A 69,025-nucleotide genomic window follows, 5' to 3' on the forward strand; every position below is an offset into this window, starting at 1 on the left:
ACGTAGTATCTCACATTCGACATCAAATATTCTCAAAATACCTTCTAGCTGCATATTAAACACCTTGACAACGATATCCTTCCCATTGTTAAGAATTCCCTTATAAACAGAGCAAGAACTCCCGGTGCCAAGTAAATTGCTTTCATTGAATCTTTCTGTTGCTTGCAGCAGTTCATAATAAGAGATTCTTTCTGGCACAATGGATTTCAGCTCATCAACTTCTCTGCTAGTCGTCTTATCTTTCCTTTTGTTTCTTACAATTATAAAGGCCAAAGAAACAACTGAGATGAAAGCCACAACCCCGAAAACAATAAATGAAGCTCGTTCCACCTTCTTTCTCTTTGATCTGTGATTAGAAATTGAAGAGCAAATTTGGACATGGAACTTGGGGATTCCACACAATGCCTCATTACCCTTAAAACAATCCGTAGTGAAGTTTCTAAAAGAACCTTCATTAGGAATTTCTCCACTTAAACTATTGAAAGAGACATTAAAGTAGTCGAGGTGTTGAAGTGTTTCTAAAGACTTTGGAATTGAACCAGAGAGGTTGTTGTACGACAAGTCGAGATTTGCCAAACTGATCATGCTTCCCATAGACACAGGAATAGAACCTTCTAGTCTATTATTTGCCAAATACAGATTGATCAAATTCTGCAACTTCCCAATAGTGCTAGGAATAGACTTTGACAACTGATTCATTGCTACATTTATATAGATCGCTGCTCCTAAGTTACTCATCTCTACAGGTAGTGAACCATTTAATGAATTTGAGGACAAGTCTAGAGTGATCACATCTTTTAGGCCCCATAAGCTTGATGGTATGCTTGAATTCAAAAAGTTGGAGTCTAGAAGAAGATGTCTTAAAGAAGAGACAGTTCCCAGACATTTAGGAATTGGGCCTGAAAATTTATTCTGGCTCATAACTAAAGTATTGAGGCGGAATAGATCACATATAGCATGTGGAATAGAGCCTCCCAACCTGTTATTAAGCAGCTGTAATCCTTGAAGTTCATGCAAATGGCTTATAGTTAGTGGAATATTACCAGATAACTCATTCCTAGATAAACCCAGTTCCATCATATTGCTTAGATTGCCTATTTCAACAGGAATGCTGCCACTGAATTTGCAGTTGTAGGCATAGAATCTTTCGAGTGAGGAAGATAAGTTCCCGACAGAAGCTGGAATGACACCATTTAGAGGATTATCAGAAATATCCAAATAAGTTTGAGACTTGCAATTTGTCAATGAAGTAATGAAGGAAGAAGATGGTGCCTGGGTAAGATTGTTGTTGTTCAGTTCAAGAATTTGGAGAAGTCTTAGGTTGCCGAGATGAGTAGGTATATAACCACTGAATTTGTTTTCAAAAAGTGAGAGAATTGTGAGTTGAGAACAGTTAGAGATGGAGTTGGGTATTGCTCCACTGATGGAATTTACGCCAAGATAAATTTCTTCAAGAAAGGGAGAGGCATGGCATAAATGGGTTGGAAGAACCCCTGACAGAGCATTGCCGAGAAGTGAAAGAATCCGAAGAGTTGAAATGTTAAAGAGCTCATGTGGAATCGAACCGCTCAAGCTGTTCAATGATAAGTCTAATGTCTCCAAATGGTAAAGTTGGCCAAATTCAGTGGGAATAAGCCCTGCAAAACATGAGATTTCAAAAACACATATTGTGGCTAAACAGACAATTTACATGAAAATTACTCTGTTGTACCTGTAAAATGGTTTTCATCGAGCTCTAACTCTATTAGCATGGTAATATTCACGACATCCCTTGTAAGGTTCCCCGTGAATTTGTTGCGGTGTAGATATATGTTTTGCAGAGAAGACATATTCATGAAAATATTGAAATCAATTGAGCCCGCAATCTTATTATCTTGAACAGAAAAAGTAACCATACTCTGAAGATGACCAATCTCATGTGGTAGTATTCCTGGCAAAAAAAATGTCATGAAACTAATAAAATCTGATTTGCACAAATTTATGTGATAAGAACTTGAACCATACCATTCAAATTGTTACCACCAAGAGCTAAATTCTGAAGAGATGTTAAGTAGCCGATTTCAGAAGGTATCTCCCCACTAAAAGAGTTGTAAGAGAGGCCCAACACCTCAAGCCGTAAACATTGGGATAGATTTGTGGGAATCGCGCCACTCAGCTGATTGTAAGAAAGATAAATCCCAGCAAGAAATGGAAGATTACGGCACATGTCTGTTGGAAGACTTCCACTCAATTCATTGGTTCTCAATGCTATAGCTACAAGGGTCGAGATGTTGAATATGGCTGATGGTATAGCACCCGACAAATGATTGAATTGAACTGATAGAGTTTGTAGACTTTGAAGTCTCCCAAACTCTTTTGGAATTTCTCCACTTACACTACAAAAAAAAAGAGTTTTTGCAATGAAATTTTTTGTTACAAAAGGGTATATTTTCATCACATATGACTTTATGTGAGGAAAAAAAATTCGTCACAACGTCGTCACGATAGGGTCCTCACATATAATATTATGTGACGAAAATGTAATTTCCTCACATTAGAGTCTCATGCTTATATGAGGAAAAAATTCCTCACAAATAGTCTTATTTTTTCATCACAAAAACTCTAATTGTGAGAAAAAAATTCCTCACAAATAGTCTTAATTTTCCTCACAAAAACCTTCTGATCGCTGATTTTAAAACGTATATGGGCAACAATAAAAAAAATAAGAGGCTTCTCAAAAAACTAAAATAAACAATAAAATTTAAGAGCTAAAAAAAACGTAGAATACAAATGTAATCACCTACACCGAAATGCATGTTAATAAAGATCACATGAGTTCAAAACAATGAAACTCTAATCATAATCGATGCAGTTTAAACATATTTAGCACATTTTCATACACTATAAACATAACCCAGACAATAGGAGCTTCCCAATTCTGTGTCTCGCACGTGTTGCTTTCTAGGTGAAGGTGGAGAGAATGCAGTCTGTGTCTGCTCCAACAGCAGGCACAAAAGATTTACTGGCACCACCGAATAGAGAACCTTGTGAATTATTCGCAGATGGATTACTGGTTGATGAACTGAGTCCAGAAGTCATATTTCCAGAACTTGATAGCCCGAATGATACAAAATTGGTAGTAGTTCTTCCGGAACTTAGATTAGCAAAAACATCCAGCAAGCTGCACATGTAGTAAACGGAATTTAGATTGTATTCTCATAGAAATCAATGTCATCAACATTGAGTAAAAGAACAGAACTTGCAAACAGTTGGAAATCATTTTCTAGTCTGTATGCATAGAACTAACCTGCTAGAGTTTTCTTGTATACCGGGTCCGGTGCTTGATTTGGGCATAAAGGAAGGGAACTTATCTACAATATGAAACACTTTGAATGAACTAGAAGGATTCCAAATACTGAGCTGAATAAAATATAATTATATACACACATAAAAGTTCAATCTCCTTACCTACAGAGCACTCATTCTAAATGCTGCTCTGTTTTGAGGTTGAGACAAACCATTTTCGACATAATCTGAAGTTCGATCTCTCACCAAAAAAGCTTCAAAGGACACTGCAGAGTCACTGTTATTTACAGGGTAGTATGTGTGCGAAGGGGAAGAAGTTTCTACCAGATAGTCCTTGATCTTGAGGAGTAGAAACATGAGTATCCAATAAACCAGTACTACTCTCAAATTTGTGATCGTCTTGGACATTCAGCACTGAAACACAAAATAGATGCATACTAGTGTAAACAATTGCAACTAAAACTTTCAAAGATATAATGATCCAAGTATACCTTGGAGTTGGGCTCAAATTTTTCACAATTTTCCAGAACTGTAAGAGATGTTGAGGGCACGGGTAGTAGGCCTGACTTCAAGGCTAGAGCCCACAACTTCCTCTGCTCTACTGTTCCCTACCATCATTTTAAGCCACTCGACAAGATTAACCTGCCACAGACACAATTATTGATATTGTTACTCGAAGGGGGTGGCCAGCTTCCCGGTCACTCTGTCTGGAGTGGCATACATCCCGATTTACTAAGAATTTACTAGCTATGCTTATCGTATATAAGTAATTAAATTAGCACCTCATTGGCTGGACGTGTGTAATCTACTGGATCTCTTCCGGTGACAGCTTCAAGAAGTAGAACACCAAAACTGTATATGTCGCTTTTTTCATTCAGCAAGTCAGTATTTGCATATTCAGGAGCCACGTAACTGAAATTAACAAAAGCACATGATTATTATGAGGGAAAACTACAATAAAAAAGATATCAGAAATTCAAAAGGCAAATATACCCAAAAGTTCTCATCACCCTTGTTGTTATATGGCTTTCCCCAGATTCCAGCAGCTCAGCCAAACCAAAACCGTACCAATTCTCTGAAATTTACCAAACCCAAAACAAGAATAATAAGCGCAATAAATTCTAAGATGGATATAAGAGCAAATAAACTTATATTGTGCAAGTTATCTTTGATTGTGGAGTGCGAACCATGATATAAATGATTTTGCAAGCTGGAAAACTCATGCTCATTAGGAGAACTCTAATGTTGTAATTTGACAACAATAAGAACTGAAAGGCGCAATTTTCAGTAGGAAAGAAAGACTACTAGTGCCATCCCATAGAACTAGACCTTGTTCATTATTGGTTAATGAAGAACCTTGCAAATGACCATTCCTACTTTCTTCACCGCCTGGTTACTAACTAAATAATAAAGAAAATAGACACTCTACCAATTCACAACTCAAAATCACCAACAAGAGTTAATTTAAAATCCGAGCAAATAAATCCTGTTTTATGACTTCAATTTTTCAAACAACACGAAATAAATAATTTGACATCCACATTAACACATAGAAAGCAGATCAACGCTCGGAGAAACTTACAACAAAAGCCACCAAAAAAAACTTAACAAACAGCAATTTCCACACTCAAAGCGCCTCAAATTACCATAAAGAAGAAGAGCCTCAGATTCGGAAATCGAGAGTGATATATCACTGGATGATATAAAAATAAAAATAAAATTAGGAGAAATGTAGGAGGAAAAATGATATTAGAGGCAACGATATACAAATAATAGATCGAGCAACTATCACTGCATGATCGAGAGAGAGATTACCTAAAAAAGCTGGTTGATACTCTTCCATGAAGAATCTGAACCAGACAAATCAATCGACAATATGTTTTTAAATTGAGAGAGGATTGAAAAGAGATTCAGAAGAGATTGAAAGATAATTGCTTTCATTTTTTGAAGTCACGCTGCGAAGAATGAGGGAATTTTGGGAAGAGGTTTAGTTTTAACTTTTGCTTATGAGGACTTTACTTTGAGATAATTATAAAAATGACCCCATTTTTTATTTTTTTGTGATGATATTAAGTTTCCTCACATAAAATATACTAATGTAACAAAATTTGATTTTGTCACATAAGTTTGTAACAAATACTAATATTTCTTGTAGTGTTAGAGAATTGTAAGTTAAGTCAAGAAATTGTAGGTTTGTGAGGTTCGAGAGCGACTTTGGGATGGAACCTATGAAGCTGTTGTTGCGTAAATTCAAGTACTCTAATTTTGGTAACTGACCCAACATCGGAGGGATGTCTCCGGTGAAGTTGTTGAGTCGGAGAGATATGAACTTCAAACGGCGAAGGAGAGAGAGTTGGTGTGGCAAATCTCCATAGAAAAGGTTGTTGGAGAGGTCGAGGGAGACGAGGAAGGAGAGGCGTCCGAACTGTGGTGGAATGGTGGCGGAGAGAGCCATGTTGGAGAGATTCAAGGCAGCTACTCTGTGGTGGCGGAAGCTGCAAGTGACGCCAATCCAGGTGCAGACGGAGGTGGAGTTGGTCCAATTAGTTGCAAGTAAAAGAGATGTATGTTTGAGTGAAAGAAGGGCAGTTTGATCAGTTGCAAGGCTTAGAGGTTGTTTGGCTTCAGAAGAAAGCATTTGGAAGGTTATGGTGATTAGGAATGCATAAGCAAATATGCAATGAAGCTTTTTCTCCATGGCTGCAAATTATGATTGTATTATGATAATTAAGTAGCTAATAAGTGCATCCAATAATCATCACATATATATACACAAATTAATGGAAGACTTGGTTGACTTGAGAGTCTTGATGGGTGTGGCTTTTGAGACAAGTCGTCCATACAAATTAATGGAAGACATGATAACGCAGTCACTTAAAGAGACTACAAATTAATGGACGTATTCATGATTAACAATTTTGGTGCGCCACATGATAACGCAGCAACATTTTTCATTCACTTTTACTTGTACTAACAGAAAGAATGTACGTTGTACGTGTAATTAATGTTATTTTATTTAATAATCTATTATTTTAGAAAATCTATTAATTTATTACTTTCATTAGATAATTTATTTATAAGCCTTAGCAATAGCTATAGATATATATCACATAGATTTAGTGTAATATCTAATGAATAATATATTCTCATAAATATATAATACTATAAAATAACCTTAAAATAGTGTAAGATCTAGGGCACGATCTGATGCATTTATTTTATCAATCTTATGGCTGATATTGTATTTGGAGGGTGATTTTTTTTTTTGCAGGGTTCGAATCCTGGAGGGAGTAGAATATTTTAAATTGTGTTATTCATCAGTATATACTGCATTGTTCATCAGTATATACAGCCCTGTTCATCAGTATATATGTCTTATACATTACGATTTTTTTTTTAATTTTTTTATCATCAATATATACATCTTGTTCATTAGATATATATGTTTTGTTCATTAGTATTATATATTTTATTCATTGTACTCATGTTACACGAAAAATAGGGAGTCTCACTGGAGCGCGCTCCTATATATATTTTGTTCATTAGTATTATATATTTTGTTCATTAGGCAAGTTTGAATCGAATAATTGGAACTGCTTGTTGCCAATTTAAATTTTCATTACATATTGTGTTTTAAATGGATAATTATAAATTATTTTTTCTATTTCTAATTTATGCTTCTGTTACATGTAATCGGCAAGATATAACATGTTGAGTTTTAATACACTATTTAGCCATAGAATACAAGTATAAAATTTATTTTTATTTTTTGAAAAATATAAATATTTTTGATTTTGACACTTAATAATTTAAGTGCTCATAGTTGTGAATTTTTTTATAATCGTAATTAACAAACGTTATGCGCATGCATAATAGATATAGATAACGGTACTTTTCGCTTTGGCTATGTATTCTAAACATCTTTAGTGCTTTGTTTCGTTTGTAGTTCAAAGACCAAGTGCAGTCATTTTCTCCACTTAAACTATTGAAAGAGACATTAAAGTAGTCGAGGTGTTGAAGTTCTTCTAAAGACTTTGGAATTGAACCAGAGAGGTTGTTGTATAACAAATCGAGATTTGCCAAAATTATCATGCTTCCCATTGACACAGGAATAGAACCTTCTAGTCTATTATTTGCCAAAGACAGATTAATCAAATTATGCAACTTCCCAATAATGCTAAGAATAGACTTTGACAACTGATTCATCGATAGGTTTATATGTATTGCTGCTCCTAAGTTACTTATCTCTTGAGGTAAAAACCCATTTAATGAATTTGATGACAAGTCTAGATATTTCAAATCTTTTAGGCCCCATAAGCTTGAAGGTATGCTTGAATTCAACATGTTGGAGTCTAGATAAAGATTTCTTAAAGAAAATTCATTTCCCAAACATTTAGGAATTGAGCCTGAAAATTGATTCTGGCTCATAACTAAAGTATTTTCGCCACCAACCTAGCTCACGTGAATAGTACCAGCGTAAGAAAAAATATTTTCGCCACCAATCTGGCTCTGATACCAGTTGTTGGGAAATTAGACGCAACTAATTCCGCCCTGGATCTAGTGTGACACAATATTTTAAATATCGACTGATATGAAACGAAGAAAAAATAACACCGATATTTTTAACGTGGTTTGGCCAAATTGTCTACGTCCACGGACCCACAGCGATATATTAGAGAATCTCAAAAGGATGAGTACAACAAAAATATCACACTGTATTTTGTATCTGCCTACACAAAGGCTATCTCTCAACTCACTTTTACTAACAGGATACTCCAACGGACTACCGATGGAAGAATTACAGACGACAACTTAATATAAAAATATAAACATTAAATATTATAGTCTGTCTATTATTTATTTTTTTAATTTGGGTTTAGTAAATGTGAGAATATAATAAAGTTTTCTTATATTTTTGTTCTTTCAATTGCAGTTTAATTTCGGAAAAAAATTGGAACGCCCAGATTTAGATGTGATCAGCATGCAAGTTTTTTGGACGAATTTCACACTTGCATTTAGATTTCTATTTTTACAGACATTGATATTAGGCAATAATTGTTTATTAATATGACGAATATGATTCAATTAAAGCATTAGTGGATTATGATTTTAAGAAATTAACTCTATCCCTTATTAGGAACTCTGGTCATTGCACATGGATTGCAATGGTGAGAATTTTCAAATTTACGAGTCATGACATTGAAATTGCATTCATAAATTTACTGATCCAGCTGAAACCTTTCTAAAAGGTCTTTCTCCTAAATCCTTATGCCAATTTCTTGAGTTTTAATTGAGTCAAGTAAAGAAAAAGAGACACACATTCATAGCATCATTTCAACATATATATTTGTATATACAAATGAACAGAGTTTATATATTTTACATGAAGTATGACTTTTTTTAAATGATAAATGAAGAATCTTGAAGCTTTAACTTTTTGAACTTGCTGTGTCGAGGCTTGATTGTTGTGTATGTGTGTGAGTCGGTGGAGGGGCGGCTTCCGCTGCTGCTCGCCGGAAACAGAGGGATGAGATCAGAGGGAGATGGACTGGGCTGGGGTTGCAGAGGGCTGGACTGGAGGTCAGGGGGCGGCGGTCGGTGGTGTTGAGGCTAGGGCTCCGACGACGGCTTTGTTGCTGTCAATCGGAGCGAGAGAGGGACGCGGCGGCACCTCGCCGTCGCCAAGGAGGAAGGCGGAGGCGGTGTGGAGGCTGTTTCCTCCGAGTTCGGCGCAGCTGTGAAAGAAAGGAGAGAGAAGGGAAATAGGGTTGAAGTTGGGCCTATGATGGGCCGATTTTTAATTAAATTGGCTGGCTTCTTGATTTAATTGAGTTGGGCTCATGTTTATTTAATTATGTTGGGCCTCTGATTTTATTAAAAGATGGGCTGCATATGTTTATGTTTGGGCTATCACCATTTAATTAAAATGGGCTGCCTTCTTATATTAATTAGACTTTATAATTAGTTTAATTAATTAATTTAAAGAATAGTAATACAACTGCTGAATGTTAGCCAAGAATTTCTCCATATCCTAACACAACTGCTGAATTGGAAACATTACACCAAATTGGTTGCAGGCTCGATGTTTCGGATGATTGAAGCTGCAGCAGCGTGTCATTTATCAAGAGACCAAAGATGGTACAGGTAATAAAACTGTTACTACAGCAAAATATCTTGTTTTTTGGGGGGGGGTTTTCAATGTGCATGAACGCAGTCTGCAGAAATCCGACTATTTCAAAGGATGATATTAGTAGCCAAAACTATTCAAGGTTTAACTCTTTCAACTCCATTATTTGTGTTGCTGCATGTTTAAAGCATCCATTTTATGCTTCATACTTGAAACACTCCAAATTTTCCCAAAAACACACATTCATTGCATCATCCCATCGATATATATGCATATGTGTATTTCAATAAAGTAACATGATGTTTTATACATAAGAACAATGTGTGAATATATATGTTTACATACAAGCATGAGTGTTTTTGAAAGAAAAGAAAAGGGTAGAAGAATGATTAGAAACATGTTGAAAAAAATGGAGTCTTGAGTCATTGTTGGCTTTGTTGAGTGATTGCGGTGTTGAGTCGGGTCTGGAGTAGTTGGGCGGAGAACGGCGGCGGCCACGGGTTGCTGTCGCCGGGAGGTTTGAGAGAGAGCAGAGGGAGGCAGAGTCGAGTCAGAGAGAGGGGTTTTGTGTGTGTGAGTCGTGTGCGTGTTTGAGAAGAAGGGAAGGAGGAAAATGAATTTAGGGCTAGAGTGTTGGGTTTGAGTCTTTGGGCCAAGTCAGTATTGTTTGGTTGGGCCTGTGCAGATTTTCTTTTAAATGGACTGCACTAGTTAATAATTGGATTTATATTTACTTTGGAAAGTCCAAAATCTGCTAATCTTTCCAAACATGTCCAGGTAGCTAATCTTTTTAATTCTTCAAGGAAAGTCCAAAATCTGCTACTTTGACAAAATTGCAAGGTAGATCAGACGCATCGTGGGTATGAGTTTGGATACTTACAATTCATACCCACGAAACTTATTTACCCGCGAAAAATACCTGTGAAATACTTGCGAAAATACCCGTCAAATAATCGTAAAATACCAACAAGCACAAATAAGGTAAATAATTTGAGTGGTACCAAATGATCATAAATATTCAAAACTCCGAAATGGTATATTACAATTTATCAAGACTTAAATTAAATTTGTGTTAGTCGAGTATTTTTTTTTGACTTGGGGGAGTTGGGGAGGGGAAGCAATGGGGTTTGAACCCGAGACCTCACTGTTCACATACAGGAGGTCGCACCGCTTGGTGTCCCTTTGGGGACGTGTTAGTCTAGTAATAAAAATTCATTTATTGACTTTAGATAGTAATTAATGTCAATGAATTGAAAACAAGTCATAATAAGAGCTGTCAAAATGGGCCCATTTTGACCCATTTTAACAGCTCTAACACAACCTCGTTTATGAACTGCTCAACTTGATTTTCATCAACCTTCTTTAGTTTTTTTATTGCCACAATTGTGCCATCGGATAACATACCTTTGTACACTACGCCTTGGCCTCCTCGTCCACAAATGCGGCTTTCATTAAAAATGGGGGATTTTGATATATCGGAAAATAAGAAAATCATGACTGAATTATGAAAAATTGTCTATAACATTTTTTAATAAATGTACAATGAAACATATGTGTGGGGTCATGGTGATCGTGCTCGTTTGGTTTCTCCGCGATGGTATCCCTTCTCCATTGGTGTCGAGTTTGTTTGATGATCAGCTGAACTGTCATTGTGGAGCTGGTGATGGGCGTTTTGGCCCTCTTTACTTATTTTATTTCGTCACTTGTTGGTCGCACAAGTTTACGTTTCTTTTTTGTTTCTTTGCGGTGCAGGGGGTCCGGGATTGCTTAGGGGCAATGGTTAGGCCGGAGTTCCTGAAATTCTCCCCCCCCACGTTGCCGATTTGGTTGCTTTGCTTATGTTTTTTGTGGTTTGTAGACGAGTACTCTTTTTCCTTGTTATGACTTTTCTCATGGGGTTTTCCATAACAAGGTTTTAATGAGGCTCGACCCTTAGTATGCTTTGTTGTGCATTCAGGGGTTCTTTCTAGGTCTTTTTTCTTTTTTTTTTCCTCTCTATAAAATCGTATTTTAACAATGAAACATATGTGTTCTAAGTAACGTGCATTGGTTTTGATTATGCAACCAACTGTTGCAATATATGTTATCTTATTTTGTTAGTATATGGGATGTTTTTGGGTTGTATTTGGATTGTTTATTGAGGTTGAATTTTGAACATGAGGGATGGATTTTATTTGTTTAAAATTTGATAGAAAATTACAATTTTGAATCGAGGAATTGGAACTGCTTCTTGTGTTTTGAATGGTTAATTATAAAATATTTTTTATATTTTTAATTTATATTTCTATTAAACTAAGATACCATAAATTAAATGTCATCGACAAGATATAACATGTCGATGAATTTAAATCCACTATTTAGAAAATACATATATAAAAATATTGTTTGTAACTTTTTATAAATATAAAATATTTTCGTTACTGACACTTAATAATTTAAGAGCTCATTGTTGTTGTTTGAGATGGGTTTTGCCTTGACAAAAATAGATAATTAGATTAAGCTCACATGTGCTTAATTTAATTATATATTTACGGTTACATATATATGCGGTGCATGCTTGCTCATATCATATGATATTAAGACTTAAGAGAGTGTATAATTAAATGTTTCGTGGGTTTCAACTAATAGAATTAAATTGAATTGAAACGCATTAAAACCATCTAGTTTCGCCAAATTATTATAAGTACGTACAACATTCAACATTTCACAAAACATTATACTTCAAATATTTCAATTCGATCTATAGTTGAATACCATGATCCGAATCCTATTTTTTCTCGTTGTTAGTGGAGTAATAGTGAATGAAGCTCAAGCGCATCGTCAGATCGAATCGACAAGTTCAACACTTGCTTCAGCAAATAAAAAAACCGATATTTGCGACAATAACAAAATAGGCTCTGTATCTTGTTGTCAATTGATTCTTAAGGCCTTATGCAATGACCAAAGTGCTTTGGATTCAGTGTCACGTGATTGTTGTAGTTCATATATTGCTCTTAGTAAAGGAGATAGTTTTTATGCATTTGTTGATGAAGCCAAGGCAAAATATAGCCCTAACTGTTACCCTGGGTATGGGGAAAGAGTTCTAGAGATAATGTGTCCTTACTAAACATGTAACATCACAATAAAAGTTAATAAATTTGTTTTTTGCTTTTTTTCTTTATTTTGAATTTTCAAGCATTATCTATTACTTTCATATTAATGTATTTAATAAAGGGGATTTTGATGTGTAGGAAAACAAGAAACTCATGATTGAATTATGAGAAACTCAGGATTTTGATAACTTGTTGATAATTTGGGTTGGATCTTAATAGTGTTAGTAACGAAAATATTTTATAGAGTTAAGGTGCAGATGCACCATTGAAGTAGAGGTCTCAACCTTGGATCAAATACCCCCCATAGTCCAAAAAATGGTACAATTAAACCCAGCGATATAACGGCCGTTACGTGTCCGTTACCTTCGAGATTTGGTTGAAGCGAGGAAGGTGTTCGACGAAATGCCTGAGAGAAAAGTGAAAGTTCCGGCGAAGTCATATTCAACTCCCATGACCAAATGTGGATGAAAATATTTATAGGGTTAAGCTGCAGATGCACCCTTGAAGTAGAGGTCTCGACCTTGGATCAAAATACCCCCCATAGTCCAAAAAATGATACAATTAAACCTAGCGAGATAACGGTCGTTATGCGTCCATTACCTTTGAGATTTGGTTGAAGCGAGGGAGATGTTCGACGAAATGCCTGAGAGAAAAGTGAAAGTTCCGGCGAAGTCATATTTAACTCCGATGACCAAATGTGGATGTAATTGATATTTTAATTTAATGAAGTTTAATTTTGGATGTTAAAATAATGGTCCATTTCTTTAGAATCCAATTGCTGCATAACCTTAAGCTAGAATCCAAGTTATTTAAACATCTCACTCGAAATAAAAAGAATACAACACAAGATAATGCTTGAATATTTAAAATAGAGAGAGAAAAATAACATATTCATTATTTATTCTCGATTATTGTGACGTTACATGTAAGTAGTAATTCTAGCAAGTAAGGTTTAAATAATAAGCCCCATGACAATTAGGTATTAATTTCCTAGCTCCATTAAAAAATGCATGTTGATTCTCTGTACTAAGATTTCCATAGAAATTGCAACAACCATCAACCCTATATAGAGGGTAATCAGGATCACAAATGCTATTAACAAACAAATAACAACAAACTTGAGGGATTAGTCTTTGTTTATGATTACAAAAAACCACTTTGCCATTTAAATCAGCTTGTTTTGAGCCCAATTCGATTTCATGAGAACGAGATTCATTTACTATCACTCCACTAATAATGAGGAAAATCAAGATTTGAATCATGATATTCAATTATAATTCGAATCAAAGTATTTGAAATATTCCCCTTTTAAGATGTTTTTGAAATGACGAATGCTTTTCAGTATTTATACTAATTTGGCGAAGCTAGATGTGTTTCAATTCAATTTAATTAATTATGTCAACTGAAACCCACAAAATAATTAATTGTCCGTCTTAATTATGTCAATTTTTTTTTTTTTTTGAGAAATTTTTCTCCTAACATACTCTTTAATGGAAAGAGGACATAAGCAAATATAGAAAAGGAATTTTGTTTCTCCTAACATACTCTTTATTGGTTTATTTATTTTAATTGGGCCTTATGATATTTTGATATTTCGAGCCCAGCGTTTTTTTATTATTTAATTGGACTCTTTTTATTATTTCTTTGGGCCCAAAATCATTTTTATTTATTGAGCCCAATTATTTAATTAGTTGTGCTTTATACTCCATCCGTCCCACGAATCTTGAGTCATATTTATATATAATAAGGATTGGGAAAAAAAATAAGAGTTTCTAACTGTCTAATCATTTTTCTACTTTATTACCTACACATTTAAAACACTAATTTTCAATTTCTTAACTCTCGTGCCGAAAAGAAGTGACTCAAAATTCGTGGGACAGATGAATTATTATTTATTTATCTAAGCCCAAGTATTCATTTAGTAATTGGGCCATCTTCGTTGGGCTCAGATTGAATTATTTTACTTGGGCTTCAGATGTTTATACAAGTGGGCTGCCATTATTTAATTCATGCCCACTTTTATTTAATTAATTATTTGACTGCCTTACGATTGAACCTATTAATTACTAGGTCAACATTATTAATTCCTTTCATATTTATTTATGCTCGATTAAGGAACAAGCTGATTAAGCGTTTAATTAGACTTAATTACTTCTAAAACAGTTTCTTTATGAAGATATTAGTAACCTTAACTTATCATTTCATTCCAAACAAGTTGCTCAACTTCGTATATTTGATTTCGGTCTTTGAACTACAGAACGAAATAAAATCAATTGATCAAACTTGTTTTTATATATATAAAAAAAAATCGATTCAAACTTTGTATTTATATTCTACCAAATTATCAACAAATAAAATCCAGCCCATATACTGACATGTTCAAAATCCAACCCAAAAAACAGACCAAGTCCAACCCAAATTAATTATTAGTAGTATATTACATTTCACTTTCGTATTAAGACAACAAATAAATAAGATACATAATTAAATTATAATTAATCAACATATATATTGCAATTCCATTAAAATAAAATTATATTACAGTTGGTTGCATAGTCAAAACCAATGAACGTTAGAACACATATATTTCATTATGCATTTATTAAAATGCTGTAGACAATTTCTCATAATTCAATCATGAGTTTCTTATTTTCCGATACATCAAAACCTCCTTTATTAATTACATTAAAATGAAAGAAAAAGATAATGCTTGAAAATACAAAATAAAGAAGAAAAAGAAATTTTATTAACTATTATTGTGATGTTACATGTTTAGTAATTCTCAAGGATTGCAAAGTATCGATAAATTTTTTTTCCCATGGTCAAGGTCACAAGATTGATATTCTGCCTTGGCTCAGTGGCTGCTTCAACAAATGCAGAAAAACCATTTGAATAATCAAGATGATTAAATGAATTACAACAATCATCTGAAATTGAAACTTGTTCATTGCATATGCCTTTAAGAATCGTTTGACAACAAGATACTGATACTATTTTATTATTGTCGCAAAAATCGGTTTTTTTATTTGCTGAAGCAAGTGTACCCATCAACTCGATCTGACGATGTGCTTGAGATTCATTCACTATTACTCCACCAATAACGAAGAAAAATAGGATTTGAATCATGGCTATTTAAGTATAGATCAAATTGAAGTGTTTGAAATATTCTATTTTTTGGATGTTTTATAAAATGTTGAATGCTTTAAGTATTTATAATAATTTGGCGAAACTAGATAGTTAGATGCGTTTCAATTCAATTTAATTCTCTGATCAGTTGAAACCCACAAAACATATATACACCGTCTTAATATCATATGAGCAAGCACCACATTTATGTGTACTTAATTTAATTATCTATTGCCGATGAGGCTTAACTGATCAAGTGGCAAAACTGGGGCATCTAAGAGAGAATATGTTGCCAAAAATGGAATGTGACATTTGTAATAGGACATCCTATTAATAAACTCAATTTAAAATTAATAATTAAGTTTTATTTTAGGTTAATTAATATTTAATAACAGCACTGTGGGCCATTCTAACAACAAACCATAATAGGTTATTAGCGTTAATATATATAATTCTCTAAGTAAATATACTATTTTGTCCATGTGGCGCACCAAAATTGTGATACGTGACAGAGGGCTTCCAAGGTATTCCAATGCAAAATCCGCGCTTCGGAATAAAAGTTTCAAAGATTAAAAAATAATCATTTTTTAATTTATACTATTATTTATTATTTTATTTATTTTTGGATTGTCTAAACCTATTGTTTTTATGCATAAGTTTTTAAACAAAAATGCATGGCATTACATTTTTTTTTTAGGAAAAGGAGAGATTTTATTAATCACACGAACATGGAGCATGGAGATGACCCTCCACAAACGACGAGGGTTCATTCCAAACATGAAGTGTAGCAACACCTCAGCTTTAGTGAAGCAATGAGCTATCGTGTCTTGATTTCTCTGATAAACTTTTTTGAAAGATAAAACATGATATCTACTTATCTTTTTCACCAACAAACGAAAATAAAATGAAAAAATAGCATGATATTCAAATTAGAGATAAATGAGAGCGAAAAAAAATTAATTTTTACGTTTTAAACGATCATAAATTAGTAATTTTGAAATTATTTATTACTCCGAATTAAAGATTATAGTTTTTAATTTAACATTGGAATTAAATATTTTTTTTCATAAATTGCAGTTAACGATTTTTTGAATAAAATTAAAATAGAAAAATAAGAAAGAAATTTTGGAGGAAAGAAGTGAGAAGAGAGAGAAAAATCGGAGGTAAAAAAACTCCTCTTTTATGTTATATATATAGAGTGAGAAAAGAAATGAGTCATTTAAAATTATCCAGCATTTTCTCATGATAAATTTATCCATCAAAAGCAAACGAACCCTTAAATGATTTGGGGAGTAATTACACTCGATGCTAGATTATTAAGTGTCAGAATTAAACGAAAATATTCTATATTTTTCAAAAAAATATTTTATACTAAAATTATCTAAATAGTGTATTAAAACTCGACATGTTATATCTTGTCAATGACATTTAACAGAAGCATAAATTAGAAATAGAAAAAATGATTTCATAATTATCCATTCAAAACACAATATGTAACGAAAAGTTAAATTGGCAACCCAAATTATCAACAAATAAAATCCAGCCCATATGCAACATGCATGTTCAAAATCCAACCCATATTACTTAGTAGTATATTACATTTTACTTTCGCATTAAGACAACAAATTAATAAGAGTACATAATTAAATTATCATTAATCATTAATAAGAGTACGGATGAAGTGAGCATATGACCTGCACATGCCTCTGGAATAACTAGTTTAAGTCATTTTTTATTAAAAGACGAACATAATATTAACAATAAAGAACACTATTTTCATAAATGATATAATTTCAATATATTAACAAATTTGTTTCAATACATTACAATTTTTTTTGGGCATTTCGTATATTTAAAGCATTTTTTATTAAAAGACAAACATAATAGCGAACAACATTTTCATAGACTATATAGTTTAAATATATTACAAATCGGTTTCAATACATTACAAATTTTTTCATAGATTATATAGTTTTAAATAACACAATTATCTTTAAAACAAGTATATAAGAAGGAATATAACAAGCAAATCAACTTTTGTAAAACAAAATTCTTTTATAAAATATATATTTACCAAAAAAAAATCTCAAAATTTGGGTGGGGCTTCAGCCCCCATGACTTGTTAACGTAATACAACTCTTATCATTATTAATTGAACGTATGAGATTTCCATTTACACATTTTCTTTATTCATCTTCAACTTTATTTTGTTATTAGTATCATACATATCATTTCACGTGCAAAGAACATATAGGAACTAAAAAAACTATCTTTTGCCTACATTTTATTAGGAATTTTTTCTTTCATTTTTCTTTTTTTTTTTGAGAATTTTTTCTCCTAACATACTCTTTATTTGTTGATTTATTTTAATTGGGCCTTATGATATTATGATATTGTGATATTTCGAGCCCAACATTTTTTATTATTTAATTGGACTCTTTTTATTATTTCTTTGGGCCCAGAATCATTTTTATTTATTGAGCCCAATGATTTAATTAGTTGTGCCTTATACTCCCTCCTTCCCACGAATTGAGTCAATTTTCTTTTCCGGTCATCCAACGAATCTTGAGTCATTTCTATATATAATAAGGATTAGGGAAAAAAAATAAGAGTTTCTAATTACCTAATCACTTTTCTACTTCATCACTTTTCTACTTTATTAATTACACACTTAATATACAAATCTTCAATTTTTTAATTCTCGTGCCAAAAAGAAGCAACTCAAGATTCATGGGACGGGGGGATTATTATTTATTTATCTAAGCCCAAGTATTCATTTAGTAAATGGGTCATCTTTTTTGGGCTCAGATTTAATTATTTCACTTGGGCTTCAGATATTTATACAAGTGGACGCCATTATTTAATTCATGCCCACTTTTATTTAATTAATTATTAGGCTGCCTTACTATTAAGCCTATTAATTACTGGGTCAACATTATTAATTCCTTTCATATTTATTTACGCTCGATTAAGGAACAACCTGATTAACCGTTTAATTAGACTTAATTACTCAACTTCGTATATTTGATTTCGGTTTTGCACTTATCAAAACAAGCATGAATTACAAGGAAAGAAAATGACTGCACTTGGTCTTTGAACTACAGAACGATATAAAATCAATTGATCAAACTTTAAAATACCTTACTTGAATCTCATTGGGAAAATCGATGTTTGATTTTCTGCAACTCTGCATGTGCTTGTTTCATGTTGATTCTATCCCCGGGAGAGTCGGCAGAGCATTTCAGAGCCAATTCAAGTATGGATGATACACACTGCATATTCTTGTCAATCATTTCTTCCTCCAAATTCATGACTAAGTTGGCATCTATCACTTCATCTGGGATCTTCGAAAGTGAGAGTTCTACCCATCTCTTTAAGCTCATATCTCCGCAAAACATATCATCACTAGGCTTTTTTCTCGTAAAAGTTTCAATCAACATCACCCCGTAGCTACACATCACACCTTGTTGAAACTAGCCCTTCCAAGCCATACTCTGGAACAACAAAAATCATGATATGTGCAGTAAGGAAGACACAATTAATTGATTGAAAGTGAAGTGCAATCAATATATTTAGAGAAACTTCACCTGGAGCGATGTAACCGAATGTTGCTAGCGTGTTGGTTAACACAAAGCTATCTCCATCGCATAACAACTTTGCTATCCCAAAGTCGCTTACATGGGCAACCATGTCTTCATCTAACAGCACATTACTAGGCTTCAAGTCGCTGTGGACAATGGGCATTGAATAACCGTGGTGAAGATACTCCAAAGCAGATGCAACATCAATCATTATATTCAATCTTTCCATCATATTCAAGCAATAGCTGTGGGAATATAACCATTTTTCAAGGTTTCCCTTTGGCATATATTCAAGTACTAATGCCTTGAACTCTTCATTGGAGCAACTGCTTATGACGCTTGTCAGATTCCTGTGTCGAATGCTACGTAGTATCTCACATTCGACATCAAATATTCTTGAAATACCTTCTAGCTGCATATTAAACACCTTGACAACGATATCCTTCCCATTGTTAAGAATTCCTTTATAAACAGAGCAAGAACTCCCAGTGCCAAGTAAATTGCTTTCATCGAATCTTTCTGTTGCTTGCAGCAGTTCATAATAAGAGATTCTTTCTGGCACAATGAATATCAACTCATCAACTTCTCTGCTAGTCGTCTTATCTTTTCTTTTATTTTTGACAATTATAAAGGCCAAAGAAACAACTGAGATGAAAGTTTGATTTTGACAATCCAGCCCATATACATGTTCAGAATCCAACCCAGAAAACAGCCCAAGTCCAACCTAAATTAATTACATTTCACTTTCGCACTAAGACAACTAATAAATAAGATACATAATTAAATTATCATTAATCAACATTGCAATTCCATTAAAATAAAATTATATAAGAGTTGGTTGCATAGTCAAAACCAATGAACATTAGAAGTTAATTAGAACACATATGTTTCATTATGCATTTATTAAAAATGCTATAGACAATTTCTCATAATTCAATCCTGAGTTTCTTATTTTCCGATTCATCAAAACATCCTTTATTAATTACACTAATTAAAATGAAAGCAAAAGATAATTCTTGAGAATTCAAAATAAAGAAGAAAAAAAAATTATTCACTATTATTGTGATGTTACAGTCTAGTAAATTCTCAAGGATTGCAAATTATCGATAAATTCTTTAGCCCATGGTCAGGGTCACAAGATTGATATTCTGCCTTGGCTGCATTAAGAAATGCATCAAAACTAATTAAATAACTAAGACCATTAAATGAATTACAACAATCATCTGAAATTGATACTTGTTCATTGCATATGCCTTTAAGAATCGTTTGACAACAAGATACTGATACTATTTTATTATTGTGGCAAAAATCGGTTTTTTTATTTGCTGAAGCAAGTGTACCCACTCGATCTGACGATGTACTTGAGATTCATTCACTATTACTCCACCAATAACGAAGAAAAATAGGATTTGAATCATGATTATTTAACTATAGATCAAATTGAAGTGTTTGAAATATTCTCTTTTTTGAATGTTTTATAAAGTGTTGAATGTTTTAAGTATTTATAATAATTTGACGAAACTAGATAGTTAGATGCGTTTCAATTCAATTTAATTCTCTCAGTTGAAACCCACAAAACATATATACACCGTCTTAATATCATATGAGCAAGCACCATATTTATGTGTACTTAATTTAATTATCTATTGCCTATGAGGCTTAACTGATCAAGAGGCAAAGCTGGGGCATCTAAGAGAGAATATGTTGCCAAAAATGGAATGAGACATTTGTAATAGGACATCCCATTATAAAAATCGAGATATTTGTAATGGGGTGGAGGGAGATTAATAAACTCAATTTAAAATTAATAATTAAGTTTTATTTTAGGTTAATTAATATTTAATAACAGCACTGTGGGCCATTCTAACAACAAACCATTATAGGTTATTAGCGTTAATATATATAATTCTCTAAGTAAACATATTATTTTGTCCATGTGGCGCACCAAAATTGTGATACGTGACAGAGGGCTTCCAAGGTATTCCAATGCAAAATCCGCGCTTCGGAATAAAAGTTTCAAAGATTAAAAAATAATCATTTTTTAATTTATACTATTATTTATTATTTTATTTATTTTTGGATTGTCTAAACCTATTGTTTTTATGCATAAGTTTTTAAACAAAAATGAATGGTATTACATTTTTTTAGGAAAAGGAGAGATTTTATTAATCACACGAACATGGAGCATGGAGATGACCCTCCACAAACGACGAGCGTTCATTCCAAACATGAAGTGTAGCAACACCTCAGCTTTAGTGAAGCAATGAGCTATCGCGTCTTGATTTCTCTGATAAACTTTTTTGAAAGATAAAACATGATATCTACTTATCTTTTTCACCAACAAACGAAAATAAAATGAAAAAATAGTATGATACTTAAATTAGAGATAAATGAGAGCGAAAAAAAATAATTTTTACGTTTTAAACGATCTTAAATTATTAATTTCAAAATTATATTACATTTTACTTTCGCATTAAGACAACAAATTAATAAGAGTACATAATTAAATTATCATTAATCATTAATAACTAGAAAGTAAAACACAAGAAAAAAGGTCTTGAAAAGATAGAATACTACTGGATAAAGCATAAGAAGAAACAGAGACACAATTATTCCACATATAGCATACCTTCCATGGTAATAATAAAGAACAACATTTTCCATTCTTTATGTCATCCACCTCACAACTATCCACTGCATGCCTCATCAAAGCCACCAAATGAAGAAGACTTCATTAGCTAACTTTGCCATAGAAATTTGGGATATCAATATGCTTTTAGAAATAACATAGAACTTTAAAATAGCTTACTTGAATCTCATTGGGAAAATCGATGTTTGATTTTCTGCAACTCCGCATGTGCTTGTTTCATGTTGATTCTATCCCCGGGAGAGTCGGCAGCGCATTTCAGAGCCAATTCAAGTATGGATGATACACACTGCATATTCTTGTCAATCATTTCTTCCTCCAAATTCATGACTAAGTTGGCATCTATCACTTCATCCGGGATCTCCGAAAGTGAGAGTTCTACCCATCTCTTTAAGCTCATATCTCCGCAAAACATATCATCACTAGGCCTTTTTCTCGTAAAAGTTTCTATCAACATCACCCCGTAGCTATACACATCACACCTTGTTGAAACTAGCCCTTCCAAGCCATACTCTGGAACAACAAAAATCATGATATGTGCAGTAAGGAAGACACAATTAATTGATTGAAAGTGAAGTGCAATCAATATATTTAGAGAAACTTCACCTGGAGCGATGTAACCGAATGTTGCTAGCGTGTTGGTTAACACAAAGCTATCTCCATCGCATAACAACTTTGCTATCCCAAAGTCGCTTACATGGGCAACCATGTCTTCATCTAACAGCACATTACTAGGCTTCAAGTCGCTGTGGACAATGGGCATTGAATAACCGTGGTGAAGATACTCCAAAGCAGATGCAACATCAATCATTATATTCAATCTTTCCATCATATTCAAGCAATAGCTGTGGGAATATAACCATTTTTCAAGGTTTCCCTTTGGCATATATTCAAGTACTAATGCCTTGAACTCTTCATCGGAGCAACTGCTTATGACGCTTGTCAGATTCCTGTGTCGAATGCTACGTAGTATCTCACATTCGACATCAAATATTCTTGAAATACCTTCTAGCTGCATATTAAACACCTTGACAACGATATCCTTCCCATTGTTAAGAATTCCTTTATAAACAGAGCAAGAACTCCCAGTGCCAAGTAAATTGCTTTCATCGAATCTTTCTGTTGCTTGCAGCAGTTCATAATAAGAGATTCTTTCTGGCACAATGAATATCAACTCATCAACTTCTCTGCTAGTCGTCTTATCTTTTCTTTTATTTTTGACAATTATAAAGGCCAAAGAAACAACTGAGATGAAAGTTTGATTTTGACAATCCAGCCCATATACATGTTCAGAATCCAACCCAGAAAACAGCCCAAGTCCAACCTAAATTAATTACATTTCACTTTCGCACTAAGACAACTAATAAATAAGATACATAATTAAATTATCATTAATCAACATTGCAATTCCATTAAAATAAAATTATATAAGAGTTGGTTGCATAGTCAAAACCAATGAACATTAGAAGTTAATTAGAACACATATGTTTCATTATGCATTTATTAAAAATGCTATAGACAATTTCTCATAATTCAATCCTGAGTTTCTTATTTTCCGATTCATCAAAACATCCTTTATTAATTACACTAATTAAAATGAAAGCAAAAGATAATTCTTGAGAATTCAAAATAAAGAAGAAAAAAAAATTATTCACTATTATTGTGATGTTACAGTCTAGTAAATTCTCAAGGATTGCAAATTATCGATAAATTCTTTAGCCCATGGTCAGGGTCACAAGATTGATATTCTGCCTTGGCTGCATTAAGAAATGCATCAAAACTAATTAAATAACTAAGACCATTAAATGAATTACAACAATCATCTGAAATTGATACTTGTTCATTGCATATGCCTTTAAGAATCGTTTGACAACAAGATACTGATACTATTTTATTATTGTGGCAAAAATCGGTTTTTTTATTTGCTGAAGCAAGTGTACCCACTCGATCTGACGATGTACTTGAGATTCATTCACTATTACTCCACCAATAACGAAGAAAAATAGGATTTGAATCATGATTATTTAACTATAGATCAAATTGAAGTGTTTGAAATATTCTCTTTTTTGAATGTTTTATAAAGTGTTGAATGTTTTAAGTATTTATAATAATTTGACGAAACTAGATAGTTAGATGCGTTTCAATTCAATTTAATTCTCTCAGTTGAAACCCACAAAACATATATACACCGTCTTAATATCATATGAGCAAGCACCATATTTATGTGTACTTAATTTAATTATCTATTGCCTATGAGGCTTAACTGATCAAGAGGCAAAGCTGGGGCATCTAAGAGAGAATATGTTGCCAAAAATGGAATGAGACATTTGTAATAGGACATCCCATTATAAAAATCGAGATATTTGTAATGGGGTGGAGGGAGATTAATAAACTCAATTTAAAATTAATAATTAAGTTTTATTTTAGGTTAATTAATATTTAATAACAGCACTGTGGGCCATTCTAACAACAAACCATTATAGGTTATTAGCGTTAATATATATAATTCTCTAAGTAAACATATTATTTTGTCCATGTGGCGCACCAAAATTGTGATACGTGACAGAGGGCTTCCAAGGTATTCCAATGCAAAATCCGCGCTTCGGAATAAAAGTTTCAAAGATTAAAAAATAATCATTTTTTAATTTATACTATTATTTATTATTTTATTTATTTTTGGATTGTCTAAACCTATTGTTTTTATGCATAAGTTTTTAAACAAAAATGAATGGTATTACATTTTTTTAGGAAAAGGAGAGATTTTATTAATCACACGAACATGGAGCATGGAGATGACCCTCCACAAACGACGAGCGTTCATTCCAAACATGAAGTGTAGCAACACCTCAGCTTTAGTGAAGCAATGAGCTATCGCGTCTTGATTTCTCTGATAAACTTTTTTGAAAGATAAAACATGATATCTACTTATCTTTTTCACCAACAAACGAAAATAAAATGAAAAAATAGTATGATACTTAAATTAGAGATAAATGAGAGCGAAAAAAAATAATTTTTACGTTTTAAACGATCTTAAATTATTAATTTCAAAATTATATTACATTTTACTTTCGCATTAAGACAACAAATTAATAAGAGTACATAATTAAATTATCATTAATCATTAATAACTAGAAAGTAAAACACAAGAAAAAAGGTCTTGAAAAGATAGAATACTACTGGATAAAGCATAAGAAGAAACAGAGACACAATTATTCCACATATAGCATACCTTCCATGGTAATAATAAAGAACAACATTTTCCATTCTTTATGTCATCCACCTCACAACTATCCACTGCATGCCTCATCAAAGCCACCAAATAAAGAAGACTTCATTAGCTAACTTTGCCATAGAAATTTGGGATATCAATATGCTTTTAGAAATAACATAGAACTTTAAAATAGCTTACTTGAATCTCATTGGGAAAATCGATGTTTGATTTTCTGCAACTCCGCATGTGCTTGTTTCATGTTGATTCTATCCCCGGGAGAGTCGGCAGCGCATTTCAGAGCCAATTCAAGTATGGATGATACACACTGCATATTCTTGTCAATCATTTCTTCCTCCAAATTCATGACTAAGTTGGCATCTATCACTTCATCCGGGATCTCCGAAAGTGAGAGTTCTACCCATCTCTTTAAGCTCATATCTCCGCAAAACATATCATCACTAGGCCTTTTTCTCGTAAAAGTTTCTATCAACATCACCCCGTAGCTATACACATCACACCTTGTTGAAACTAGCCCTTCCAAGCCATACTCTGGAACAACAAAAATCATGATATGTGCAGTAAGGAAGACACAATTAATTGATTGAAAGTGAAGTGCAATCGATATATTTAGAGAAACTTCACCTGGAGCGATGTAACCGAATGTTGCTAGCGTGTTGGTTAACACAAAGCTATCTCCATCGCATAACAACTTTGCTATCCCAAAGTCGCTTACATGGGCAACCATGTCTTCATCTAACAGCACATTACTAGGCTTCAAGTCGCTGTGGACAATGGGCATTGAATAACCGTGGTGAAGATACTCCAAAGCAGATGCAACATCAATCATTATATTCAATCTTTCCATCATATTCAAGTAATAGTTGTGGGAATATAACCATTTTTCAAGGTTTCCCTTTGGCATATATTCAAGTACTAATGCCTTGAACTCTTCATTGGAGCAACTGCTTATGACGCTTGTCAGATTCCTGTGTCGAATGCTACGTAGTATCTCACATTCGACATCAAATATTCTCGAAATACCTTCTAGATGCATATTAAACACCTTGACAACGATATCCTTCCCATTGTTAAGAATTCCTTTATAAACAGAGCAAGAACTCCCGGTGCCAAGTAAATTGCTTTCATTGAATCTTTGTGTTGCTTGCAGCAGTTCATAATAAGAGATTCTTTCTGGCACAATGGATTTCAGCTCATCAACTTCTCTGCTAGTCGTCTTATCTTTCCTTTTGTTTCTTACAATTATAAAGGCCAAAGAAACAACTGAGATGAAAGCCACAACCCCGAAAACAATAAATGAAGCTCGTTCCACCTTCTTTCTCTTTGATCTGTGATTAGAAATTGAAGAGCAAATTTGGACATGGAACTTGGGGATTCCACACAATGCCTCATTACCCTTAAAACAATCCGTAGTGAAGTTTCTAAAAGAACCTTCATTAGGAATTTCTCCACTTAAACTATTGAAAGAGACATTAAAGTAGTCGAGGTGTTGAAGTTCTTCTAAAGACTTTGGAATTGAACCAGAGAGGTTGTTGTATGACAAATCGAGATTTGCCAAATTGATCATGCTTCCCATAGACACAGGAATAGAACCTTCTAGTCTATTATTTGCCAAAGACAGATTAATCAAATTCTGCAACTTCCCAATAGTGCTAGGAATTGACCCTGACAACTGATTCATCCATAGGTTTATATATATTGCTGCTCCTAAGTTACTTATCTCTTGTGGTAAGAACCCATTTAATGAATTTGAGGACAAGTCTAGAGAGTTCAAATCTTTTAGGCCCCATAAGCTTGAAGGTATGCTTGAATTCAACATGTTGGAGCCTAGATGAAGAATTCTTATAGAAGAGACATTTTCCAGACATTTAGGAATTGGGCCTGAAAATTGATTCTGGCTCATATCTAAAGTGTCGAGGCGGAATAGATCACATATAGCATGTGGTATTGAACCTCCCAACATGTTATTATACAGATATAATCCTTGAAGTTCATGCAAATGGCTTATAGTTAGTGGAATATTACCAAATAACTCATTCCCAAATAAATCTAATACCATCATATTGCTTAGATTTCCTATTTCAACAGGAATGATGCCACTGAATTTGCAGTTGCCGGCAGTGAATGTTTGAAGTGTGGAAGATAAGTTCCCGAAAGAAGCTGGAATGACACCATTTAGAGGATTATCAGCAATTGACAAAGTAGTTAGAGACTTGCAATTTGTCAATGAAGTAATGAAGGAAGAAGATGGTGCCTGGGTAAGATTGTTGCTGAACAGAGTAAGACGTTGGAGATTTTTTAGGTTGCCGAGATGAGTAGGTATATAACCACTGAATTTGTTTACATGAAGTGCGAGAATTGTGAGTTGAGAACAGTTAGAGATGGAGTTGGGTATTGCTCCGGTGATAGAATTTCCGCCAAGATAAACTTCTTCGAGAGAGGGAGAGGCATGGCATAAATGGGTTGGAAGAACCCCTGACAGAGCATTGGCAGTAAGTGAAAGAATCCGAAGAGTTGAAATGTTAAAGAGCTCATGTGGAATCGAACCACTCAAGCTGTTAAAGTTTAATTGTAATGTCTCCAAATGGTAAAGTTGGCCAAATTCAGTGGGAATAAGCCCTGCAAAACATGAGATTTCAAAACTGTAGCTAAAAACACATATTGTAGCTAAAAAGATAATTTACATGAAAATTACTTTGTTGTACCTGTAAAATGGCTTTCCGAGAGATCCAAATATGTTAGCAAGGTAATATTCCCGACATCCCTTGAAAGGTTCCCCGTGAATTTGTTGCGCCCTAGATTTATGTTTTGCAGAGAAGACATATTCATGAAAATATTGAAATCAATTGAGCCCGCAATCTCATTTCGTTCAGCACCAAACGTAACCAGACTCTGAAGATGGCCAATCTCATGTGGTAGTATTCCTGGCAAAAAAAGTGTCATGAAACTAATAAAATCTTATTTACACAAATTTATGTGATAAGAACTTGAACCATACCATTCAAATTGTTACCACCAACATATAACTCCCGAAGAGATGTTAAGTAGCCGATTTCTGAAGGTATCTCCCCAGTACTAAAAGAGTTGTAAGAGAGGCTCAACACCTCAAGCCCTGAACATTGGGATAGATTTGTGGGAATCGCGCCACTCAGCTGATTATAAGAAAGATAAATCGCAGTAAGAGATGGAAGATTACTGCAAATGTCTGTTGGAAGACTTCCACTCAATTCATTGTATGTGAAGGCCATAGATACAAGGGTCGATATGTTGAATATGGCTGATGGTATAGCACCGGAGAGATGATTGAATTGAGCATACAGAGTTTGTAGACTTTGAAGTCTCCCAAACTCTTTTGGAATTTCTCCACTTAGAGAATTGTAAGTTAAGTCAAGAAATTGTAGGTTTGTGAGGTTTGAGAGGGACTTTGGGATGGAACCTATGAAGCTGTTGTTGCGTAAATTCAAGTACTCTAATTTTGGTAACTGACCCAACATCGGAGGGATGTCTCCAGTGAAGTTGTTGAGTCGGAAAGATATGAACTTCAAACGGCGAAGGAGAGACAGCTCTTGAGGCAAATCTCCATGGAAAAGGTTGTTGGTGAGGTCGAGGGAGACGAGGAAGGAGAGGTGTCCGAGCTGTGGTGGAATGGTGGCGGAGAGAGCCATGTTGGAGAGATTCAAGGCAGCTACTCTGTGGTGGCGGAAGCTGCAAGTGACGCCAATCCAGCTGCAGACGGAGGTGGAGTTGGTCCAATTAGTTGCAAGTAAAAGAGATGTATGTTTGAGTGAAAGAAGGGCAGTTTGATCAGTTGCAAGGCTCAGAGGTTGTTTGGATTCTGAAGAAAGCATTGGGAAGGTTATGGTAATTAGGAATGCATACTGCAAAATGCAATAAAGCTTTTTCTCCATGGCTGCAAATTGTGATTGTATTATGCATCCAATAATCATCACATATATATACACAAATTAATGGAAGACTTGGTTGACTTGAGAGTCTTGATGGGTGTGGGTTTTGAGTCAAGTCGTCCATACAAATTAATGGAAGACTTGAGGTTGTGGACTACAAATGTGGGCCCCAGTCACTACAAATTAATGGACTTAATCATGATTCAAATCCTATTTTTCTTGGTTATTAGTGGAGTAATAGTGTGTGCTTGCTTCATTTGTTTTGTTTTGTTTTGTATGTATATACAATACATATTTGGTTGTTTCATCAATGATGACTTCTACAACTTAATCTTCGGTAACAGATTGTCAAATTTATGAAGGGGAAACAACCTATCATGAAGGGAATAACATTACAGCAATATGATTAATTAGCAAAATAATCAATTGGTTCTTAAATAAGATGTTACATTAAATCTTGTACTAAAAGTGGATTTCTTTATCCTAGTCTTAAATCATATCGTCAGTGCGTCACTGATGATGGAATTGGTTTGGGAGGCACTTTGAATTCCTTGACGGAGAATTTCGGAGCTACAATACTAAGAAAGAAAAAGAATTAATAAAGAATTAACATAGTGCAAAAAAAAAGTCTTAAATAGCAATAAAAAGAAGAAAAAACCAAGAAAAAATAGAAGACAAGTAAGACTTAACGCAGTACAAAAAATCTTTCAATGGCAATCTAAAGAAGAATAAGAAAAACCAGAGCAAAAAATAGAAGAAAGGTAAACGTTCATTCCAAGAAGAGATTTGATGTGATAAAGTTAAAATGAGAGGAAAATTGTGTGATAAATTTAAAAATTGAGAAAAGAAGCAACACAATGTTTGAGAAACCTCTTAGAGCATCCGCATCGCATTACGCGATGCCTCTTACTCGAGTAGAGGAGGCATCGAGTAATGCGATGCAGCCCCTCCCTACTCGAGAGGCTCATGATAGAACGGGATAAAGTGTTTATCAATAACTTGCCATCCTTGAGAATTTACTAAACATGTAACATTACAATAATAGTTAATTAATAAAATTTCTTTTTCTTCTTTATTTTGAATTTTCAAGCATTATCTTTTGCTTTCATTTTTTGATGTAATTAATAAAGGAGATTTTGATGTATCGGAAAATAAGAAACTCATGATTGAATTATGAGAAATTGTCTATAGCACCGGATAGACGATTGAATTGAACAGCTAGAGTTTGTAGACTTTGAAGTCTCCCAAACTCTTTTGGAATTTCTCCACTTAGAGAATTGGAAGATAAGTAAAGAAATTGTAGGTTTGTGAGGTTTGAGAGAGATTTTGGGATGGAACCCATGAAGCTGTTGTTGCGTAAATTCAAGTACTCTAATTTTGGTAACTGACCCAACATCGGAGGGATGTCTCCGGTGAAGTTGTTGAGTCGGAAAGATATGAACTTCAAACGGCGAAGGAGAGACAGCTCTTGAGGCAAATCTCCATGGAAAAGATTGTTTCTGAGGTCGAGGGAGACGAGGAAGGAGAGGTTTCCGAGCTGCGGTGGAATAGTGGCGGAGAGAGCCATGTTGGAGAGATTCAAGGCAGCTACTCTGTGATGGCGCAAGCTGCAAGTGACGGAGGTGGAGTTGGTCGTCCAATCAGTTGCAAGGCTCAGAGGTTGTTTGGATTCAGAAGAAAGCATTGGGAAGGTTATGGTGATTAGGAATGCATACTGAAAAATGCAATAAAGCTTTTTCTCCATGGCTGCAAATTAATTGTGATTGTATTATGATAATTAAGTAGCTAATAAGTGCATCCAATAACCATCATATATATATTTTATAGGGTTAAAGTGCAGATGCACCCTTGAAGTAGAGGTCTCGATCTTGGATCAAATACCCCCCATACTCCAAAAATGGTACAATTAAACCCAGCGAGATAACGGCCGTTACGCGTCCGTTACCTTTGAGATTTGGTTGAAGCGAGGAAGATGTTCGACGAAATTCCTGAGAGAAAAGTGAAAGTTCCGGCGAAGTCATATTCAACTCCGATGACCAAATGTGGATGAAATTGATATTTTAAGAACTTTAATTTAATGAAGTTAATTGCAAAGAGTGTTTTGGATGTTTAAAATAATGGTCCATTTCTTTAGAATATATCCAATTGCTGCATAACCTTTAGCTAGAATCCAAGTTAATTAAACATCTCACTCGAAATAAAAAGAAGACAACACAAGATAATGCTTGAATATTTAAAATAGAGAGAGAAAAATAACATATTCATTATTTATTCTCGATTATTGTGACGTTACATGTAAGTAGTAATTCTAGCAAGTAAGGTTTAAATAATAAGCCCCATGACAATTAGGTATTAATTTCCTAGCTCCATTAAAAAATGCATGTTGACTCTCTGTACTAAGATTTCCATAGAAATTGCAACAACCATCAACCCTATATAGAGGGTAATCAGGATCACAAATGCTATTAACAAACAAATAACAACAATCTTGAGGGATTAGTCTTTGTTTATGATTACAAAAAACCACTTTGCCATTTAAATCAGCTTGTTTTGAGCCCAATTCGATTTCATGAGACCGAGATTCATTTACTATCACTCCACTAATAACGAGGAAAATCAAGATTTGAATCATGATATATTCAATTATAATTCGAATAAAAGTATTTGAAATATTCCCCTTTTAAGATGTTTTTGAAATGAAAAATGCTTTCAGTATTTATCCTAATTTGGCGAAGCTAGATGTGTTTCAATTCAATTTAATTAATTATGTCAACTGAAACCCACAAAACAATTAATTATTCGTCTTAATTAATATCATGTGACCTAGTACCAGTGGCGGAGCCAGGAATTAAGGTTGGAGGGAGCTGAACTTGTATGGGGTTCGGATGAGGTAGCCCCCGGCAATTTTTTATTTTTCTGGGCATTCCGTATATTTAAGTCATTTTTTTATTAAACGACGAACATAATATATATTAACAATAAAGAACACTATTTTCATAAATTATATAATTTCAATATATTGCAAATTAAATTCAATACATTGTGAGTAATTTTTTTGGGCATTTCGTATAATTAAAGTATTTTTTATTAGAAGACAAACATAATAGCGAACAATATTTTCATAGACTATATAATTTAAATATATTACAAATCAGTTTTAATACATTACAAATTTTTTCATAGATTATATAGTTTTAAATAACACAATTATCTTTAAAAACAAGTATATATGAAAGAATATAACAAGCAAATCAACTTTTGTATCATTATTAATTGAACGCATGCCATTTACACATTTTCTTTACTCTTTATATTGGAAAGGGGACATTGCAAATATAGAAAAGGAATTGTTTTTTCTCCTAACATACTCTTTATTGGTTGATTTTTTTAATTGGGCCTTATGATATTTTAATATTTCGAGCCCAGCGTTTTTTTATTATTTAATTGGACACTTTTTATTATTTCTTTGGGCCCAGAATCATTTTTATTTATTGAGCCCAATGATTTAATTAGTTGTGCGTTATACTCCCCCCGTCCCACGAATCTTGAGTCAATTTCTTTTTTCGCCACGAATCTTGAGTCATATCTATATATAATAAGGATTAGAAAAAAAAAATTAAGAGTTTCTAATTGTCTAATCACTTTTCTACTTTATTACCTACACATTTAAAACACTAATTTTCAATTCCTTAACTCTCGTGCCGAAAAGAAGTGACTCAAAATTCGTGGGACGGATGGATTATTATTTATTTATCTAAGCCCAAGTATTCATTTAGTAATTGGGCCATCTTCGTTGGGCTCAGATTTAATTATTTTACTTGGGCTTCAGATGTTTATACAAGTGGGCTGCCATTATTTAATTCATGCCCACTTTTATTTAATTAATTATTAGGCTATGATTGAACCTATTAATTACTGGGTCAACATTATTAATTCCTTTCATATTTATATTTATTCTCGATTAAGGAACAAGCTGATTAAGTGTTTAATTAGACTTAATTACTTCTAAAACGGTTTCTTTATGAAGATATTAGTAACCTTAACTTATCATTTCATTCCAAACAAGTTGCTCAACTTCGTATATTTGTTTTCGGTTTTGCACTTATCAAAACAAGCATGAATTACAAGTAAAGAAAATGACTGCACTTGGACTACCGAACGAAATAAAATCAATTGATCAAACTTGTTTTTTTTTTATATATATATAAAAAAAAAAATCGATTCAAACTTTGTATTTATATTCTACCAAATTATCAACAAATAAAATCCAGCCCATATACGACATGTTCAAAATCCAACCCAGAAAACAGCCCAAGTCCAACCCAAATTAATTATTAGTAGTATATTACATTTCACTTTCGTATTAAGACAAACAAATAAATAAGATACATAATTAAATTATAATTAATCAACATATATATTGCAATTCCATTAAAATAAAATTATATAACAGTTGGTTGCATAGTCAAAACCAATGAACGTTAGAACACATATGTTTCATTATGCATTTATTAAAATGCTGTAGACAATTTCTCATAATTCAATCATGAGTTTCTGATTTTCCGATACATCAAAACCTCCTTTATTAATTACATTAAAATGAAAGAAAAAGGTAATGCTTGAAAATACAAAATAAAGAAGAAAAAGAAATTTTATTAACTATTATTGTGATGTTACATGTTTAGTAATTCTCAAGGATTGCAAAGTATCGATAAATTTTTTTTCCCATGGTCAAGGTCACAAGATTGATATTCTGCCTTGGCTGCTTCAACAAATGCAGAAAAACCATTTGAATAATCAAGATGATTAAATGAATTACAACAATCATCTGAAATTGAAACTTGTTCATTGCATATGCCTTTAAGAATCGTTTGACAACAAGATACTGATACTATTTTATTATTGTCGCAAAAATCGGTTTTTTTATTTGCTGAAGCAAGTGTACCCATCAACTCGATCTGACGATGTGCTTGAGATTCATTCACTATTACCCCACCAATAACGAAGAAAAATAGGATTTGAATCATGGCTATTTAAGTATAGATCAAATTGAAGTGTTTGAAATATTCTCTTTTTTGGATGTTTTATAAAATGTCGAATGCTTTAAGTATTTATAATAATTTGGCAAAACTAGATAGTTAGATGCGTTTCAATTCAATTTAATTCTCTCAGTTGAAACCCACGCAAAACATATATACACCGTCTTAATATCATATGAGCAAGCACCACATTTATGTGTACTTAATTAATTTAATTATCTATTGCCGATGAGGCTTAACTGATCAAGTGGCAAAGCTGGGGCATCTAAGAGAGAATATGTTGCCAAAAATGGAATGAGACATTTGTAATAGGGCATCCCATTATAAAAATCGAGATATTTGTAATGGGTGGAGGGAGATTAATAAACTCAATTTAAAATTAATAATTAAATTTTATTTTAGGTTAATTAATATTTAATAACAGCACCGTGGGCCATTCTAACAACAAACCATTATAGGTTATTAGCATTAATATATATAATTCTCTAAGTAAACATATTATTTTGTCCATGCGGCGAACCAAAATTGTGATACGTGACATAGGGCTTTCAAGGTATTCAAATACAAAATCCGCGCTTTGGAATAAAAGTTTCAAAGATTAAAAAATAATAATTTTTTAATTTATACTATTATTTATTATTTTATTTATTTTTGGATTGTCTAAACCTATTGTTTTTATGCATAAGTTTTTAAACAAAAAAGCATGGCATTACATTTTTTTTTAGGAAAATGAGAGATTTTATTAATCACACGAACATGGAGCATGGGGATGACCCTCCACAAACGACGAGGGTTCATTCCAAACATGAAGTGTAGCAACACCTCAGCTGAGCTATCGCGTCTTGATTTCTCTGATAAACTTTTTTGAAAGATAAAACATGATATCTACTTATCCTTTTCACCAACAAACGAAAATAAAATGAAAAAAATAGTATGATATAACTATTAGAGATGAATGAGAGCGAAAAATAAAATTAATTTTTACGTTTTAAACGATCATAAATTATTAATTTCAAAATTATTTATTACTCCGAATTAAAGATTATAGTTTTTAATTTAACTTTGGAATTGAATATTTTTTTTCATAAATTGAAGTTAACGAGTTTTTGAATAAAATTAAAATAGAAAAATGAGAAGAAATTTTGGAGGGAAAAAGTGAGAAGAGAAAGAAAAATCGGAGGTTATAAAACTCCTCTTTTATGTTATATATATAGATGTGAGAAAAGAAATGAGTCATTTAAAATTATCCCTCATTTTCTCATGATAAATTTATCCATCAACGTAAACGAACTCTTAAATGATTTGGGAAGTAATTACACTCAAAGCTAGATTATTAAGTGTCAGAATTAAACGAAAATATTCTATATTTTTCAAAAAAAAATATTTAATACTAAAATTATCTAAATAGTGTATTAAAACTCGACATGTTATATCTTGTCGATGACATTTAACAGAAGCATAAATTAGAAATAGAAAAAATGATTTCATAATTATCCATTCAAAACACAATATGTAACGAAAAGTTAAATTGGCAACCCAAATTATCAACAAATAAAATCCAGCCCATATACAACATGCATGTTCAAAATCCAACCCATATTACTTAGTAGTAGTATATTACATTTTACTTTCGCATTAAGAGAAAAAAATTAATAAGAGTACATAATTAAATTATCATTAATCATTAATGCATATGACCTTGAAAAGATAAAACATAAAGCATAGGAAGAAACAGAGACACAATTATTCCACATATAGCATACCTTCCATGAACAACACCCCTCAAAAAAAAAAAAAAAAGAACAACATTTTCCATTCTTTATGTCATCCACCTCACAACTATCCACTGCATGCCTCATCAAAGCCACCAAATGAAGAAGACTTCATTAGCTAACTTTGCCATAGAAATTTGGGATATCAATATGCTTTTAGAAATAACATAGAACTTTAAAATAGCTTACTTGAATCTCATTGGAAAAATCGATGTTTGATTTTCCGCAACTCTGCATGTGCTTGTTTCATGTTGATTCTATCCCCGAGAGAGTCGGCAGAGCATTTCAGAGCCAATTCAAGTATGGATGATACACACTGCATATTCTTGTCAATCATTTCTTCCTCCAAATTCATGACTAAGTTGGCATCTATCACTTCATCCGGGATCTCCGTAAGTGAGAGTTCTACCCATCTCTTTAAGCTCATATCTCCACAAAACACATCATCACTAGGCCTTTTTCTTGTAAAAGTTTCAATCAACATCACCCCGTAGCTATACACATCACACCTTGTTGAAACTAGCCCTTCCAAACTCTAGGAAAAAAAAAAAAAAGCATGATGTATGCAGTAAGGAAGACATAATCTATATATTGATTGATTGAAAGCATGATGTGTGCAGTAAGGAAGACACAATTAATTGATTGAATGTGAAGTGCAATCAATATATTTAGAGAAACTTTACCTGGAGCGATGTAACCGAATGTTGCTAGCGTGTTGGTTAACACCAAGCTATCTCCATCGCATAACGACTTTGCTATCCCAAAGTCGCTTACATGGGCAACCATGTCTTCGTCTAACAGCACATTACTAGGCTTCAAGTCGCTGTGGACAATGGGCATTGAATAACCGTGGTGAAGATACTCCAAAGCAGATGCAACATCAATCATTATATTCAATCTTTCTATCATATTCAAGCAATAGTTGTGGGAATATAACCATTTTTCAAGGTTTCCCTTTGGCATATATTCAAGTACTAATGCCTTGAACTCTTCATTCACTACTAGAAAAACGCACATAGATAACGGATTTTATCCGTTATCTATGAGCAAAAAAAGCGTTGTGTATAGTGGTGTTATCTATTATAGGTGTCATACACAACGGTTTAAAAACCGTTATCTATGAAGGGAAAAGATAACAGTACAACCACACATACATAACGGTTATAAAACCGTTATCTATGAAGGGAATAGATAACAGTACAACCACACATACATAACGGTTATAAAACCGTTATCTATATTGATTATACATAACGGTTTTCGACTGTTATGTATTATAATTTATCCGTTATCTATTCCATAATATATATTTTTTCATATTATAGTTAACAGTTTTTTATACTTTTTATAACGGTTTAAACCGTTATCTTTGTAAGAAAAAGATAACGGTTTTCGACTGTTATGTATTAGAATTAATCCGTTATCTATTATATAATATTTCTTTTTTCTCATAACATAGTTAACAGTTTTTTATACTTTTTATAACGGTTTAAACCGTTATCTTTGTAAGATATAGATAACGGTTTTATATTGTGATACATAACACTTACATCCGTTATCTATGACTTGCATACATAACGTTTTTTACCGTTATGAAAGACATGGAAAACCGTTATGATTTTGCATTTTAATTGTTATACATAACGTTTTATTGCAATTTACATAACGGTTTCAAAACCGTTATGTATAGTAGCATAGATAACGGTACGATGCGTCATACATAACAGTACGCATCCGTTATCTATAAAGGTTATACATAACGGTTTTTCACCGTTATGTATTAAGATTTTTCCGTTATGTATTATTATTATTATTATTTTTTTTTTTATCATAGTTAACAGTTTTTTGCACTTTTTATAACGGTTTTAACCGTTATCTTTGATAGAATACATAACGGTTTTTCACCGTTATGTATTAAGATTTTTCCGTTATGTATTAATTTTTTTTTTTTTTATCATAGTTAACAGTTTTTTGCACTTTTTATAACGGTTTTAACCGTTATCTTTGATAGAATACATAACGGTTTTTTGCACTTTTTATAACGATTTTTTGCACTTTTTATAACGATTTTTGCACTTTTTATAACGATTTTAACCGTTATCTTTAATTAGAATACATAACGATTTTTTGCACCTTTTATAACAGTTTTTTGCACTTTATATAATTGTAGTATATTTTTAAATTTTGCAATTTTTATAAAACGACAAAATGATAAAATCAACGATAACAATATTATATATCATCCAAAAAATTCATACATTATTATACAAATGAACCAAATATCAAGTATACATCATCATTGCATATTCCGATTCAAAATTGAAAATACCAACTACCTTATAGCTAAAACAAAAATCTATCATACAATGTTTAAAGCACCAAGTCCTCAAGAACTAGTTAATCAACCTGCTATGATTCTCTGGTTGTCTTTTGACCTCAAGCCATCCCAAGCTACCATAGCCCATGTACTTTACTGAGATTCTCGCAGTCCCCACAGCCCATGTACTTTACTGGTTCTCCTGTTTTGAAAGTCTAATTATATTAGATATGAGTCCACGCATTCTCTCTTATGCGCACTAAAAGGCAATATTTCACAAAAATAAATTAAATAATTAACTGATGCTTCTGCAAAATTTGTCAAGGAAAAATTGTGAAATAGTAAATGATGGAAGAGATTGGAAAATATTCCTCTAGTTCCGACATCCTTCAGAGTCAAACAAATCACAATTCTTACGATAAAGACAGGGAGTAGAAGCTTAGCTTTTGGAAGCTTTGCAGACTGCCTAGGAAAACTATTTCAACATAGTAAAATAACTTGTAGTGACGCATGGTGATTAGATTAAAATATAGGAAATTCACATTTACAGCATAATGCAGATATCAGAATCTTACCAAGGACAAGCATCGCTCCACATCATTACTCATATTCTTTAAACCACATTTTGCCACTGTCATGAAACATACAGATCACAAATTAATTAACCTAAATGATGCAAAAAATGAGAATGAATCTCACGAAAACAAGCAAAGTATGGCCACATAGGAAATACTAACTTATCTCCACCATCATTTTCTGAAGTGGGATCTTCTGCAATATCAATTTCTCTTCTTCTTCTTCTTCTGTGGGAGGGATAACTTTTTTTCTAAACAAAAACATGGTAAGATATTATATATTTTGAATCCCAAATACCTGTTGCAAGATAGATGTGCTGGTCTCAGAGAGCAAAATCACTGGAAAATTATAAGCCTTCCATATGATTCCAGATCCCTGCTGAGGCGCAACAGTGGTAATTAGTTTGGAAGAAGTGAACATGCTAGAAAATCATGGAGAGAGGAGTAACACTGCAGCCTAAACATGCTATGTGCTCAACCGCACCAACAATTGTTACTCATCCAAATTTAATCAATTTCAAATTGGTTCCTTCATGTTTCCTGCAATGTTTCTGCGGTTCTGCCTCAACCAAATTTCACTAGAATTATATCTCAAGATATTGCATCACATGATATTCCATAAGAAACTAAATTGAAAGCTAATTTAGCTCGAAGCCAAAATGGTGTCAGGAGGTTCATAAAATGCTCACAAGATTATCTACGACTACTAGAGTTATTTAGAAACAAAGAAAGAAGCAGCCTAGTTGTACATTAGCCACTGAACAGTAAACCGTACAGAAATTTCTTCTGTATATATTTCCTACAGTATGGGCTTTCAAAGTCCAAAATATATGATGTCGAAAACAGTTCGAATATAGTTTACCATACAAGCAAATGAGTGGATTTTGATTTGAGTTGCAGCATTTCCTGTCTTTACATGGACAAAATAGGCACTTAATGCAAAACAGGATGGAGAAAAAGGTAGTAACTGAAAAGAGAAATTCAAAAAGCCTGATCACAGCCACAAGAAAAAGGAATAAACTAACAATTAATCAATCAAATCGAAACCTCTGATGCACCTTCTAAGCTTAGTGTGTAGTCCTTTCCGAAGGATGATCAAGCAGGTACAGTTTATATCTAGTTTCAAAAGATTTCTATACCACTTTCTGAAATTGCAATCATAAACTTCAATTTACTTCAAGGAATAGCATAAATGATACATTTTTCTTAACACTTTCAGAAACAAATGAATAACTCGAGACAAGTCGATATGAGATGACATTATTTTTCATGACGTACAGCTGGATTCCACTGAAAATTGTTGCTTGTATATGGAGCAAATTCTGCCTGTGGAAATTTGACATCTGGAGAAAATCCTGAAAGGTAAAATATGATAGGTTATATTATCAAAGAAATTTTAACCTGCCCCAAACTAAACAAAATTGATGGATCCACATACCCTTTAAACCATTTTGAACCTGACTTCTTGATTCAACAAATATGCCGGCCACTTTACTAGCAAAATCTAAGTCTTTTGATACTCTGGAACAAGGAAAACAAATAAAATCAACTTAAAGGATGGATTCCTGACATCAGCCCAACTAATAAACAGAAAAATTTATAGATAAACCCCAAATAACATGCACATGCACACATGCACATAACAAGCTTGACCTCTCATGATCACAGCTTTTGCGCAGAGAGGTTCATGAAGAGCCAAAAACTAAGTTTACTCAGACAGATATGAAAGAGGGAAAACAATATGTTTGGATTTTATCCTTTTCCCTTTGCATTCTATCTTTTAACTCTCCACATCACTTGCACATGGATCACATAGCCCAAAAAGTTTCCTACAAAGATATTTCTATAAACCAAATTGTAAGAAATATATTATTGTGTAACAAGAAATTTCAGGCATGCAAAAGAAGGAAACAATTACATGCCTTGACAGCACGCTTTCAAATTCATCTAAAGAGACCAGGACTGCTGCTGGTCCAGTCAACTCCTTTGAATTCTTAAATCTAACAATTGGTGCGACAACTTTCTCACGTGCAGGATCTACAATGCAAATTTTCATTAGCAAATGGGTTTAATAATATGTTAGATACATTTATCATGAGTGCTTTGACAGAAGTACCAACTTGAGCAACCAATTTCCCCTGAAAGGTTGAGTAGACGGACACAAGGAAATCCATCAATTTCTGTGTACATGGACTTTTCAAGATCAGGAACTGACTCAAATGAGTTTGTCTCTCCTGAAGCTGTGCAAAAATCATTGAGATTTAGATTGAAAACAATAAAAACATTTCAAAAAAATTACCAAAAAGAAGAAGGAAAGATAACCCCCCCTCTGTGCCCCAGGGAAAGAAAAACATATGGTCAAAAGTCTTGACCCAATTTGCAATGCTATTATACATGGAGTACTTCTCCACTTGAAGTATAAACAATCCCACCATATTACAACAAGATATTGGTCTTATTAATGAATAAATATTTATTTTAGGGAAAGGGAAGAAACTGTATGGGTCTGAATAATTGCAGATTTATACTCAAATGAACAGAAAAATAGCCATTTGGACATTAAAGAGCATTACATGCAGCTATTAATAACTTAATGTAGAAACTTCAGATTCCTGGTAAACTAGGGATCTCTTTAATGGAAATTTTGGCATACCCATCATATGCAATAAACTCCATTGAACAGTTCATACCCCATATAGAAGAGAGTGGCTTCAATTTAACTGAACAAAAACATTCTCAAATCTCAATGAGCCTGTGCCTCACAAACAAGTCTGATAACAACCACACAATACTACTTCACTTTTCTAATAATCCTTTGTACTTCATAGGATAAACTTATTTTCCATAAAGATCAACCACCAAAGAAAGAAATCGCCACACTCTTAAAACATATGCAGGACAAAATCGTTAGATCAAACATATTAGATGATGTCACACTGCAAACAAGTGAACAACAACTTAACAAGAATACAAGATACAAGTCGATATGAGATGACAATATTTTTCATGACGTACAGCTGGATTCCACTGAAAATTGTTGCTTGTATATGGAGCAAATAACACATCCCACCAAAACAAACATTCAAGGTGATCATTCTATCTCAGTTTACTCCCTCCTATCGCTCAATTCTACCTAATAGGGGAAACATGGAAAACAGACAATATAGAACTTTCAGGAAAGAAAACAACATAATGAAGAGATTATGCAATTTGAGTGAAATTTATACCCATGGCAAATTGGTTATATGAGGAGATTGAGTCTTACTCTTATATTCACTCCAGTGAAGAAGAAATTTATACCCATGGCAAATTGGTTATACCCGCGGCAGCAGCAATAGTCTGCAGTGAAGAAGAAACTTAGGGCTCGGTTCCTTATTTCATTTTGAAGCAAAGTTAAATCTACAACAAAACAACCAGCTCACAGATCCAAATTACGTGAAGTGTTTTCCAGCTCCCTCATCAAACCTTCAAATTCTCAACAAATAATATCTCCCACTCCCCACCACAAAATTCACTTTGTACAACACCAACCATTAGAATCCAAAGAAAAAATTAAGGTCAATTACGTTCATAACTGATACACAAAACAAAGCTGCTGATAAGCTAATTCACCTCCTGAAACCCTATAGTCTTCAAAACCCCTGCGTACAAAACAAAGAATTTGAGGTGAAATAGAAATGCTATAAACAACTGGAGCAAACCAAAGCATATCTAAGTTAATAGTTGCAGGGCAAATATTGACTTCTGGACCAAACTAGAATAAGGAAAAATTCACAATCTAGGAATCAGAGATTAGAAACATTGAGAACTCAATTTCTTTCTTAGACACATAACCACTCATCCATGGATGTTTGCTCCTTCACACTCCAGTATACTACTTGCACACACAAACTGAGTGCAAATACAATCGAGGATAATTCGGAGAGAGAGAAAGAATACCGTTTGAGGCGGGCATAAGCGAGGGCACGACGCTGCTGAACAGCGAGGAATCTAGAAGCTCCAATTAACTGGTAACAAAAGGAAGAAAAAAAAAATATTGAATTACCCCAAACCATGGTCGCCTCTCCCTCTTCTCCGGTGGCGTCAGCCGCTGCCGGCTGCCACGGTCACCGCCATCATCGCGCCTCCCATCGTCTCTACCCCCGTATCTCCAGAACGTACTTACGCACACACATGAGCCCTAATTTTTTCCCCAAAATTTCAAATCCGCTGCCACCGCCGCCTCTAACTCCGGCGAGGCTGACAAGGCATAGCCGTCATCTTCGTGAAGCCAGCGACCAGCTGCCGCCGATAACATCCTCCTTTTCCTTGCTTCGCATCGATGTGCCCTAGCCTTCGGCGTTCCCTTGATGGAACCGCCTCATCCGCGTTGCACGCGAGTTCGACGGTGCCATCATCCTTTGCTGACCCGCAGAGGCATGGCGGACTTGGGGAAGGCCGAGAGAGAGAGTTAGGGTTTGGTGGTTTTGGGTGGCGCCGCTGGTTAGGGGGAGGACGAGAGAGAGAGTGACGTTTTGGGGGAATTAGACGAGAGAGAGAAAGAAAGGATTTGGGGGAATTATATTTTAATATAAAATAATATGGGTTTAAAAAAAATTAAAAAAAATTAATAAAAATAAATATGATTATACATAACACTTATATAACGTTTTTCTTAACGTCCAAAAAACCGTTATAAAAACATGCTCATAGATAACGGTCGGCTTAACGGTTTTGTAGTACCGTTATCTATGGGACTAATAGATAACGCACAAAGATAACGGATTAACTTAAACCGTTGTCTATGAGTATGGATAACACTACATAGATAACGGTTTTTTGTCAAACCGTTATCTATACCTAAAAGTGCGCTCATACATAACGGTTTTTTAAAAAAACCGTTATGTATTGAGTGTTATGTATGTGAAATTTTGTAGTAGTGATTGGAGCAACTGCTTATGACGCTTGTCAGATTCCTGTGTCGAATGCTACGTAGTATCTCACATTCGACATCAAATATTCTTGAAATACCTTCTAGCTGCATATTAAACACCTTGACAACGATATCCTTCCCATTGTTAAGAATTCCTTTATAAACAGAGCAAGAACTCCCAATGCCAAGTAAATTACTTTCATCGAATCTTTCCGTTGCTTGCAGCAGTTCATAATAAGAGATTCTTTCCGGCACAATGAATATCAACTCATCAACTTCTCCAGTCGTCTTAACTTTCCTTTTGTTTCTGACAATTATAAAGACCAGAGCAACAATCGAGATGAAAGCCACAAGCCCGAAAACAATAAATGAAGTTCGTTCCACCTTCTTTCTCTTTGATCTGTGGTTAGTTGAAGAGCAAATTTGGACATGGAACTTGGGGATTCCACACAATGCCTCATTACCCTTAAAAGAATCCATAGTGAAGTTTCTAAAAGAACCTCCATTAGGAATTTCTCCACTTAAACTATTGAAAGAGACATTAAAGTAGTCGAGGTGTTGAAGTGCTTCTAAAGACTTTGGAATTGAACCAGAGAGGTTGTTGTACGATAAGTCGAGATTTGCCAAACTGATCATGCTTCCCATAGACACAGGCATATAACCTTCTAGTCTATTATTTGCCAAAGACAGATTAACCAAATTCTGCAACTTCCCAATAGTGCTGGGAATTGACCCTGACAACTGATTCATTGCTACATTTATATAGATCGCTGCTCTTAAGTTACTCATCTCTAGAGGTAGTGACCCATTTAATGAATTTGAGGACAAGTCTAATTTGATCAAATCTTTTAGGCCCCATAAGCTTGATGGTATGCTTGAATTCAAAATGTTGGAGTCTAGATAAAGATTTCTTAAAGAAGAGACATTTCCCAGACATTTAGGAATTGGGCCTGAAAATTGATTCTTGCTCATAACTAAAGTATTGAGGCTAAATAGATCACATATAGCATGTGGTATTGAGCCTCCCAACATGTTATCAGACATACGTAATCCTTGAAGTTGATGCAAATGGCTTATAGTTAGTGGAATATTACCAGATAACTCATTCCCAGAAAAATCTAATACCATCATATTGCTTAGATTGCCTATGTCAACAGGAATGCTGCCACTGAATTTGGAGTTGCCGGCGGTGAATATTGAAAGCGAGGAAGATAAATTCCCGACAGAAGCTGGAATGACACCATTTAGAGGATTATCATCAATTGACAAACGAGTTAGAGACTTGAAATTTGTCAATGAAGTAATGAAGGAAGAAGATGGTGCCTGGGTAAGATTGTTTCTATGTAGTCGAAGACTTTGAAGAAGTCTTAGGTTGCCGAGATGAGTAGGTATATAACCACTGAATTTGTTGTTATTAAGTGTGAGAATTGTGAGTTGAGAACAGTTAGAGATGGAGTTGGGTATTGCTCCAGTGATAGAATTTCGGCCAAGATAAAGTTCTTCGAGAGAGGGAGAAGCATGGCATAAATGGGTTGGAAGAACCCCTGACAGAGCATTGCCGACAAGTCCAAGAATCCGAAGAGTTGAAATGTTAAAGAGCTCATATGGAATCGAACCACTCAAGCTGTTCAACTGTAGTGATAAGTTCTCCAAATAGTAAAGTTGGCCAAATTCAGTGGGAATAAGCCCTGCAAAACATGAGATTTCCAATCTGTAGCTAAAAACACATATATATTGTAGCGAAACAGATAATTTACATGAAAATTACTCTGTTGTACCTGTAAAATGGTTTTCCGAGAGGTATAACTCTGTTAGCATGGTAATATTCCCGACATCCCTTGAAAGGTTCCCCGTGAATTTGTTACGCCATAGTATTAAGGTTTGCAGAGAAGACATATTCATGAAAATATTGAAATCAATTGAGCCCGCAATCTCACTCTGTTCAGCACCAAAAGTAACCAGACTTTGAAGACGGCCAATCTCATGTGGTAGTATTCCTGGCAAAAAAAGTTTCATGAAACTAATCAAATCTCATTTAATACACAAATTTATGTGAGAAGAACTTGAACCATATATATACCATTCAAATTGTTACCACCAAGATATAGAATCTGAAGAGATGTTAAGTAGCCGATTTCTGAAGGTATCTCCCCACTTAAAGAGTTGTAAGAGAGGCTCAAATACTCAAGTCGTGAACATTGGGATAGATTTGTGGGAATCGCGCCACTCAGCTGATTGTTAGAAAGATAAATCCCAGCAAGAAATGGAAGATTACTGCACATGTCTGTTGGAAGACTTCCACTCAATTCATTGTTTCTCAATGCTATAACTACAAGGGTTGAGATGTTGAATATGGCTGATGGTATAGCACCGGATAGACGATTGAATTGAACTGATAGAGTTTGTAGACTTTGAAGTCTCCCAAACTCTTTTGGAATCTCTCCACTTAGAGAATTGGAAGATAAGTCAAGAAATTGTAGGTTTGTGAGGTTTGAGAGAGATTTTGGGATGGAACCTATGAAGCTGTTGCTGCTTAAATTCAAGTGCTCTAATTTTGGTAACTGACCCAATATCGGAGGGATGTCTCCAGTGAAGTTGTTGAGTTGGAAAGATATGAACTTCAAACGGCGAAGGAGAGACAGTTGGTGTGGCAAATCTCCATAGAAAAGGTTATTGGAGAGGTCGAGCGAGACGAGGAAGGAGAGGTGTCCGAGCTGTGGAGGAATGGTGGCGGAGAGAGCCATGTTGGAGAGATTCAAGGCAGCAACTCTGTGGTGGCGGAAGCTGCAAGTGACGCCAATCCAGCTGCAGACGGAGGTGGAGTTGGTCCAATTAGTTGCAAGTAAAAGAGATATATGTTTGAGTGAAAGAAGGGCTGTTTGATCAGTTGCAAGGCTCAGAGGTTGTTTGGATTTGGCTTCAGAAGAAAGCATTGGGAAGGCAATTATGGTAATTAGGAATGCATACTGCAAAATGCAAGAAAGCTTTTTCTCGATGGCTGCTAATTATGATTGTATTATGATAATTAAGTAGCTAATAAGTGCATCCAATAACCATCATATATATATATATACACACAAATATTACGTACAAGACTTGCTTGACTTGAGGTTTTGTGTCAAGTCGTGGTTAGATGTTATTTCTATCCCTACTCTCTCGTGTTCCATACAAATGTTGGCCCGACTGAGAAGACGAAGACGAAGACGAAGACGAAGACGAAGACTTGAGGTTGAGAAAAAGACGGAGACAAAGACGGAGACGAAGACGAAGGTGAAGAGTTTGAAGCCCTGTGCCACTCATCACAATTTTGGTGCGCTACATGATAACGCAACAACATTTTTCATTCGCTTTTACTTGTATATAATCTTTTTTTTTTTAATGTATAAACATTAAGAAAAAAAATAACATTACAAAAAAGGATTTAGATCACATGTCAGAGAATCAGAAAAAAAAAAAAAAATAACGTTACATAATTTAATATTGCGTTTCACCGGAGGTTAAATTAAATTATTTCTTCATGAAAGTCCATTTTTAAAAAAATGGACTTTGTTTTGGGCTGAACAATAAAAATGGAATATATTTCAATAGTTAAATTTTAATTTTGTTGGTGTTTGTAATTACATATATTACTTTAATTAAATATGAACTTGAATAATTACATTGAACAATAAGACTTTCTCACACAAAGCAAAACTCTTTCATTTTTTCCCGTCCTTATAAATTATAGTAATTTTGGATGTACTAGTAGAGGAAACGTGCGTTGCACGTGTTATGCTTGATAGTATAATATTATGCTAAAAGTTAATATCATATTTAATGCAATACTCAAAATATAATTATAAAAATGATTGTGAATAAATTTGATATACCTATTTAATTTTAAAAAGTCAAATATTGCTTGTATGAAAAAAATTAAAAAGTAAAAGCAAATACGTCAACTACTAATTAGTCTAAAGTACTATTAAATGTGAATCTATATTCACATCAAATCTTCTCTACTTTGACTTTGATGGGTGGAGAAAATTTCTTTCTCTTATTTTTGCTTTCAGAGATAAAATTATTCAATGTGCAATCATCATCATCTTCATCTTCATCGCTTGTAATGTCAATATAATCATCAAGAACTTTTTTTGTGATTTTTCGTTTTCCCCTTCCTTGCACTTCATGAGGCTGCACTTGTAACTCCACCGCTCCAATTTGCTTGGTCTTTTTAGTTGTTGTTTTGATTTCTCCCACTTCATTTGACATGGCCTTCTTGCCTATTTTTTTGTTTCCCTTTTTTTGTTTTGTCTTGGGTGCCTTCTTAACTATTTCTTCCCTTCCTTCTTCATGATCTTTTGTTTCTTCAATTGATGTTACCATCGACTTCATTACAGCATTCATCGGGTCACATTCTATCTTCTGGATTGCACTTGCTATAAGATTTAGCTTTCCCCTATCATCAAGTTTTGCATGCTTTATAGTAGTCATAAACCGTATTTCTGTTGAATTTGGAGCGGCCAGACGTCTATAGTATGCAGAATCGTTTTCATCCTGGGAAATTAGATATTTAAATTATCATCATGAGTAAATTTCTTAAAAATTGATAGTACTTGTTATTTTGACAAAGACTATTGATGAAAAAAATTAAAACTTACGTGACTGATTGATGAAATATACTCATCCACCGAGCATCCTACATATACTGCTGCAACCTCATCGAACATTGTAATATTTGCATCATAATCTCCTTGTATAACATTTAAGGTTATTCTAAACCTGGAATTGTATGTTAAAAATATTAATAATAATGACATCTATTTTTTTATTAAATTTTTATGTGTTTGTACTATTGTCTTTACCTCGGTGTTGTCTCAACAACCTCCTCATTGCATTTTTTGCATATTGTAGTTTCAGCATTCTTTGGGCATGATGTTGAGCACGTTTTACATGAATTATACCATATTGATGCTTTATTTTCGACCTCTTGAACTATTCCCATAAAACAATAGTAAGATTCCTGAAAGATCAAAATAGAAAATTGTGATAAATAAAATAATAAATCTCAATTAATATATAAGTATAGATAAACGAAAAATAAAAGAAATAAGCAACTAATCATTTGCAAAGATTATTCTGCGAAGGAGAATAGGGAATGCATGTTCAATTTGTTATGTAGTACCTTCACCAACATATGCTGATTTTCTTTAAGGTCTTTCAACGTCACTTCCTTTGCATTTGTCATTTTTTGAATCATTTTTTATGCTGTTATCCTTAATGGATCATAAGTTTCATAGGATCTGCATTCACGACATAAGAATAAGACAAGTTAAATGATTGATTGGATTACTATATTAATAAAATATAAAATAAATAATTAAAAGAACAGTTTCCATTATTTATTCCATGCCTTTGCTCCATATGTTTAATCTCTAGACATTCTGGTGAAGTTTGTAATACGGATCTCACTGTGCTTTGCAATTGCAAAGCACCTGACATGTAATGTATTTTGTTATTTATGGTTCTAATATATATAGAAATTAAATGTATTTTGTTATTAATGGTGGTAATATATAAATTAAAATTTTAGTTGTGCATGATTTACCTAAAAACTTTTTTACAGCGACATTTGTGATGACAATAATTGGATTTTGCTCTAAAACTTTTTGTAGCTTAATTATCTCCTTCACTTATGGCCATATCTTCCCAAAGACTGATTTCCATAAATTGATTCTTGTATCATTAAAAATAATTAAAAGTGAACAAATTGTTGTAACAATCTTCCTACTAATAAAAGTACGGATTCCTTTGTATTTCTGATTTGTAGCTGTAAACACAAATTTTATTGTATTCAATAAATGAAATACAAAAATGTGTACAAATCCAAAATATGTGGATTGAAATGAATTTGTTGCGGGTTGCGATTCTCTACTTTGATCCTCTGATTCTCCTCTTCAAGCTTCTTCAAATCCTTGGAGGGAAATATAATTTCTTGATCTCCTTGAACTTGAATGTTGACTTGAATTTGATTTGATAACGCCAATTCAGAGGGCTTCCACCTTATTTCTGAATCAAACGTTGACTTGGATGAATTTGATGAAGAACTCTTTGATCTTATTTGCAGAACGCCTTGATCGTTGGAGATGACTTCGTCGTAGAGAATTACTCCTTCAATACTTGAGCTCTCAAATGATTTCTGTGTCTTTTTTACTCCACAAATGACCCATATTTATAGGTGAAGAATGGAGTGGGCTGCGGGCTTTGGCCTGTCATATTGGGCTTTTAGGGCTGAGGTGGCGCGATTTGATTGGCTCCTCAAAATTGATATTTATCTACATAAAATATTTAATATTTTATGTAGATTTTCCACATGTCAATTTCTGATTGGTCAATAAATCCATATAATCAAATATCAATTATATATTTATTTAATCTTGGAATAATATTTAATTTAATCCCAAAATATAAAATAAAATATATATTTTCATATTTAATTTATAATTTCCACATGGCAGGATTTAATAGGCTATAAATTTAATTGCCTACAGTAGCTTATAGTAAATATATTCTCGACATGATACGTTCTTATTATTTTGCCTCATGACACCTGTAAAATTGAAAGAATACATCATAAAATATTTATTGAAATCAAAAAGAGTTGAAGACAGAAGACAATGTCAGAGTTACCAAGTTGAGCTATGTATCTGTAATGATATAAACATGGCAGTAGCTTAAGTATCTTCTTTATGTTATTTAATGTTCTAATTAAAGTGTATGCATTGGCTTTACAGAAAGGAGGAAGATATGGTTTCACAAAAAAAAAAATGTCAGGGTGAAGGGCTCATTGCTACCTCTCGAGCAATGGTTGTGTTCTTGAAGCTAATCTTTCTTTTAGTATTCTATCTATTTTCCTCGAGCACATTTGAAAAGGTTGTAGCTGTATGTATATGCTATATCCAGTTTAGGTGATTGCTGATAGAAGATGTGCTTATTTAGTAGTTATTGAAATTGCCATGACATGCCAGTTCTTGAGTTCTTTCCTTTTATAGATGTTACAAATGGCCGAGTATCATGAACGTAGCCTTGTTCCTGCTAAATCTATTAAACAACATTCTATTAAAGTGCGGAAGCAGAAGTTGCTTAATTTCCTACAAGGTTCTCTTTAATGTTCATGATGTGCTGAATGCTGAGATATCTCTTCTACTCTATCCACTGCAGTATAAATTATAATTTGGCTATTTTTGACATGATAAGGCACTATGTACCTGTTTGTGCAAAGTGGACAACACAGAGGTGTGCAGTTTGTTGGTGGGTCGAAGATTGGGACTTCAACAAAATTATCATTTCTATTAGGTATTTGTGCAGCTTAGCTCTATTTGTTTTTGTTTAAAGACGTACGTGTCTTTTCTTCAAAATTACTCCTTGAGGTGATGAATAGGATATTGATTTTTCAGTGTTAATTTCATATGTCAAATAGCCGTTCATCAAGAATGCTATGGAGCAAGAAATGTTAGTGACCTTAATTCATAGGTGTGTAGAGCCTGTGAAGCACATTATATTGAGAGGGTATGTTACCTCTGTCTTGTGAAAGGTGTGGATCTTATTATATGTTTTCCCCGGTTTAGGACTAAAATCATCATATGTGTTGGAATTAAGTAGGTTTTGTTTGTTTTGGCCTTCTTTATTTGGCATTCAACTATGGTGTAATCGCTAAGTGGGGAAAAGTTATGCACAAGTGTTTTGTTAGTGGGAGTCAATAATTAGTGATTTTATCTATATCACAGGAGAAAGATATGTTAGATAAATTGTGCTTTTATATCATTTAGCTGATTACAAGGTTACTCCAGGGGTTATTCTACTTGAAAATAACTATATTATGTGCAATTGGTGTTGTGGTTTATGATGTCAACATCACATTACTCTTTCAATTTTATTCAAATTAATGCTTTGTCTTCATCGTAATTGCTTATGTATTAGAATTTCATTGGCAAGTCTAATAGTTTCATGATATATAATAACATTAATGTTAAGTTTTGTTTTATAATAAATCCATATAATAATTTTCATAACTTAATACTTAAATAAGATAGCAATCGAAAATAACTTTAACGTGAGAATTATATATAAAACTTAGCAAAATATAAATACCTTGTTCTTCTCTGGAGATGATATCATCATCACTCATACTTGTTGATAGTGATGAAGTAGTATTGAGATTATTGTTACGAACGAAAGGTGTTGTTGCAATTATCTTTTTGATGTTTTGATGCCAACCTGTTTCGCCTCTTGGAAAAAGGAGTGGATATTGCAATGGATCATAACATCCATAATAATGTTTTATTCTATGTCTCTCACCCGAATGAGCATGAACCACAATATCTCGCTCAAATGGTATGTTATCATTATTACCTTCGACCCATATAGCTGCAACTTGATCTGCATGTGGAGAATTATATACTCGTTGATCTAATAAGTTCACATCTTTTGAAATATGTAGTTGAACATTATCCATTGAAGGATAATCTTTCAATCTTCGAAAAACTTTTGCATATGGATTGACTTCCAAAATTTTTATGATCTTCTTCACTACTGTTTCTGAGATATTTTGATTTTGCATTATGTTCATTCTGTTCTCTACCTCACTTCATGTTTCATAAAAATATAATTGAAAAAAGCCAGGGGTTGAATCTTGTGGTGTCAATCCCGGAAGATCATGATAAACCATTCCTTGTGCTCGGAAAGAATAAATTCCTTGTCTTGAAGATGCAAGCTCTTTATCCAATTTCACTCCAAATGAAGTAAATGAGAATATAGAATTGTATGAGCGGATATTTCTTCGGAAATCCATAATTTCTTGTGATTCACATGTAAACAATTCATATAATTCTTCGGGAATTTCAGAAAATGGAAGTATAACCTTTCCATTATCCCAACAAAAAGTAGGAGGCTCGTATTGAAATTTTGTAGCTCCGCAATAAGTGCAATCAAACACCTTTTTTAATTCATTTAGTATAGAACCTGAATGCATAAACAAAAAAAAATTAAATTTAATAAAAAAATATTTTTCTATAAATAAATGTTATTCTGAAAACATTGTATTACTTACTATTGATATCACATGAATTCTGTTGTTTTAATTTCGAACGTTTCCTTTTCATTTGTGAAAGTCTTCTTTGTCGATATACCTCTGTAGCTATAATATAAAATCATAAGAAAAATAAGCCAAAAAAAAAAAAAAAACCAACTCATGAAATTAAGATGCAGGTTAAGGACACATGTTTGAGATTGATCATGCTATATTGACATTATATATTTAATTTTTTTTTTTTTTTACCTGGAAGGGAGTTTGATGTGGATGAAAAATTCCGAGCACTCATACTTTAGCACAAAGAAAAAAAAAACCTGTAATATTGAGGTTTGAATCAAATATATATATATATATATATATATATATATATATATAGGGTGAGAGGATCTACAAAGAATCCCCTTAGTATAAAGAATAAGGAATTAATCCTTACCATAGGATCTGAATAAATTAATGGTCCAGATTAGCACTAATTAATAATTAATCTACATTTTTTTTTACTGAATAACTTTAAAAATCATATATAAAAACGTTGGGGGTATGTTAGACATTTTGTCTATTCAGAAAACTGTGAATTCCTAAATTAACTCCATTAAATTAGGACATTTACTTTCACCCCCACTTTCATCCACCAAACCATCTTCCCCCCACTTTCTCTCTCCCTTCCCACGACTTTTGCAAACCATCTCCACTCAATTCAGAAACCCTACATCAGACGCGAATTCATCTCTTCAAGATTCGTCGTCGTCGCCTCTTCGTTCTGTAATCCGGCGACGTCGTCGCTCCACCTAAGTCCGGCGCCTCCCTGCACTTTCGCCAACCGCCGCCGCGGTCCAAGATCAGTAACTAGTCATCGCGCGCATCTGAAGGCGCCGCGGCGTGTCCGGATTTCATCCACTCGTCGGTACGACCTCTGCCTGAAAACGCCGCCGCCGTCGGGACTGCAGGCTGTCACCGAAGCCGGATTATATCCTCAATTTCCGTCGATCCTGGGTCATGAAATCGGCGAGGTTCACCGTTCACCTTCTGATTTGACGGGTACAGGTAGATTTCGATTCCCTTCTAAATGCTAAGCTCACATCTCTACAGTTATCAAAATCTTCGTTCGTGATGTTGAAACTTTTCCCGAAACTGGCGACTTTCTAAATGAAGAAGGAAAAAAATGGTGATGTGAATGAATATGGAGATTGCAGGTTGTCTGATACTCGGAACTCAATGATTATTGGTGCTTGCTTAGATAAATGGTTAAAATTCTTGCTTGATTTTTGTTTGATATGAATCTGTGCTGTATATTAGTTGAAGGGATGATCTGATGTGTCATTGCAGCAGATTTGTTGATGGGCTGTAGTTTTTGTGTGTGAGAGAGTTTGAACATCGAAGAGGATGTTGAAGAAAGTAGGAGCCTTCGCCAAGGATCCCATATCAGATACTTGCATTACAGTATGCGGTGTTTCCGAGCTCGATGCTTGTGTTGATGCCTGTGCTCGAATTGTGTTATGTGAATATGAAATATTGGATTTGTATAATATTTGTTTTCTATTCAGAAAATTTGTAATTTTGTTCAACATCTTATAGTGACATATTCACTATACTGTACATATCTATAGTGTATTCGTTTATTAGTTAATTTATTCAGTTTCTTGTTTTACTTATTCGATTAATAACAAAGTGTTATTCGATGAATTTTCAATATTATTCACTATAATTTTAGTGAATTATGCAGTTAGCTTATGTATTATTTAGATTATTAACTAGCATAATATCAGCTGAAGTCATACCGAGCTTTGATCTTCATGGTATCCAGGGAGGTTTTACATCATATGAAAAATACGAGTTAATTCATGATTTATTCATGAAAAATGCTACTTTATTCAACAAAATAGTTTCCTTATTCACAATTTATTAGTATCATATAAATTATTCAGCAAACTATTATCCTTATTCGCATAAATATGATTTTTATTCAGAACGTCATGAACAATATTCGAATACGATATATTCATGAATAATGTTACTTATTTGGGTACGTTTTGAACAATATTCAAATACAATATAATTATTTATTATCACACAAAGAACCAAATTAATATGTACAGGTTTTGAAATAATGAAAAAAATAAAATGCTACATGAATTACTAATTTTATTTAAGCAATTAAGAGTTAAATTATGAATAATTAATTGCTGGACTAATAAAAATATAAATTAGGTGAAGATTCTATTATTTATTCACATAATATTAATTTTTGAATACACATTAAAATAATTTAAACAAATAAAAAATTTGGATGAATTCATGAATTCGAGTATATAAAATAATTGTGAAAAAAAACCATAAATAACGTAAAATATGAAATACAGACTCTGTTGAATTAACATTTAACTAATCTGAATAATTTCACATATTAAACTGAATAAACTTTCAAGTTGTGCGAATAAGGAAAATACGAAAATGCTGAATAAAATGTTTTTCTTCAATTGCTGACGATAATGCGTGAGGCTGGGTTGAGGAAGATACGAAAATGCTGAAGAAAATTTAATCACTACATAAAGAGTTATCTCAAACATTAATACCTAGCTAAAATAACCTTACCTAAGTTTAAGGAAAGAAAAAGATTTGCCATATAAATGATAGATATTTACGGTAGTGTTAATTAGATTAGGACAAAAATAACCTTTCATTGATTTATAGCTGTAATATAAATTCTTAATCATCAGCCGTAGGATTTAAAACAATAAAGGGCCGGATTTGATTCCTTATTCTTTTTACATTTAGCATTCTTTTTTGATCCCTTCCCTATATATATATATATATATATATATATATATATATATATAGGCTAAAGTTCAATGAAGAAGGCCTAAATGTAAGAAAGAAGAGAGAAGTAATCTAATCCGTTGATCTTATCTAATCTAACGGACATGATTTATTCACGCCATGTTCAACGGATTTTTTTGTTGAACATATGGGGGGTCGAAACCCAGAACCCCCAAAAATATTGTATATGTTCACGAATGTTCAACGAAAAAATCCGTTGAACATGGCGTTAATAAATCATGTCCGTTAGATTAGATAAGATCAACGGATGAGCGAAACCCAGAACCCCCAAAAATATTGTATATGTTCACGAATGTTCAACGAAAAAATCCGTTGAACATGGCGTTAATAAATCATGTCCGTTAGATTAGATAAGATCAACGGATGAGATTAATTCTCTCTTCTTTCTTACATTTAGGCCTTTTTCATTGAACCTAACCCTATATATATATATATATATATATAGCAAACATAAAATTGTGACACCCAATTATTACACATGGATATTTGCTGTTGGAGTATATATAGGAAATCATCTTCCCCTTCTAAAGTGTAAGTAATACTCAATAATAATATTTCCTAATGCTACGAAACAATTAACTACTCCCTCCGTCCCAATAAAAGTGGCCACATTTCCTTTTTGGGTGTCCCATTAAAAGTGGCTACTTTCTAAAAATAGCAAAAGTTTACTTTAATTAAGTCAACAATTACTCACTAATTTGGTCAACAATTGTAGGCCACTTTCTAAAAATGCCAAAATTACTTTAATTAAGTCAACAATTACTCACTAATTTGGTCAACAATTGTAGGCCACACTCTATTAAAACATATAACACTCAATTTCTTAATCTCCGTGCTCAAAAAAAAGTGGCCACTTTTATTGGGACGGAGGGAGTAATATTTATGTATGAATCCTTTTTTTTAAGGGAATAAGGTGAAGGATAGGATTTCAAACAATAAAAATACTACGAAACAATTAACTAATAGACCAATCAAAATAATAATATCTTCTTCTGTTAATCATCTCCTATGATAAGTGACTTGCTTTTCTGCCCAAAAGTCATTCGGATAATAACCTGGCTAAAATTGGAAAGTGAAGGTGGTCTTGCTAAATCTGCATCTACAAAATCATCCAGTCCATCACTTAAGAATAACATAATAAGGTCGGTTATCTACTTGAACAAACATATAATTAGATCTGTTATTTTTTTTTAATTTTTATAATTTGAATGATTCATTCAGTGTTACCATTTGTGTGATATGTAGCACCTTTTACGTATGTATACATTATAGAACAATTTAAATATAATGAATTGTTGCATCTATATATATTGTATACTCATGAAACTTACATTCAACTATTCAAGGCTTCAAGCGAAAGTGCAACCTATCTATAACAGCGGTAAATCTCTCCTGAATTTCCGGCAAACACGAGCAAAATATGCGTACTGTTGTTGGAGGGGCTCTCGGTCGGAGGATTCCGGCAGGGGCTTGCGGCTGAGGATGGCAAAGATGCGTTCTTCGGTGGTCTTGGATGGTGAGAGAAACAATTAATGTGGGATTTTTCTTGAGTGTAGGCATGCGAAGAGAAACAAATAGGATTAGGAAAAAAGAGTGATCATATTTAGAGCTCAATTAGTATACAATATGTATTATAATAATAATATATATCGCTTGATTAATGTAGGATTCTTCTTCTTCTAATACAAAGAATTGTGACTAATATATATCGCTTAAGAATACAATTAAAGAATAATACAAAGAATTGTGACTAATATATATCGCTTAAGAATAGAATTAAAGAATTATGATTAGTGTAGGAATAATAAGAATACAAAGAATTGTGACTAATATATATCGCTTAAGAATACAATTACAGAATTGTGAACCTTAAAGAATTCCGAGAAAAGCACAAACAGGAAGCGCACATAATTTCTTATATGACGGCACATTCATATGTAACCCCTCGACAAATATTCGAGTTTGATCACCAAAAATCATGCGAAATATACGGAAACCATGCACATCGTTTTTTACGACTTGCCGTCGGACTCTTGCATAATCGACATGCTTATTTTCAACACTACAAAGAACCGGACATACCAATAATTGCCGGCAACGGAGAATGGAGGGCAGGCACGACTCGATACACTCATAGATTCAATTATCACCGGCAACGGAGGATGAGGATAGAGCCATCCGTAGCTATTTTATTTATAAACACTCTTTAAATATATTTACAAAGAATTGTGATTAGTGTGGGCTTCTTCTATAATAATAATAATAATAATAATAATAATAATAATAATAATAACAATAATCATAATAAAATGATATTACATTATTGCCCTTAAAATAAATTAAAAAATAGGGACATAATAGGCAAATCAAATTTTGTAAAACAAGGCTCTTTTATAATAAGTATATAGATGTTTTCCCTTGTGTAGATAAAAAGGATATTACCACTTATTTTTATGACACAGTAAATCCAGATTTTCAAGTAAGAAAAAGCAATAAAGAAAATAAGAAATTTGAAAACGGTTAAAACTCACCAACTACTTTTTCATCTCTTTCATCTTTTTCTCCCTTTTCTCAATTTCTTTAATTTTTAATTTCCACAGAGAAAGAAACGAATTTTCAGTGATGCAGATTGAAGTGAAAGAGGAATAAGGTTGAATCGGGGAGAGAGAGAGAGAGAGAGAGAGAGCAAGGGCATGGCCACAAATGCTAAATCGAGTAATTTCGATTAAATGTAGATTTTTAATTTGGAGAGCAAGGGCTTCTTCTTGTATAGGTTTTATTTTGGTGAAATCTTATAAAAAAAATTAACATGAAATGAGGTGATTTATATGAATTCTTCACTCCATTGAGATTATTATAAATCTGATAGAGAAACCTAAAGCGCATGGAATTTGGAATTAAATCAAACAAGCGCATGGAATTTGGGTGAAACCTAAAAGCGCATGGAATTTGGAATTGAATATGCACTTATTCAACAAATGTCTCTCTCATGTGTGTGAACTATTTTTTAAATGTTTGAATTCCACGAATGCGTGAAAAGATGATTTTGTGCCTCATAAATGATTGAGTCAACATGACTTAACTCAGACACTAATTAAGTAGTGCAGAGTATGAAAAAAAAAAAGAAAAGGCATGTTCTATATACATGTTTGACATTAATAACTATATTCAGCTTAACTGAGACACAACAGTTCTAGACTTCTAGCAGCCATGCTTCATTGCAGGTAGTGTGGAGGTTTCCAAATTCTTGTTCATGACGATGCATGAGTATATATACAGTAAAATGTTCAGTGTGACAAAGTGAGCATATGACCTGCGCGGCATCTACTGGATAAAACATAGGAACAAACAGAGACAATTATTCCACATATAGCATACCTTCTCATTTAAAGTGTGAGCTTTTGGTCAATGCAAATATTGTTCTGTTGGCCAGAATATATACAACTAAACATCACTAACTATTGCCCACAGAGAGGTATAACCAGTGGCGGAGGCAGGAATTTAGTTCGGGAGGCTGAATTTTGACGGGGGCCGATTTTTCTTTTAGCATAAAATATGTAAACTCAAGAACATAAACTATGGAGGAAGGAGAGATAGAAAAACCTTGAGCATCAATAAAATGGTAATAGAAACTTTAAAATAGCTTACTTGAATCTCATTGGGAAAATCGATGTTTGATGCTTGTTTCATATATGTTGATTCTATCCCCGGGAGAGTCGGCAGAGCATTTCACAGCCAATTCAAGTATGGATGATACACACTGCATATTCTTGTCAATCATTTCTTCCTCCAAATTCATGACTAAGTTGGCATCTATCACTTCATCTGGAATCTCCGAAAGTGAGAGTTCTACCCATCTCTTTAAGCTCATATCTCCGCAAAACATATCATCACTAGGCCTTTTTCTCGTAAAAGTTTCGATCAACATCACCCCGTAGCTGTACACATCACACTTTGTTGAAACTAGTCCATCCAAGCCATACTCTGGAACAACAAAAATCATGATGTGTGCAGTAAGGAAGACACAATTAATGAATTTGTTTTGTTGTCCCTTTATTTTGAATTTTCAAGCATTATCTTTTGCTTTCATATTAATGTAATTAATAAAGGGGATTTTGATTATTGGAAAATAAGAAAAACATGATTGAATTATGAGAAATCGTCTATAGTATTTTTAATATAATTTATTTTTAATGGAATTGCAATATATATGGTGATTAATGATTATGTTTATTTTTTTTAATATAATGATTATGTATCTTATTTTTTGTCTTAATGCTAAAGTGAAATGGAATATGGATATATGGGCTGGATTTGGGCTGCTTTTTGGGTTGGATTTTGAACATGACATACATGGGCTGGATTTTATTTGCTGACAATTTAACCTTTTACATGTGTTTTGAATGGATAATTATAAATTATTTTTACTATTTCTAATTTATACTTTTGTTAAATGACATCGACAAGATATAACATGTCGAGTTTTAATAAATTATTTGGAAAATACAAGCACAAAAATATTTTTTTTCTAACTTTTTGAAAAATATGAAAAGGAAAAAAAGAAAAAAAGAAAAAATTCAGATCAGTTTTTATAATCAACAGCTCAAAAACTTGCAATCCAAAACATTGATTATCGTTTAATGACAATTTTGGTGATATTTTCATCATTCATTTCTCTCTCTTCATAATATGTTTTGAAATCACTTCTTTAGTCAAGCAATTGCAGCACTGAATTTAAATTTGTTTATTTAATCAGATTTCAGACACAGTAAATCCAGATTTTCAAGTAAGAAAAAGCAATAAAGAAAATAAGAAATTTGAAAACGGTTAAAACTCACCAACTACTTTTTCATCTCTTTCATCTTTTTCTCCCTTTTCTCAATTTCTTTAATTTTTAATTTCACAGAGAAAGAAACGAATTTTCAGTGATGCAGATTGAAGTGAAAGAGGAATAAGGTTGAATCGGAGAGAGAGAGAGAGAGTCAATAACCGAAGAAACAGGCATGGCCACAAATGCTAAATCGAGTAATTTCGCGAAACTGAAGCCCGCTGTTGGAGATGGGCCGTCTTCTTCAAAACCTAGATTTGATCCATCTGCATCGAAGAAGAAATTTATTGTGGGATCAATCAGGAATTCTGCTGCTGATTCCAAAAATAGATCCATTTTCAGCGGTAGCTCCAAAATGGTAACGAAAAAACAATTATTATTATTTTTTTTTTCTGTTATTATTTCCCCCAATTTAGCTAAAATTGAGGTTTCCATTCGCAAAGATCACTGCTTTACTCCCTTAATCTCTGGATTCTCTGTGTGTGGTTGTCTGTTTAGCCGTGGTGGTGTGTGTGTGTGTTTCTTATATTAATTGTTCAATTAGAAATCATTGATTTCATTATTCAGCTTGATTTTACGACCTCTGTGTTACCAAATTGATCCTCTGTTTATTGCAAAGACTATCGTTGATCTATCAATCAATTGCCTTTTATAAACTGTTGCTGAAATTGTTTAGCTCTAATCCTGAGGTTGAATCGTAATCTATTACTTGGATTCCTTGAAATATTCCACTTGAAATCTGTTGAACTTTGATAATTTGGATAAAATTGTCGTCGTAATTAGACGAGTCCTCTTTTTCCTCCCTCGCCTTGGGAGGTTTTAACGAGGCTCGAACCTAGAGTGGTCGAGCTGTGATCTCCTCGGGTTTTTCGTTACCCTCTTTTATTCCTTTTTTAAAAATGATCATAATCCATTCATTTGATAAGTTGAATAAGCTTATATCTTCAAATTCCATTTCTTCTGATTATCACTATTGGCATTCCTCTTTTATCTGTGTGGTGATTGTGATTTCACTATGATTTGCTATGAGCTCTGTGTTACGCCTCTAATTGAATTCTTATATGCATTGATCAAGCGAAGACGAAGAAAACATTCACTCAAACGAAAGATGATAAGAAAACCGTGACTAGAACCAGAGAGAAGAAAGTGTATTCTTTGCCTGGCCAGAAATTTGATGTCCCCGAAGAGGTTCTGTACCTATAGCCCTTCGTTTGATATGGTTACGTTCTCTTCTAGACGAGTTCTAGCCTTACCGTGTCTTTTTTCTTGTCCATGTCTGGTCTGCAGCGGGAGCCATTGAGAATATTTTACGAATCATTATCCAAGCAGATTCCTTCAAGTGAAATGGCTGAATTTTGGTGAGTTCTTTCTCAGCTATTCTGTGTGAACATTTGGAAGAGTTTATATAACTTGCACGATTTTTTATTCTTAAAGAGGAATCGAATTACTTAGAACAATAAACATTTTTGTGATGTGAGAAAACATTGTTGTTGTTGTTGTTGTTGTTAGATTAGTCCATTTATCGTGATAGCAGATATTTACATAAACTTATCATTCCCCATTAATCTTTGTGAGCTGCAAACGATCATTTTCTTGATAGCTCGGTTGGAATGGAGGGGCTATACAACAAAACCTGCATGAAAATTCAATAAATTCTCGGGGTCTCTACTCTCTCCGTGTTCTGCCTATTTTCTTATCCGAATCTTTTTCAAAAAATTCAATAATTTCAAGAGCACCAAGTCTTTAATGCCTTCTTCTGTTTTTTCACTGACTTTTATAGTTTTAGACTGCGTTCTTGTGGTTATTCCATCTTGTATGAACTTAAAAGGGAGGTTTTCGTTGTTTGATGATAGTCTCGAGTAGTTTCTTGAGACGAATAAATGAGGATTCGGGTAAAACAGAACCTTGGTGTTTGGTAAGAACAACGGGCTCTCGCCATACTTACTTCATATGAAGTCGATAACTCCAGATTTTCCGGAATTAGTTCACACTTGTAGCTAATTTTTCTTGCATCGAGCAATGATTTTGGATCATTTTAAGCTGTGAGAGCTCATGGCTTCAATTATTGATCTTGTTATGTCCTTACATTGTATGATCATATGGCTTAGATGAATAAATGTCCTATTTTTCAAAGGTTGATGGAACACGGCATGCTGTCACCTGAGAGAGCGAGGAGAGCTTACGAGAAGAAGCAGAGGAAGCAGAAACAGCTCCGTTCAGGTGCTCCCATAAAATCCCCGCCGCCCTCCACATCAAGTAGACCCGAGAGCTCCAAGAAGCCGCAGCCAGTTCCCAAGAATGGCGAAGTGAAAGCAAAGAAGCGGATAATGGAAGACAGCGAAGATGATGATGATTTCGTGCTAAGCCACAAGAGGAGAAGAGCTTGAACGAAGCATAGTCGAAAAAGAAACCATCTGTTTGTAACAGCTTCAGGTACACTTAGACAAGCATCCTAAATTATGCAGAAAAAAAAAATACGACGAATTCGACTCATTCTTTCACCTTCTGGATCAAACAATAAAGTTGTAACCCGATGATACTCCACATTCGCGCCCTTTTTATGGATCTTAATCTTGAATTTATCATATATATAAAATCATTACATCGTGTTCGTGTGCTCGTCTATGGTTCTATGCAAATGCAGATTTCTTGATTTTACAGACAGGTGAATGGTTAGATCTTGGCAGCAAGAGTGGTGGCGGTCGAGCTTTAAATGCTCGTTGCCACGGAGGCGCTGCAACGTGACCGTGTTATGGAACATCTGAGAGGAAGCAAACAGAGAGATGCAGAAAAAAAGAGTGGATGCTTATGATTCAGGTCAGAAAACACAAATCTTAATGTTGTAGTTACATTTAGCTTTCATAAATACCACATGGCTCTACATGTGACACAAATACAGAAGGAAAAGAAATATCTAACACTGCTCAATAAATACACACACACACATTGAAACTTAGATAATATTGAAAAATATGATCCAATGTTGAAACATGGTCCTAACATGAATATCTTCAAACTTCTTATGTTAAACAACTGGACCAGTTTGCATTGGCTGTTATAGATTGCTTGTTGCCTGAATTGGAGAGTGGAGTTTGACAGCTCATTGATTAGAGAGAGAGAGAGAGAGGGAGTTACTAGAGTGGATGGTGAGCAATAAATGTGTAGGGGGCCATCACTGTTTTGGCAATAGATGGAATAGGACAAAACACAGCTTTCTCTTATGTGGCACACACTCACACACACACACACAACACACACTGAAGGTGAGATTTTGGCATGGTGAAAAAGTGAAACATTTCATCACAAACCAACAACACTGGGTGAAAATTTGTCCATGGCTGGGAGCGAGCTAATTGTTAAAACAGGACCGTAACTTTCAGTGTTTTCAGAAAACTCACTACTCCCTCCGTTTTTTATTAAGTGTCCCCAATCATCAAAATATACATACCAATAAAATAAGATATTTTACATTTGTAACCTTAGTGATTGTCATAATAAATGCATATATACAACTAATTATTACATTCATACAAGTATTAAATAAGGATAAAATAGGAAAAATGTCATAAATACACTCTCAAATTTTGAAATGGGACGAGAAACAAAAAAATGAGCTAAATGGGACACTTATAAAAAAACGGAGGGAATATATGTTACCGAATTTGAAAATGAGGATTATAGCTTCCATTTTTTACATTTACACTCCTATTCCGGGCCATGATGGAAGCTATAGTCCTCATCTCGATGTGTTAAAGAGTGTAAATGTAAAAAAATGGAAGTAATAGTCCTTTTTCTGAAAATACTAAAATTTACGGTCTTGTTTTAATAATTTGCTCCCTGGAAGCTTATATCCACCATACAAGAGCGTGCAAACGAATCGAGCCGAGTGTACTCATAATATGTTCATCGAATCGAGCTTCGAACAAATTCTACGACCGGCTTCCATTTCCATACTTTTTAGGAACACTACAATGTACAGTGTTTTATGCTGTAATTTTTGTCATATTTGGGGAAAATAAAATTTATGGGTATTTATTATTATCCTTGATTAATTAAAATTGTATAGTAGTGACAATTAATTTTGTAGGAGAAAATAGTGTATCGGTCAAACTAAAGGTTTACTGCCTCTTTATGACATAATAATATTGGTGCATTTAATAAATATCGTCAGACTTATTTTGTCAGAGAATTCCTCATGTCAAGAAAAATTATCATTCGAATTTTATTTTGAAAAGGACTTGATTTCTTACAAAAACTGAACTACTAAGTTATTAAATCAATGTTTCTTCGAATTGGTGCTTTCTCTAGGTTATATTATTGGTTTGAAATTGGAATAAAATATTTTTGTAATTAATTCATTATATAAATGGTTTTTTTAAAAATATTATATATATTGATATATTATATAGCCTTATTTTTTTTCGCGAGACCATTTTCTTTTGTGACAATAGGCAAAAGTGCCCACTTCTTATGGTGAAAAATTAAAAATGCTCACTTCTTATAAAAACTTGATTCTATACTCAAAATACCTAAATTCTCCTTGATGTCAACATTCTAAACGTACTTGTATGACAAATTGCATCATTTTTTGTGTAAAGTCTTACACTTTTCTAACACAAGTACAAATATGTAAGAAAAATATAAGGAAAAGTAGTCTACTGTCGGAAAAGTGGGTTGTCACCCGAGGTTGCCGTCCGGACGGCAAGCTACTTTCCGACAACTGACTTTTTTGTCTTGCAAGTACATTGATTGAGACATGAAGGGTAATTTAGGTATTTTGGAGAATCAAGTTTTTATAAGAAGTGGGCAATTTTAATTTTCTCTTCTTTTTTTTTCCAAATTTGATTATCACTAAAGGAATGATTGAATAAAAGAGACATGATATCTAAAAGTTTGGAACACTGACGTTACAGAAATATTTTCTGCAATTTTGAGTGTTGTATTTATTGATTTTAACAGTATACTAGTAAACATCAAATTCAATATAACGTCGTTGTATATTGGATTTCTCAGATTAATTCTTGAATTAAATCTGAGGGGGGAGATTTAATACCAGTTAAATAATTTCCGATATAATTTTTTAAAAATAAAATAAATTGAGAGCTATTGTAGTAAATTTAATGACGAAGTTTAACATGTGCATGACATCACCAAGAAAAGACCAAGCAAAAATGTGTAAAATGATTTAAGAAACGCCTAAAAATTTGTTAATACGATGATAAAAAATACAGTATATAATATAATTATAAATTAAGTTTTATCTGAAGTCCTTCTCAAGATATGTTTTAACCTAATTTCGTTTTACAACTTGCATCTAAAAAAGATGAAAATGGGATAATTAAATTTCATATGTTTAATAATATTTTTCAAAATACGATTTATCCAATACACGTCGAAAATAGCAGTCACGATTCTCATTAACTCAAAGAAAAATACATTCATGCTGCTATATTAATTGTATATATACGTACGGATTCTTTGTCATTTGTAACTTATTTTGTGTAGACATGTTACATAAAAAATGTACAATTAAAGAACATTGAAAGAATTTGATAGTTTTAAAGCATCCAACAAATATATGTAATTAATCTATTCCATTAAAGTCACAAAAATTAACCCGGTATGTTTGGCGTGGCAATTATTTCATAGCAATACGATTTATTGAAATTGGTTATAAATATTGAATGAGAACTCCAAATATTTATTTCGATGTAATTTTAAGTAGTCGATGTTAAAGAATTCCATCCATCATCGTACATTTGGAGTAGAAAAATAGTTATGAGACTTATTATTGTATCATATTTAATATCTTTAATTACTCACATATATATTTATTGTTAAGTTACATATATATTAATCCATATATATGAGTAAGAACTACTCCGTATTGTAGGATTAGTTTTCTCGATACTACTTACTTTTTCTATGTGATTAGGAGATCATTGCTAGGACTGTAAATCAATAGAGTTACTCATAAGTTATTCGAAGTTCGGCTCAAGAAAAACTTGCCTGAAGCTCGATTCAATAGTAAACGGATCGAGTTGAAGCCTAACATCGGGCTCAATAGTTTTATCGAGCCGAAATCGAACGTAACAGTACTCGACTCGTTGAGGTCGCAAACATGTTTGGAACAATTTGCTCGCGAGCCTGTCCACAAACTTTCAAGCAAACCTGCAATAGAGTTAGTGCACGAGCCTTAAACGGGTCGAGCTCGAGCTCGAACACCATTTATATATGAATATCAGATAAGTCGAGTCGAACTCGACCTCAAACTCAAATAAGACATTATCAAGTATCGCACGCTCCGAACTTGAATTGAGCTCAAGCTCGATAATTTGGTGGTAAATCGAGCTCGAATACCTAAATATTTAAACAAGCCAAGCTCAAATTAGCTCGTTTACAGCCCTAATAGCTGCAGGTTGTTTCCTTACACTTCCGTATCAAATCAAAAAAAAAAAACATAGTCATAAAGAATTTTAAATTTTTTTAGTAACTTGGTTTTCCTATTACTAAAATTTTCTTTGCACAAGGAGTCACTTGTCAAATGACAAAACCATGTTTGGAAGCACACTTCATTATACAATGGGAAAAGGAAGAAAAAACCAAAGTGTGCTAAATAAAGACGAATATAATATCGGAAGTTGAGATTTGATAACTACACTACATCTTACTCCTTTTCAATAAGGTTAATTAATTTTCAAATAGCTACATTTATCTTTATAAGATAGTTAAATGGGTTATCTAAGTTGGCCTAAAAATGAAATGTCGATTTTACCGCGAATTTCTTTTATGTAATGTTCACCTCATTTATAGTTAATATAATTTTCTTTTTACATGCCAAAGTCTATTTTGTTTTCTAGCAATATCAATAAAGAATTCAGTTGGAAAAATACAAAGTCTTTCCCAAAAAAATTACTTGTCGCCATATGTCATACACATGGGATCTTTAAATAGGGAAATAAATAGAAATGGACAGCCAATAATATTATTTTTTTAATATCAAACATGAAAATAATATATTATATTGATGCATTATTGAAGACAAAAGTAATTCGGTTAGATATTTTACGGGCCGGGAAAAGATTTGAGTGCAAAAATTTAGACAAATATAATGATTAGAATAAATTATTTATAATAAAAAAATGTTTGTGTGGATCTATTCATCTAAGCTTGAAAAGGGTCGATCGACAAAACAGTAGCTAATTTACTTAATTATTATTTGTCTTAATTAGTATAATGATTAAGGGCAATGATAAATGGACACCTAGTGTCCTGAACACTCACTTAAAACCGGAGTTTTTGTATTTAGCCAAAGTGGGCCGGTTTTTGAGTGAATTGGTTATTTACTAATTTATCCCTTATATCTTATCATTTCCGGAATTTTTGTCTTTTATGTTTACTAATTTATCCCACCTCCTCCACTATTTTATTGCTTTGTCTTTCATGTTTTATCATTTCCGGAATTTTTGTTGTTCGGTTTCTTTATTTATAGTTTTTTGGTTTTTTATTTTCGAAAATGATATAAATCTTATAATTGAAGTTTATATGTTTTTTTATTCGGAATTCTTTTGATTATTTGTTTCAAAATATTATTATTGATTTGTTACCAATAATTTGGGGTTTCTTGTTAAAATAATCCTATATTTGTTTCCAGCTATTTTTTTTCAAAATTAATATTATTTATTTTTATTGATGATTAAATTATTTATTTTTTTGTAAATTAAGTTTTATTTATTTGTTTCCACTAATTTTATGATTCTCCTAAAAATAATCCTAGTTTTGTTTCCACGTATTATTTTTTTATTGTTTCGAAAAAATATTTTTTTTTTCAGAAATTTTGTATTTTTATATTTGAAAATTATGTTAGTTTTGTCCAAAGATATATTTTTTTTATTTTTTTCGAAAATTATATTATTTTTATTTATTTCCACTAATTTGGATATTCTTTTGAAAATAATCCTAGATTTGTTTCCACTAAGTTAGAGATTCTCGTAAAATAATCCTAGATTTGTTTCCACTAATTTATAGATTTTCATTCTCCAAAAAATAATCCTAGATTTGATTCCACTAATTTAGAGATTCTCCTAAAATAATCCTAGATTTATTTCCACATTTATTTTACTTTTTTATTATTATTTTTTATTTTGCGAATTTTATGTTAATTTTATTTGTTTCTACTAATTTAGAGATTCCCTTCAAAATAATCTTAGATTTTTTTCATTTATATATATTTTTTCCAATATTTAAAAAAAAAACATTTCGAAGATGATTTTTTTACTAAAAAACCGAAATACAAGAAAAAGATTATTGGAGGAAATAATCCTTGATTTGTTTTCATTTTTATATACTTTTTCCAATATTAAAAAAATCGAAGATGATTTGGAAAGACGAAACTAAAATACTAGAACGACGGCACAGCCGCCGCCGTCGAGCTTTGGGGCCTGCTCACAAATCGATGGTGCCTCTGGCGCCGCTTCTCTCTTCTTGGCGTGGTGGCGGAGCTCGGGTCAGAGAGATTTGCTGAATTTGCGGTGGTGGGGAGGGGAGATGCTGACGACGGCGGAGGGGCAGTGTTCTCTCGTCGGAAAATGATGCTCGATGGAGAGAGAGAGAGAGAGAGAGAGAGAGAGAGAGAGCCCATCTTAATTAAAAATTAAAAAAAAAAATTGAACGGTGACTTAACGG

At 33.2% G+C, this 69,025-nt stretch overlaps 11 protein-coding genes and 3 long non-coding RNA genes across 27 annotated transcripts in view; 3 read left to right on the top strand and 11 right to left on the bottom strand.

Annotated features, from left to right (window-relative positions):
* The window catches only part of LOC131019165 (probable LRR receptor-like serine/threonine-protein kinase At3g47570), a 3,001-nt gene extending 795 nt beyond the window's left edge, over positions 1-2,206 (bottom strand). Inside the window, exons 1-3 of the mRNA XM_057947851.1 lie at positions 2,005-2,206; positions 1,712-1,930; positions 1-1,637 (exon numbers count right to left, since the gene is read on the bottom strand). The exon at positions 1-1,637 is cut by the window's left edge and continues 795 nt beyond it. Of these exons, the coding sequence (XP_057803834.1) occupies positions 1-1,637; positions 1,712-1,930; positions 2,005-2,206 (2,058 nt within the window). The remainder of the gene's footprint in view (positions 1,638-1,711; positions 1,931-2,004) is intronic.
* Positions 2,207-2,710: 504 nt separating this feature from the next.
* On the bottom strand, positions 2,711-5,295 carry LOC131015474 (probable receptor-like protein kinase At2g42960). Of its 11 annotated transcripts, none has more exons than XR_009098512.1 (9): positions 5,101-5,288; positions 4,932-4,978; positions 4,279-4,360; positions 4,068-4,197; positions 3,777-3,927; positions 3,610-3,699; positions 3,448-3,551; positions 3,287-3,365; positions 2,711-3,160 (listed from the first exon to the last, which is right to left on the bottom strand). XR_009098512.1 is itself a non-coding variant. In XM_057943897.1 (6 exons), exons 1-4 carry the CDS (start codon positions 5,126-5,128, stop codon positions 3,799-3,801), a joined length of 369 nt encoding a protein of 122 aa, XP_057799880.1. In that variant the 5' UTR covers positions 5,129-5,273; the 3' UTR covers positions 2,711-3,160; positions 3,448-3,699; positions 3,777-3,798. The 11 variants fall into 11 exon arrangements, 1 of the variants encoding a protein (XP_057799880.1); XR_009098511.1 differs by having other exon boundaries at positions 3,287-3,350; positions 3,448-3,562; XR_009098510.1 differs by having other exon boundaries at positions 3,287-3,350; positions 5,101-5,287.
* Positions 5,296-5,511: 216 nt separating this feature from the next.
* LOC131019166 (putative receptor-like protein kinase At3g47110) lies at positions 5,512-5,983 on the bottom strand. Its single transcript, XM_057947852.1, has 2 exons — positions 5,563-5,983; positions 5,512-5,519 (listed from the first exon to the last, which is right to left on the bottom strand). Exons 1-2 carry the CDS (start codon positions 5,981-5,983, stop codon positions 5,512-5,514), a joined length of 429 nt encoding a protein of 142 aa, XP_057803835.1.
* Positions 5,984-16,761: 10,778 nt separating this feature from the next.
* Positions 16,762-21,960, bottom strand: LOC131015438 (probable LRR receptor-like serine/threonine-protein kinase At3g47570). Its single transcript, XM_057943843.1, has 2 exons — positions 21,841-21,960; positions 16,762-19,766 (listed from the first exon to the last, which is right to left on the bottom strand). Exons 1-2 carry the CDS (start codon positions 21,866-21,868, stop codon positions 19,081-19,083), a joined length of 714 nt encoding a protein of 237 aa, XP_057799826.1. The 5' UTR covers positions 21,869-21,960; the 3' UTR covers positions 16,762-19,080.
* Positions 19,739-25,174, bottom strand: LOC131015420 (probable LRR receptor-like serine/threonine-protein kinase At3g47570). Its single transcript, XM_057943807.1, has 3 exons — positions 25,088-25,174; positions 22,465-23,013; positions 19,739-22,371 (listed from the first exon to the last, which is right to left on the bottom strand). Exons 1-3 carry the CDS (start codon positions 25,113-25,115, stop codon positions 22,028-22,030), a joined length of 921 nt encoding a protein of 306 aa, XP_057799790.1. The 5' UTR covers positions 25,116-25,174; the 3' UTR covers positions 19,739-22,027.
* Positions 25,175-25,187: 13 nt separating this feature from the next.
* LOC131015324 (receptor kinase-like protein Xa21) lies at positions 25,188-29,008 on the bottom strand. Of its 2 annotated transcripts, XM_057943680.1 has the most exons (4): positions 28,086-29,003; positions 27,793-28,011; positions 25,712-27,706; positions 25,188-25,618 (listed from the first exon to the last, which is right to left on the bottom strand). In XM_057943680.1, the coding sequence occupies exons 1-4, from the start codon at positions 28,993-28,995 to the stop codon at positions 25,275-25,277; spliced, it is 3,468 nt and encodes a 1,155-aa protein (XP_057799663.1). In that variant the 5' UTR covers positions 28,996-29,003; the 3' UTR covers positions 25,188-25,274. The 2 variants fall into 2 exon arrangements, with proteins under 2 accessions (XP_057799663.1, XP_057799662.1); XM_057943679.1 differs by having other exon boundaries at positions 25,188-27,706; positions 28,086-29,008.
* A 1,155-nt stretch (positions 29,009-30,163) lies between these two features.
* On the bottom strand, positions 30,164-30,736 carry LOC131019167 (probable LRR receptor-like serine/threonine-protein kinase At4g36180). The gene has a single exon (XM_057947853.1). It carries the CDS (start codon positions 30,734-30,736, stop codon positions 30,164-30,166), a length of 573 nt encoding a protein of 190 aa, XP_057803836.1.
* A 5,122-nt stretch (positions 30,737-35,858) lies between these two features.
* On the bottom strand, positions 35,859-36,769 carry LOC131015468 (putative L-type lectin-domain containing receptor kinase V.2). Its single transcript, XM_057943891.1, has 2 exons — positions 36,482-36,769; positions 35,859-36,146 (listed from the first exon to the last, which is right to left on the bottom strand). The coding sequence occupies exons 1-2, from the start codon at positions 36,764-36,766 to the stop codon at positions 36,000-36,002; spliced, it is 432 nt and encodes a 143-aa protein (XP_057799874.1). The 5' UTR covers positions 36,767-36,769; the 3' UTR covers positions 35,859-35,999.
* A 1,858-nt stretch (positions 36,770-38,627) lies between these two features.
* On the bottom strand, positions 38,628-41,313 carry LOC131015465 (nicastrin-like). Its single transcript, XM_057943885.1, has 6 exons — positions 40,816-41,313; positions 40,618-40,732; positions 40,134-40,216; positions 39,974-40,050; positions 38,858-39,071; positions 38,628-38,751 (listed from the first exon to the last, which is right to left on the bottom strand). The coding sequence occupies exons 1-5, from the start codon at positions 40,883-40,885 to the stop codon at positions 38,970-38,972; spliced, it is 447 nt and encodes a 148-aa protein (XP_057799868.1). The 5' UTR covers positions 40,886-41,313; the 3' UTR covers positions 38,628-38,751; positions 38,858-38,969.
* Positions 41,314-42,298: 985 nt separating this feature from the next.
* On the bottom strand, positions 42,299-46,540 carry LOC131019168 (receptor kinase-like protein Xa21). The gene is made up of 4 exons (XM_057947854.1): positions 45,688-46,540; positions 45,386-45,604; positions 43,706-45,295; positions 42,299-42,336 (listed from the first exon to the last, which is right to left on the bottom strand). Exons 1-4 carry the CDS (start codon positions 46,538-46,540, stop codon positions 42,299-42,301), a joined length of 2,700 nt encoding a protein of 899 aa, XP_057803837.1.
* A 1,364-nt stretch (positions 46,541-47,904) lies between these two features.
* Positions 47,905-48,598, bottom strand: LOC131015500 (uncharacterized). The gene is made up of 2 exons (XR_009098560.1): positions 48,449-48,598; positions 47,905-48,365 (listed from the first exon to the last, which is right to left on the bottom strand). It is a non-coding gene; the product is annotated as an uncharacterized LOC131015500 (long non-coding RNA).
* Positions 48,599-50,569: 1,971 nt separating this feature from the next.
* Positions 50,570-51,169, top strand: LOC131015494 (uncharacterized). Its single transcript, XR_009098554.1, has 3 exons — positions 50,570-50,741; positions 50,841-50,939; positions 51,064-51,169. It is a non-coding gene; the product is annotated as an uncharacterized LOC131015494 (long non-coding RNA).
* A 1,972-nt stretch (positions 51,170-53,141) lies between these two features.
* LOC131015499 (uncharacterized) lies at positions 53,142-54,322 on the top strand. Its single transcript, XR_009098559.1, has 2 exons — positions 53,142-53,718; positions 54,039-54,322. It is a non-coding gene; the product is annotated as an uncharacterized LOC131015499 (long non-coding RNA).
* Positions 54,323-60,012: 5,690 nt separating this feature from the next.
* LOC131015448 (uncharacterized) lies at positions 60,013-64,400 on the top strand. Of its 3 annotated transcripts, none has more exons than XM_057943860.1 (5): positions 60,081-60,698; positions 61,421-61,528; positions 61,628-61,698; positions 62,475-62,773; positions 62,985-64,400. In XM_057943860.1, the coding sequence occupies exons 1-4, from the start codon at positions 60,516-60,518 to the stop codon at positions 62,725-62,727; spliced, it is 615 nt and encodes a 204-aa protein (XP_057799843.1). In that variant the 5' UTR covers positions 60,081-60,515; the 3' UTR covers positions 62,728-62,773; positions 62,985-64,400. The 3 variants fall into 3 exon arrangements, with proteins under 3 accessions (XP_057799844.1, XP_057799843.1, XP_057799842.1); XM_057943859.1 differs by having other exon boundaries at positions 63,002-64,400; XM_057943861.1 differs by lacking the exon at positions 62,985-64,400 and having other exon boundaries at positions 60,013-60,698; positions 62,475-62,959.
* Positions 64,401-69,025: the final 4,625 nt, after the last annotated feature.

This window comes from Salvia miltiorrhiza, chromosome 3, assembly GCF_028751815.1.
Source record: "Salvia miltiorrhiza cultivar Shanhuang (shh) chromosome 3, IMPLAD_Smil_shh, whole genome shotgun sequence".
Lineage (NCBI taxonomy): Eukaryota > Viridiplantae > Streptophyta > Magnoliopsida > Lamiales > Lamiaceae > Salvia > Salvia miltiorrhiza.

What these genes read in the sequence shown, in the direction of transcription:
- LOC131015474 (XM_057943897.1), bottom strand. Translation starts at nt 5,128, where the DNA reads ATGGAAGAGTATCAACCAGCTTTTTTAG. An exon ending in AGGGTGATGAGAACTTTTGG is followed by an intron (nt 4,198 to 4,278) that starts GTATATTTGCCT and finishes TGTTAATTTCAG; the next exon opens with TTACGTGGCTCCTGAATATG. An exon ending in ACACACGTCCAGCCAATGAG is followed by an intron (nt 3,928 to 4,067) that starts GTGCTAATTTAA and finishes TGTCTGTGGCAG; the next exon opens with GTTAATCTTGTCGAGTGGCT.
- LOC131019166 (XM_057947852.1), bottom strand. Translation starts at nt 5,983, where the DNA reads ATGGAGAAAAAGCTTCATTGCATATTTGCTTATGCATTCCTAATCACC.
- LOC131015438 (XM_057943843.1), bottom strand. Translation starts at nt 21,868, where the DNA reads ATGTTGTTCTTTATTATTACCATGGAAG. An exon ending in CTTTATTATTACCATGGAAG is followed by an intron (nt 19,767 to 21,840) that starts GTATGCTATATG and finishes TCATTGTGCCAG; the next exon opens with AAAGAATCTCTTATTATGAA.
- LOC131015420 (XM_057943807.1), bottom strand. Translation starts at nt 25,115, where the DNA reads ATGTTGTTCTTTATTATTACCATGGAAG. An exon ending in CTTTATTATTACCATGGAAG is followed by an intron (nt 23,014 to 25,087) that starts GTATGCTATATG and finishes TCATTGTGCCAG; the next exon opens with AAAGAATCTCTTATTATGAA. An exon ending in ATTCGGTTACATCGCTCCAG is followed by an intron (nt 22,372 to 22,464) that starts GTGAAGTTTCTC and finishes TTGTTGTTCCAG; the next exon opens with AGTATGGCTTGGAAGGGCTA.
- LOC131015324 (XM_057943679.1), bottom strand. Translation starts at nt 28,995, where the DNA reads ATGGAGAAAAAGCTTTATTGCATTTTGCAGTATGCATTCCTAATTACC. An exon ending in TGGTGGTAACAATTTGAATG is followed by an intron (nt 28,012 to 28,085) that starts GTATGGTTCAAG and finishes TTTTTTTGCCAG; the next exon opens with GAATACTACCACATGAGATT. An exon ending in CTCGGAAAGCCATTTTACAG is followed by an intron (nt 27,707 to 27,792) that starts GTACAACAAAGT and finishes CATGTTTTGCAG; the next exon opens with GGCTTATTCCCACTGAATTT.
- LOC131019167 (XM_057947853.1), bottom strand. Translation starts at nt 30,736, where the DNA reads ATGGAGAAAAAGCTTTATTGCATTTTTCAGTATGCATTCCTAATCACC.
- LOC131015468 (XM_057943891.1), bottom strand. Translation starts at nt 36,766, where the DNA reads ATGCCAAAGGGAAACCTTGAAAAATGGTTATATTCCCACAACTATTGC. An exon ending in GTTACATCGCTCCAGGTAAA is followed by an intron (nt 36,147 to 36,481) that starts GTTTCTCTAAAT and finishes ATGAATTTGGAG; the next exon opens with GAAGAAATGATTGACAAGAA.
- LOC131015465 (XM_057943885.1), bottom strand. Translation starts at nt 40,885, where the DNA reads ATGTACACAGAAATTGATGGATTTCCTTGTGTCCGTCTACTCAACCTT. An exon ending in GGTTCAAAATGGTTTAAAGG is followed by an intron (nt 40,051 to 40,133) that starts GTATGTGGATCC and finishes TTTACCTTTCAG; the next exon opens with GATTTTCTCCAGATGTCAAA. An exon ending in ATTTTCAGTGGAATCCAGCT is followed by an intron (nt 39,072 to 39,973) that starts GTACGTCATGAA and finishes GCGCCTCAGCAG; the next exon opens with GGATCTGGAATCATATGGAA.
- LOC131019168 (XM_057947854.1), bottom strand. Translation starts at nt 46,540, where the DNA reads ATGCTTTCTTCTGAAGCCAAATCCAAACAACCTCTGAGCCTTGCAACT. An exon ending in TGGTGGTAACAATTTGAATG is followed by an intron (nt 45,605 to 45,687) that starts GTATATATATGG and finishes TTTTTTTGCCAG; the next exon opens with GAATACTACCACATGAGATT. An exon ending in GTTTAATATGCAGCTAGAAG is followed by an intron (nt 42,337 to 43,705) that starts GTATTTCAAGAA and finishes TTTTGTACGCAG; the next exon opens with GGGTTTTGAAGACTATAGGG.
- LOC131015448 (XM_057943861.1), top strand. Translation starts at nt 60,516, where the DNA reads ATGGCCACAAATGCTAAATCGAGTAATTTCGCGAAACTGAAGCCCGCT. An exon ending in AATTTGATGTCCCCGAAGAG is followed by an intron (nt 61,529 to 61,627) that starts GTTCTGTACCTA and finishes TCTGGTCTGCAG; the next exon opens with CGGGAGCCATTGAGAATATT. An exon ending in AGTGAAATGGCTGAATTTTG is followed by an intron (nt 61,699 to 62,474) that starts GTGAGTTCTTTC and finishes TATTTTTCAAAG; the next exon opens with GTTGATGGAACACGGCATGC.